This window comes from Rattus norvegicus, chromosome 2, assembly GCF_036323735.1.
Source record: "Rattus norvegicus strain BN/NHsdMcwi chromosome 2, GRCr8, whole genome shotgun sequence".
Taxonomy (NCBI): Eukaryota; Metazoa; Chordata; class Mammalia; order Rodentia; family Muridae; genus Rattus; species Rattus norvegicus.
In genome coordinates this window covers 215,288,493-215,360,581 of record NC_086020.1, presented here as the reverse complement: position 1 = coordinate 215,360,581, position 72,089 = coordinate 215,288,493, and the positions used below count along the sequence as shown (strand labels likewise).

Genomic DNA, 72,089 nt, shown 5'->3' with positions numbered 1-72,089 from the left:
CCCATCGGTTGATGAATGCAGTCTCTCTGATGAGAATTGGACGAGGCACTGTTGCATGCGGTTTTCTCTATAAAAACTAGACCCCTAAGAACAGATTTGGAGTTAGTGCTGGGAATCAAGTGCTCCCAGCTCAGGGTGTTTCTAGTGAGCATCTGGACAGACTAGAGTGACTAGAAGACATCAGTGCCTCAGCACAAATCTCAGTTTTTTTTATTTATTTATTTATTTATTTATTTATTTATTTATTTATTTATATCTTAATATTAACTTGAGTATTTCTCATTTACATTTCGATTGTTATTCCCCTTCCTTGTTTCTGGGGCAACATCCCCCTAGCCCCTCCCTCTCCCCTTCTATATGGGTGTTCCCCTCCCCATCCTCCCCCCATTACCACCCTCCCCCCAATAATCACTTTCACTAGAGGTTCAGTCTTGGCAAGACCAAGGGCTTCCCCTTCCACTGGTGATCTTACTAGGCTATTCATTGCTACCTATGAGGTTGGAGCCCAGGGTCAGTCCATGTATAGTCTTTGGGTAGTGGCTTAGTCCTGGAAGCTGTGGTTGGTTAGCATTGTTGTTCATATGGGGTCTCGAGCCCCTTCAAGCTCTTCCAGTCCTTTCTCTGATTTCTTCAATGGGGATCTCGTTCTCAGTTCAGTGGTTTCCTGCTGGCTCATTTTTAAGTGACATAAATTATCACATTGTGAAATTAAGTATTTTTTGTTTGTAGCTCAAAAGGTTCTGAAATAAATGATCTAAATGAACATATTCATGTGCTCATAAGCATACATAAGCCTATAATTTCTTTCTTGTGCTCTGTTCTCAAGTGAAGAAAATGCTTCTAGTTATATCCTGTAAAAGGTGGAGGGAAGGAAATGTGTGCCACTGTATACTACTGTTAGATAAATATCACAATGCTGGGCCTGCTACCCCTTGTTATGCATAGGTAAAACTAGTGGTATGTACCTGTAATCTCAGAATACAGGAGACAAGAATGTAAATCTCAAGTTATAGCCTAACCTGGATATACCACAGCAACCCACCTAATTCTTTTGTTAATTAAGATTGAATGAAAATTTCAAATATATATATATATTCAAAATAAGAAGAGGATGTCAAATCACTAAAAATTTCCAAAGATAAATCTTGTTTGTACTGAACTCACAGATTTAACATTCAAGAAAAGTCCAAGGCACAGCCATATCCGCTGAAAACTGAATGTCATGAAGCCAGCAAAGCAGTTTGACAAAGTTCCAGTGAAGCCAAGCAAATGCCGTGATTGCTGTCATCCTGTCTCTCACTTTTAGATTTTGGTCTGTGTGTGCTGCATTCTTGGGGACATTCTGCATTATGATTCATTTTATGTCTTTTCCAGAGAAAATTATGTCTGAGTCTTTTTAGGAAAGTCCCAAACTTACTATCCCTTCTGTTTTTAGGGCAATAACTTTTTCTGGCCCTATTTGGAAATCTTCTTCCTTATGCCTTAGAGATTGTGATAAGCACAGATAAACACAGATAAACACAAAGATGCTAGGAATTCCATTATGAGGCAAAGCAAACTCAAACATTAAAATTAGAACAGGGAAAACTTTGAGATAGTTGACAAGCTCTGATTGACCAGAAGAATACATATGAATATAGCCAACATATTCAAGACCTCTCTTCATAATATGCTTGGAGCTCTCTGAAAATGTAGTATAAAGACAGGGTGTCATGCAGGGTATGCTCCTTGGTGGATAGAACTCAGTGGATAGATGACTAAAATAACTTATTTCACTCAAAAGCATAAATGATAAAAGGATAAAATAAAAGGAGTTGGGTATTAGTATTTGCTATTCATAAAAGACCCATTCAGATATGCTTTCTTTGTCTGCAATCCTTAAAAACTGGAAATCTTGCTAGCCTAAAAGCAGACTGTTATATAATTAATGTGTTTGCTCTGGCAGAAACATTTTTTTTAAGATTCTTTGAATTTGAGTAATAGGCATAAATAGGTAAAAACATTTTCCGTATTCATTCTTCTGTTTAGGGACATCTGGATTGTTTCCAGCTTCTGGCTATCATAAATAAGGCTGCTATGAACATAGTTAGGAATGTGTCCTTATTATTTGTTTGAGCATCTTTTGGGTATATGACCAAGAGTGATATAGCTGGGTCCTCAGGTAAGACTATTTACAGTTTTCTGAGGAACCTCCAGATTGTTTTCCAAAGTGGTTTTACCAGCTTGCAATCACATCAGCAATGGGGGAGTGTTCCTAGGGAGGTAGAATCTCAAAGTCAATTTGATTTGCATTTCCATGATGACTAAGGTTGCTAAACATTTCTTCAGGTGCTTTTCAGCCATCCGAGATTCCTCAGTTGAGAACTCTTTGTTCAGTTCTGTACCTCATTTTTAATGGGGTTATTTGTTTCTCTGGAGTCTAACTAATATCTGAAATATATGACGAGTTCAAGAAGTTTTCTTAATTTTTAATGATGATCCTATAAGAATTCCTAACATTATACTAATGATTATTAAGCCATTTATAATAGCACTGCTATAAAGTCTTCTCTGATATGAAAACTGCAATTAGAATTCTACTAGTCTTCATGTGTCATAAGTTAATTGCTTCTGAGTTAGAAAAAAAAGGCATTTATAACTTAGAACACATTTCCAAGAGATTGTAAAACAAGTAACCAAAGGTCATAAAAGGGAGCTAATGATTTATTTTAAGTGCAAGGACAGAAGATAAAATCTATACAAAACTTTCATGATAATTTAGTCACAAGAATTATAATTTTTAACTCTTAATGAACCTGTAGATCTAGTGACAGATAATGGATGTCTAGCTAGATAAGTGGTTTTAATGGGAACATATGTAAACATTCTCTGTTTTAACTTCTATGATTTTTAAATTTATGTTTGAACTTTTGTAGAAAAAAGTACTTGGAAAACCATGCAAACTATTCCCCTAGAAAAGATACAAAAAGCTAGAAATGCTATTACATGGGCATTATGACATCAAAGCAGAAGGAGAAAGTTTAGGAGAAGGAAGGAGGACAACAGAGTAGAGGAACTTAGAAGTTAAAAGGGAACTTAGAAATTAAGAATGCATATGCAGAATGCAGAGAGATAAGGAGCCAATATGAGGCTGCAGAGAGAGCAGAAAGAGCAGGCAGGCTTCTCCTTTCCATGGGATGGAACAGGTCTTTTCTTAACAGCAAGTCAGGCTTAGTCTCACCAAAGAGGCAAAAGCTTTTTCTTTTTCCCTACAGACTTGAGTTTCATTCATTTAGCAATAAAAGTGTAGAAACTTTTTCTTTCTCTATGCAATAAAGATTGTAACTCAGTTTTCATCCAGAATGAGTGAATTCTTTCTACACTGACACTTGGTCTTTTGCTCCATATGCACATATAAGTATGGCTGTGTTCATGTTAGTATGTAATTATGAGATAAGTGTATAACTTAACCCAACTAGAATACATGATGATGTATGAATATGTATGTGTGGGTCTATATATGAATGTATGCAAGTTTATGCATATTTGCTTATATAAAAGTTTTTCCTTCTGCAAGTGACTCTCTTCTGGTTCAATAAAAGTTTGTTGCTCCTAACCTCCCTCCTGCCTGAAAGGTAACTTAAAATCAAGATATATAAATGTTACCATTATAATAAAAGCAGCCCTAGTTATCTCTCAAGATCTTGCAAGGCTTGCTCCACAGATGCTCTTTCCATTCCTTAAAGTGAGAACCAGGGCTCTAGCGCTGGCCTCATTATCTATTAGTCATCATTTGCCCCTTCAACTATTTTCGACAGCTGACACAGGACCAGGCATGTTTATTTGTGATAGACCAGGGAAATAACTGTACCACTTCCCATTTCTTTGTACCATAATACCCACAAAAACTATGATGACAATTTGCATTGTTCAATTTCTTTCTTATGGCTGAGTCACAGTGGTTAGAAACAGAAAACACTCCTGTCTTGCTGGATCAGATAGTCTGGGAGTGGTCCTGAGCATGTTTCATCATGTTACCTTTAAGAAAATGTGGTACATCTACACAATGGAATATTACTCAGCTATCAAAAACAACGAGTTTATGAAATTCGTAGGCAAATGGTTGGAACCGGAAAATATCATCCTGAGTGAGCTAACCCAATCACAGAAAGACATACATGGTATGCACTCATTGTTAAGTGGCTATTAGCCCAAATGCATGAATTACCATAGATCCCTAGAACAAACAAAACTCAAGACGGATGATCAAAATGTGAATGCTTCACTCCTTCTTTAAATGAGGAAAAAAGAATACCCTTGGCAGGGAAGGGAGAGGCAAAGATTAAAACAGAGACAGAAGGAACACCCATTCAGAGCCTGCCCCACATGTGGCCCATACATATACAGCCACCCAATTAGACAAGATGGATGAAGCAAAGAAGTGCAGACTGACAGGAGCCGGATGTAGATCGCTCCTGAGAGACACAGCCAGAATACAGCAAATACAGAGGCGAATGCCAGCAGCAAACCACTGAACTGAGAATGGGACCACCGTTGAAGGAATCAGAGAAAGAACTGGAAGAGCTTGAAGGGGCTCGAGACCCCATATGTACAACAATGCCAAGCAACCAGAGCTTCCAGGGACTAAGCCACTACCTAAAGACTATACATGGACTGACCCTGGACTCTGACCTCATAGGTAGCAATGAATATCCTAGTAAGAGCACCAGTGGAAGGGGAAGCCCTGGGTCCTGCTAAGACTGAACCCCCAGTGAACTAGACTGTTGGGGGGAGGGCGGCAATGGGGGGAGGGTTGGGAGGGGAACACCCATAAGGAAGGGGAGGGGGGAGGGGGATGTTTGCTCGGAAACCGGGAAAGGGAATAACACTCGAAATGTATATAAGAAATACTCAAGTTAATAAAAAAAAAAGAATTTGTGGGCTTATGTAAAATCTCTGTTGCTCCATTCCACACACAGCTCAATGGCTAGTTCAATGCGGAGGTCATTCCATCTTTCCTAGGAGGTTAAGCTAATTATTTTAGAATATGACATAATTTTATTTAGAAAGAAGTTAAGTAAATTTAGAGTTTGGTATATATAATCAAATCCTGCTCACTTGTGTCCCTGACACAGTATTTTCTACACAGTGGGTATTACTTGGTCTGCTGTAAGCCATGTCTGAAGTGTTGTCATTAGTCACGCGGCAACACCTTAAAGGGCATCATGGAAATACTGTATATCAAAAATGCCAATACTCAAGTTAATAAAAAAAATGCCAATTTCAGTAATATGTTTATAGTCATTTGATTATTATAAAACATTCTTGATCTGTTAATAAGCATCAATATGAATTCCTCCTCTATTGTAACACTTTCCGTTCAGAATGTTATACAGTTTATATTTGTCTTTATCATTCTTTTTTTCCATTCAGTATTTCTGGCTTCTTTATCAACAAGCAGGATTTAGTTCCATTGATCGACCTGTGTATTTTTAAAACTACTGTGGGATTTATATTACCATTGCTCCATAGAAGAGCTTGAGATCAGGTGCGATGATGCCTCCAGCAGTTCTTTATTATAGAGGATTATTGTGGCTATGCTGCGTGTTATGTTTTGCCACATGAAGTTGTTCTTGGAAGGTCTGTAAGAATTGTGTTAGAATTTTAATGAGGACTGCATTCAATCTGTAAGTCATTTATGGTAATATGGACCATTTTTACTATGTTAATCCTGTAAATCCATGAGCACAGGAGATCTTTCCATCTATTAATATCTTTAATTTCGTCAGAGATTTAAAGTTGTTCTCATACAAGTCATACAAGTCTTTCACTTGCTTGGTTAGAGTTACACAAAGGTTTTTATATTATTTAATGGCTGTTTCCCTGACTTCCTTCTCAGCCCATTTACTGTTTACATATAGACAGGAAGGAGACAAGCAGCAGGTTCTCTCTCTCTCTCTCTCTCTCTCTCTCTCTCTCTCTCTCTCTTCCTCTCTCTCTCTTTCTCTCTCTCTCTCTCTCTCTCTCTCTCTCTCTCTCTCTCTCTCTCTCTCTCTCTCTCTCTCTCACTCTCTCCTTGCTGTTCATGTAATCCTATATCCAGCCACTTTTCTGAAGGTTTTCAGGAGCTGTAGGAGTTCCCTGGTAGAATTTTGGGGTCACTTGTTTGTAATCTGTAAATAAAGATACATCAAGTTTTTTCTTTCCTCTTGATCTCTTTTATCTGTTTTATTGCTCTAGATAAAACTTCAAGTCCTATATTGAATAGATATGAAAAACATGTCTTGTTCTTAATTTTAGTCAAATTGCCTTACATTTCTCTCAGTTTAATTTGATATAGGCTGTAGATTTGCTGTAAATTCTCTTTATTATGTTTAGGTATGTCCTTTGTTTCCCTGATCTCTCTGAGACTTTCATCATGAAGGAGTTGGAATTTTTTTAAGGCTTTTCAGCATCTAATGAGATGATGTGTTTGTTTGAGATTCTTTCAATAGTAGAGTACATTGGTTTTATGTTGAACCATCCCTACATCTCTGGAGTGAAGCCTCCTTGATCATGTTGAGTATTCTCAGATTCAATTTGCAAGTAAAGGACATACATGGTATGTACTCACGGATACGTGGATATTGGCCCAAAAGCTCAGAATACCCATGATACAACTCTCAGACTATATGAAGCTTAACAAGAAGGAAGGCCAAAGTGTAGATACTTCAATTCCCACTTAGAAGGGGGAATAAAATAATCACAGGATGCAGAGGAAGGGAGGAACCTAGGTAGGAGAAGGAATGGGGGAGTAAAAGGGGGTTAGGTAGGATCAGGTATAGGAGGAGACTGAAGTCCAGAGGGCTGAGAGAATGAATAGGAATATTTGCAGTGGAGAGTGGGAAATGAGTTGGGGCGGCAACTAGACATTCCTAGACATCGGGTATTCCAGAGGATCCCAGAACCCAATGGGGATGACATTAGTCAAAATGCTCAACAGCAGGGAGATAGAACCTGAAAAGACCACCTCCAGTAGACATGTCCCTCAGTTGAGGAATGGGGCCACCCACCTATCTAAAAAATTTTTAACTAAGAATTGTTCCTGACTAAAGGAAATATGGGCAAAAAAATGGAGGAAAGGCCATCCAGAAACTGCCCCACCTTGGGATCCAACCCATCCACAAACATCAAACCTCAACACTATTGATGCTGAGGTGGGCTTGCAGACAGGAACCTGATATGGCAGTCCTCTGAGAGGCTCTGCCAGTAACTAAGACAGATAGATACCCACAGCCAACCACTAGACTGACCCAACTGAAGAGCTAGGGGAAGGACTGAAGGGGCTGAAGGAGATTGCAACCACATAGGAAGAACAATAGTATCAACTAAGGATCCCTCAGAGCTCCAAAAGACTAAACCATCAACCAAGAAGTATCCATGTACCGGTCAGTGGCTCCCTCTACAAATGTAGGAGAGGACTGTCTTATCTGCCATCAGTGGGAGGGGAGATGCTTGGCCCTGTGGAAGCCTGATGGGTGGGCGGGGCACCCTCTTAGAGGCAAAGGGAGGAGGGAAGGGGTGGGGGAGACCAGGACGAGGGACAATATTAGAAATAAAAATAAAATAATTAATAAAAAATAAAGTATTTTTACATATATGTTCATAAGGGAGATTGGTCTGTAATTTTCTTTCTTTCTTAAATCTTTGAGTATTGGGTTGAATGTGACCTAATAAATTGAATTAGGCAATGTTTCTATTTTGTGGAATAATCTGAGGTATATTGATGTTAATTCTTCTTCAGAAAGTCAGGTAGAATTCTTCCTTAAAATCATTTGACATTTTATGGTTGGGGGTAATGTCTGCTTCTGTTTCCTTTTGGGGGTTTTAAGTCAATTTAAGTTAATTGATTTATCCTTGGTAAGTGGTTTTACAGAAAAAGTTATTCATTTCTTTTACATGCTACTCTGAAGGGAAGGCCCCAAGATGAGCAATAAATGACCAACAGAAACAAACTCTGGCATCCTTCGCTGTTCCGTGTCTCATTCTGTAGAATCAGGACATGATTTATTCTTTTGATTCCTTTTTCTTTTCTTTCCCCCCACCCTTATAGGTTCTTAGGATATATACTGTGGCTTCTGGTTGTTTATTATTATTATTATTATTATTATTATTATTATTATTAACTATTATTTTATTGGATTCCTGGGGGGGGGGAATGTCTGTGTCTACATTCATATGAGTTTCTAGTGTTTTTTTTTCTTTCACAATTTTTCTACTGTTTATTTATTTGTATTGTCTTTTTCTCATTTGTTTATTAATGTTTTGTCTAATTTTAGTTTAGAGTTCTTTTTTCTTTTTTCCTTTCCTTCCTTCCTTTCTTCCTTCTTTCTTTCTTCCTTTCTTTCTTTCTTTCGTTCTTTCAAGCTGTGATTCTTCATTAACTGACCAAATTATAAAAATAACATGTGCAACACCTTAGTTCATCCGTCTAATAAGCCTGTTTATCTGATCTTCCCTGTTGCCAGCGTCTCCACCTTCCACAAAGTGAATTGTCTTTTTCTTCATTCCACCTCGTGGGGAAGATAGTTTGAAGGGACATAGGAAGTATTTGCTTCCTTGAAGCGTTTCCCAACTGTATAGATCTCATGAATTAGACTCTCTGTGCAGATGATGCCAAATTTACCAAGAGATCGAGCAATCAAGGAATTATCAGTCAAGGCAATCTGCTTTTTATTGATTTTGCCATAGCCTCACTTGTGGATGAGCTCATTTACTGACTTTAAGTTGGGATACCCCCATGCAATGTACGGTTCCACAATCCTCAGCACGTAAACTGAAGCTTTGTTGAGCTTAACAAAGGTGCCATTGAGGATCTGCCGGAGACGAAGCAGTTGCAACACCCTGCGCACCTTTAGGCTAACTCCATTGATACTTCGGATTCTGATGACAAATGCACATAGAAGTTCCCAGCATTCCTTGCCTTCCTAGCCATGCGAATCTCAGTCCGGTACATCTGCCTGTACTCCTTGTGATAGAGCTTTGCCTTCTCATAGGTGAGCGTTCTCCTTGCCTTTCACAGTGTTCTCAGGGCAAACTTCTTCCTCCGGCACTTCTCTTTCAACTCTGTGAAATTTCTTTGCCTTTTCTTCAAGGTTTCTGGCACAAGGACAACCTTCTTTTTCTTTTCTGATTCAGCCTCCACGGTTCCAGCCGGAAAAGGAGAAAAAGCTTACTTAGGGTTCTTTAGATGACTATTTTTCCTTTGTTCATTGGTTTCCCTCTAAGAAGAGATTTTAAAAGTAAGAATTTTGATGAGATGGTTGTTGTAGAAAATCTCAGAGCATTAAGGGGAGGGGAAAATGTAATCATGATATATTGTTTAATTATCGTTAATGATAGAAAAATAAAAATATAAAGGAAGCCTGCGTAGTCTTTTTCGCAGAAAAACTGGAGGTGATAATCATATCTAAAGTTGTCTTTACGTATGCAATATTTCTATAGATGTGTTTTCCCAATGGAAAAACAGGAGTTACCATGGAAAACGAGGGCAAGGACTGTTACTAGATTGACAGAGTACTGCAAAGCTAATCACTATAATTAGTAAAGTAACATACATGAGGTTGGATGTTAAATATAACTCAATAAAAATAAAATAAAATAACATAATTTTCTTTTGAAATAAAACTTGAGGAAGGTGTTCCTGTCATGATTTGGATAGAATTTAATCTTTCGGGAAAAATCAAATTACTACCTAAGAAAATAAAGCTGTCATGGAAATTCATGTTTTTGTTAAGGACAAACAAAAGAAACTCTATGATTAAAATGTCATAATCAACCTGCCACAAAACTACTAATAATGTATAAGCAAAAGGCTGTTATAATGCTAATTATATACAGTTATAAACTCAACCTTCCCGATTCTCTTCGCTGCCTTTGTACTTCACAGATTTCTTCTTGGTCTTTGACTGGCTGGAAGCAAAGAATTCTCTACCCATGTAGAGCCATTATATTTTATAAATTGAAAGAATTACCACCTTGCTAGGAAACTCCAAGTTGTATACAGTTTATGGTATTTGTTAGGCGTAGAAGTGTTTTGAATCATTCAGTCTCTTTTCTGAAGATTTTTCTTTCTCTCTCTTTTTTTCATAGTGCAGTTTCTTTTGAGAACACCTACTCAGAAACCATGTCCTTATACCTTCACCTTCTCACCTATTAGTCCGAAAGCAGATTAGATCTGCGTGCTGAATGTGTATCTCCAGAAGAAACAGACAACCCATAAATGTGTATGACGTAAGCAGTGTGACCCGATTTGCTACTCTGTGAAGGCACCTACCCTTCTTGTGGCAGAAGTTTCCTCTGGTCCATTTTCAACTGGGTATGACAGAAACTGCCACCTTCTGTGATGGAGTCTGAGACGGGCAACAGTATAGAGAGTCTACACATCTCTCATCCATAATTGAAATAGTTATGTTCTTACCTGCAGAGATACCCATTTTCTTCTCTCCAACATCTCTCTTTGAAGTCAGTCCTTCCTTACCATGTGTCGTTTTCTGCTTCTTCTTACATATTCTGCACTGCTGAACATTGTCCAGCTCTTAAGTGTCTTGTAATTAGACATAAAGTATTCCTTTACAACCACATTCATTTTCAATTATCTTATTCAATAAACATTTACCTAATACCAGGGTCTAGAAAACAATAGGCCATCATTAACAATGATAATTATTATAATTACAATTACAATTTTTGTGGTAAAGTTAAAACAACCAAGGTTTTCTGCTTTCAGGAGAACTGACCACACTGATTTAACTCCATAAATATTTGGTGAATATAAAATTTTATTTATTCAAGAAAGAAAAATGATATTAAAACAGAAACAGCTAACTAAGAATATTGTACAATCTGGCAGTTTCTGTCTATACAGTGCTGGGTTACAGATATAACTCTTTCCTTTTCATTTGTCTCTCATTCATTTATTTCAGCAGAATCAAAACCAAAGGCAAAACAAAACAAAACACCCAGGAGGAGCAGGCAATCCTGTCTGTGGCCAGTGACATTTAACACAGAGGAAGGTGACCTGAGCCTGCCCCGGACTTCAAGGAATCGGTAGACAGCATTCTAGAGTGCTTATGTCTGGTTGTTTCTTGCCAAATGAACATAGCTTATGCCTTCTTGGCAACACCAGTAACTTCACACTGATAGCAGTTCAGCCCTGCAAATACTTCTTGGCAGCCTGTGGGCCAGATAGCACCCAGAGATTCTTTGAAGCATCCTCAGGCCCCAGGCTCCCACACAGATGTTCAGAGCAACTCTAGGAGCAAAGAGGGCTTGCTTGAATGTTTGTCTACAGAAATGTCACCCTGGACATCTCATTGTGATTGTCACAAGAGCCTCTGCATCATTTTCACCACATGCTAGGTATCTGCAGTCAAATTTGTCTTACAAGAGCTTTACTCACTGCACATCTTTCCCTCCCTGGATTTCATCTCATTTTTTAAAGTTCCATGAATGTTCTTCTTATTGCTTTTTTGAGATGAAGTTTGAGACTGTAAATCCGGTTGGATCAACTGTATGGCAATCCTCCTGACTGAGCATCCCGAGTGCTGATTAGAAAAATGGGCCTACTTTCCCAAATAAATCTCACTTCAACCAAGTCTATTATTTTAATTTTATGACAAACATACAGCAATAGCATTGAGTAGTGTGTTTGTTTTTTCTATTTTAAAAATCATATTTTGATTGAATTAATATATTAATAAATACCAGATGTTACAAAACTTTAGTCATCATCCACACTTGCATTCCATAAAGTAATACACATTACAACCACCGAGAACCTGCAATAGAATTTACATAAAATAACATTGTCATACTAAATTTAAGTTATGTATTAAAGAATATTATTATTGATGAGTTAAGACATATTTCACTAAGGGTCATACACTGTATGGATTTAAATAACTTCAGTAACAATTTTCAAGTCCCTACATTTAAATTTGATTCATAGTTCAAGACACAAGATTCTGAAGACCTAAACTGTTATGAATAAAAATGTTTAAATGTTTCAAAGATGAGGCATGATGCAGTCTTCAGTGTTCCCTGAATTAATTTAAAATTTAAATGGCTTGAACTGCAATCTCCAATATATTTCTGAATACTGAACTCATACAAAGTCACAGGAATTCATTTGGATCTTTATAATTGTCTTAAACATATGTGTTTATGCTTCTCCCTAAATTTTCTTCATTTGTAAGCACATATAGAATACAAAAGCACTATGTTACCATAACAGAAAATCATTTAAAGTAGCCTTGCTGATCTCAGAGGATTGGTTGAACACAGAATTGAACACACACACACACACACACACACACACACACACAGAGAGAGAGAGAGAGAGAGAGAGAGAGAGAGAGAGAGAGAGAGAGAGAGAACACAAGGAGCATACACACAGAGAAATGACTAATTAAAAAGAAAAATGTTTTATTGATTATTTTATTTATTTAAATTGGAAATGTTACCTCCTTTCCCAGTTTCCACTTCACAACCCACTATTCCATTCCCCCTCTCCCCTGCCTTGTTGAGGATGCTCCCCACCCCTCTCACCCACTCCCACATCACCACCGGAGCATTCTCCTATGCTGGAGCATCAAACCTCCATAGGACCAAGAGCCTTCTTTCCCATTGATGCTAGATGAGGCAATCCTCTGTTACATATGCAGCTGGAGCGGTGGATCCCACCATGTGTACTTTTTGGTTGATAATTTAGTCCCTGGGAGTTCTGGGGTGTCTTGTTGGTTGGTTTTTTTTTGTTTGTTTGTTTGTTTTTTTGTTTGTTGGTTGGGTTTTTTTTGTTTGTTTGTTTGTTCTTCCTATGGGCTTGCAAACACCTTCAGCTCTTTCAGTCCTCCCCCTAACTCATCCATTGGGGTCCCCATACTTAGTCTAATGGCTAGCTGTGAGCATCCATATTTGTATTGGTCAGGCTATGGCAGAGCCTCTCAGGGGACAGCTATGTCAGGCTCCCATCAGCAAGCACTCCTTGGCACCAGCAATAGTGTCTGGATTTGGTGTCTGCAGATGGGATGGATCTTCAGGTGGGGCAGTCTCTGGATGGCCTTTTCTTCAGTCTTTGTCCCTCTCTTTGTTCCTTCATTTCCTTTAGAAAGGAACAATTCTGGATTAATATTTTTGAGATGGGTGGGTGGCCCATCCCTTCACTGGAGCCTGTGCCTAACCACTGGATATGTTCTCTACTGGTTCTATCTCCCCTTTGTTGGGTATTTTGGCTAGTGCCATCTCCATTGGGTCCTGGCAGCCTCTTGCTTTCCTGGCATCTGGAACTTTCTAGCTGCTACCCCCAGTCCCTCGTGCCCTACTGCTACACACCTCTGTTCAAATTCCTGACCCTCTGTACTTCTCCCCAGTCTCCTCTCACACCTTATCCTGCCCTCTCCTTTTTATCTCCCCCTCCTCTCTTTTCCAGGTTCTGTCCTCTTTCTACCTTCCATGATTATTTTGTTCCCCCTTCTAACTAGGACTGAAGCATCCACACTTTTGTACTCCTTCTCAAGAGAGCTTGATATGGTCTGTGAGTTGTATCATGGGTATTCTGAGGTTTTTTTTCCCCTAATATCCATTTATCAGCGAGTGCATACCATGTGTGTTTTTTTGTTATTGGGTTCCTTCACTCAGGATGATATTTTCTAGTTCCATCCATTTGCCTAAGAATTTCATAAAGTCATTGTTTTTTGATAGCTGGATAGTACTCCACTGTGCAGATGTACCACATTTATTAAATCCATTCCTCTGTTGAAGGACATCTGGGTTCTTTAAAGGTTCTGACTATTATAAATAAGGCTGCTATGAACACAGTGGAGCATATGTCCTTGTTATACATTGGAGCATCTTTTGGGTATATGCCCAGGACTGGTATAGCTGGATCCTCAGGTAGTGCAATGTCCAATGTTCAATTTTGTGAGTATCCACAACACTGATTTTCAGAGTGGTTGTACCAGCTTGCAATCCCACCAGCAGTGGAGGAGTATTTAATGAATTTGTATGAAGCTGAAATGGAGAGGAAAAAAAATTTCATTATAAAGTAGGATTTGATATTCTTTACTTCTGCAACAATAATAAACCAGTAGAGTACAACAGGGACTTTTCCATGAACATTAACAATAAATTTATGTTATGAAGCATTTCTTAGTCAAAGATAAATGTTTACAATACAAAGAAGCTGTGAGGTAGTTGCTGGGGATAGTTGCAATGACATTTATGGACATAAAGTATTTTTATCACCTGAACAATTATAGTTGTATTATTTATATCTTCATATAGTTTTTCCATTTTATTCTATTTCATAAATACATATTCGTAAGATCTAATTGATACATAGTTCTAAGAAAACTCGTTTGCTGCTCATTATAAAGTCCTAATGAGGACAATTTGTAGTGTCAGCAACAACAACAACAACAACAACAACAACAACAACAACAACGAAAAATATATTTTCAGATGTCTTCAGGAAGCATAGGGCAAAGAAGCTGAAGTAGAATTTATATAAAATAACTACTTAGCCTTAAGCAGCATATTAAATTAAGTATATATATATATATATATATATATATATATAATATATATCAAAGAATGCTATTTCCAATGAGTTAAGCTATATTTATCCTTGTCATCACCTTTAAATCTTGCTTTAATACCCTTGGTTTCCACTGCTCATCCAGGCAGTGACGAGTACAGAGCAATCAGGAAATCTAGAGGCTACAGTTTACTTCATGTTAACACTATTCCTATAAAAATGCTATGAGTATTTTTTCTCTACTTTAACTCCTCAGATGTCATATGTTCTTAGATTTGAGAAGAGAAACCCAAGTCCTGGAACGTTAAAGTACAGCATTAGAAAAAAAATGCTTTATCAAAGTCCTTTGTTTTATGGTGTGTCAGAGGTCACCTCTGACATGACATGTAAACTGAGGCAGGGCCTAGAGTAAGTGATTGGTCACTTAGCTGATTTTTCTCCCAGGAAACAAAACTTGATTATGTGAGGACAGTGAAACACACACACACACACACACACACACACACACACACACACGCACACACACACACACGGTAGATGGAGCAAGCATTACAAGTTCCAACAAATTAACTTTTTCCTCTTATAGTTTATATATCCCAACAAAATCATTTAAGCAGTATAGAAATCGCAGTGTATTAATATTCTATTTTTCTTCTAGCGAATAATTATAAAATACCCAGTATATTTCACAATACCTTTACATGAATAAGCATTTTATGTAGTATAGATGAAAAAACAATTTATTCCCAAGAACTACATACATTCATTACTCAGCAACTTGTTATAGATTAACCAAATGTAAGCAAGCAAGGTAATTTTCCCAACCTGTTTCCTTTTACTGGTTGGCTGCAGTTTTAGGTTACAAAGAAAGAATAAGTTATACTATTATTTATTTTTTAAAATAGTCTTATCAAATCTAGAAAGAATCATATATCTAAACTTTTATATAAACAGTCATTTCTAGTTTAAATCCTTAGGGTGGACATTTACTCATTAGCAATTGCTTTAGTAAATCATGTCAGTAAGCTGAGGGTAAAAATGGGTACAAGAACTTAATCACCACCTTGATTACCAGTTCAGCTTTAGCAAGAGGGGCACATCAGCTAGCGTTAGCTAGGCTGCAGCTGTTCCTGTTCCCTAACCTTAAAAAACATCTCTTGTTCAATAATCAAAAGTGTGCCTTTCTGAATTGTTCCCCAAGGTTTCCTACACCATAGCCACTAACCAAAACATCTTAACCTAACATTACTAACAGTCTACATTTACAAATTCTAATGTTGTTGGTTATTGACAATCTACATCTCTAAGTTCTTTCCAAGGGTGGTGGTTGAATCAGTAATCCGTTCCAGTAGCAATGCTTGAATAAGATCAAACATTATTATTATAAGTGTCAATGACATTGCCCAGTGAAGGGCTGAAAACCCCCTTAGAGTTTTCATACAGCTCATAGATTAGGAGGCAGATGATGCATGCCCTCAAGGGCAACAAACAGGGAGATGCTCTGTAACAGCACGAAGTCCTCAAGATACATAGATGGTCCTTGGGGGCTCTGCCTCGCCAAGGCTCACACACCATGTTTGTGCTAACCCGTGGGCTGCATTCCATAAGTTCTCCATCCTTTTGTGGTTCATTCAGCATTGACCTCAACAATGATACTTGTGCATTGGCATTCAAATAAAACAAAGAATTTGAGTAACAAACTACAAATGATCCACATTTGTAGCCCAATAGATAGATTTATGACTGTCTATTATACAAATAACATGGGAATAGCGTTTTTGTTAGGTTAGCCAAGATCTTTAATTCAGATCATAAATTCTAGACCCGGACTCGAGATCACGGTATGATATTTGTGTGAAGATCATTTCCTTTGTAAAAATACATTTAACAGATATGTGATGCTACATTTAGCTATGACTCTATAATTCAGAGTTCAATCCCTGATATTTGAATTGTTTTGTTTTATTAATATGTCCTGAGTTCCATCTATGATGCAAATATGAGATCAGAACACAAATGTTACCCTGCTTCCTAGTGATGAAAATTAAACTATCTTGTAAAGTTTAACAGAAAACCTCTTAATTTAAATACAAATTGGCATGAATTTAGAAATACAGGAAAACTCTGTTTATCTGAAAATTTCCCTATTCAAAAAGCAAAAGACAATTTTGTATCACTTTAATGTTGTAAGTTGTTTTGTTCATATACTACATGTTAGGGTCCAAAAATCACTAAAGAAAGACCGCAGACTCAAATAATATACAAAGGAAAAGAACGTTTATTCTGCAAAAATTACTGTCATAAAGGGAGTAAGCCACTCATCAAAATGGTAACAACCTGAGCAGCTCTCAGGCCTTCTTTGTATACATAGCAAGGGGAATTTTCTAGAAGGGTTAGGTCACCTCTAGCATGATTGTTAGGGCAAAGCAGTGGCGTTATTATACTTTTGGTCAGTTACTGTTAGTTTCATTATATTTGGTGAGACCTTGCAGAACTTCAGAGACTGGCTCAGCTTTCTGGCCCTGATATCTCCTCAGGCCAGGAGTTCCCGGGATTGTCTCAGCTCTGGGGCTATCCTTGTTAGTTCAGGGACACCATTGAGTAAACACTCATTGTCAGTCACTCGCTTTTAGGATCCCAGCTTGCTTCCCAGGGCATTGAAAAAAAATATTTCTTAATGGACTTCTCATTGTAGAAACATCTTTTTCCTCTTCCTGTTCCTCCTCTCCCTCTTCCTCTCCCTCCTCCTTCTCCTCCACAAAGAAAAATAAAGTAGATAAATTCAAAGCATAAATTGTTTGGAATTAGCAATGATGCTGATGTTTGCTTTCAATGGTTTATACATGGCCTTCCATTTCTTTTTCATCCAATCACAGACAAAGGCTGGGCTGCCTTGCACCAGTGTGAACATTTTATTTGTCTAGTACATGTCTATCAGGGTGAAGGACATATTATCCCCAAAAGGAAAAACTGCACAGCATCCAATTTCATGCAGAGCATGGCTGTGACAGCTGCCATACCCACCCTCAATTGTCTTTCCTATAAAAGTGTGGCTGTCACCAGAAGATGAAAATAAAAATGTACAATGGAAAGATAATTCTCACTGACTTATCTTCCCTCAAGAAAATATTAGTCATAAGCACATTGTAAAATAGAGCAGGCAAAATACAAGTGCAATAGTCACAAAAATAGTGATGGTATCTTCTGAAAATTTTCTTTGTGTGTATTATAATTTTACAGTGCTTTGAATATTATACATTTTCAGTGAATTGTTTACTCCCTGTATTGGTATAGTTTTATCAGCTGATATATTCAAGCTGTGTAGTGTTGCTTTGTTTGCAACATTTGCCTAGACCTATACACACCCACATATACATGCAAGGTTCTATTCTTGCCATTCTTTGTAGTACCACACACAGACACACACCATGCATACATACATACAGCTCAGCAGACAGACAGACAAATACACACACACATACATACATACATACATACATACATACATACATACATACATACAGCCCAACACAGACAGGTAAATAAGCACACACACACACACACACACACTCACGGGGGGGGGGGGTTTACAAAGCTCCTTATTAGAAAAGTACTTGTTGAACATACAAGAGGCCTAAGTTTGATCTATTTTATAACACACAAACAGAAATTATGTTGTTTACTACAAATCCATAAACTATCACCATATCTACATAAATGGAAGTATGTTGTATGGGTAATCAATCATACCTTTGTTTGTTTTGAGGTATTCTGATTTCTTCTTTCCCTTTAAGACTCTTGTCCTTAAGAATTAAGTTTATGAGCTTTAAAATTCACTTTGAATATATTTTCCCACATTTACAATGAAATAATAACATTTAGAATTAAAGATTACATTGAGAAAGTGAATTAAGAAATTTATCAAGGTTATATTATTTAATGTAATTATTAAGACATATAGGAATATATACTGCTTAAATACAGAAATCACTGTAGTTTAATGGGATACAATGTGACATAATTTTCCTGCATTCCGTCCAATGGAGAATGGAAAACCGTGTGATAGATTACATGTAAACTTGGAATTCCTTCCTCACATAACAGTATTTATCCAACAGTAACAGCGTGTTTTTATAAAGTTGTTCTCCTTGTTTTATTTGAAATTGACAGTGTATTTCTTAAAATTTAAAAAATAAGTTCTAGAAAACAGTAAACTGTTCTTCTAGAAAACAAAAACACCATCTCTTATCCTAAAAGATAAAGCTATTAAAAGAAGAGGGTGAAAATATATGTGCTATTGATTTGTCATTTTAAGAACTCCAACATTGGCCCTTTAAATCTCATCTTTGTAAATCATGGTCCCATATGTAGTTGAAATGGTAGAGGTCATGAAATGGCATAGGGTGAGAGGTTTGGGGACACATAATGACTGATAATCAGTTTGTTGCATTTCTAACGCTGGTCTCACCACATGTGTGTTGCTGTGTGATTTCACTGCAACACTGAAAAGTCTTGGCTCAGATTCAGGATGGCAGTGTGGTATAAAACTGAAATAATCTTACTATAAATAGAGTTTCTACTCTTATAGGAACATAATGATTACTAAAACAAGGATCTTTATTTTGTTCCTACCAGCATTCTGCAGTATATAAGCACCAAATTAGTGTAGAACTAGTTTGTAATGTGTTAGCATGTTTAATTTTTTCTTTAAGAGTTTCCCTCCTACTCTACAGGTCTCAGAGTTTTCAAATATTATTCTCGAATCATATCCATAGTCTTTTTCAGTGTCCATAGTCTCTCTAAAAATACTAATAGCCTAAGATAGCCATAGTTTCTCTAAAATACCAAAATCTCTCTAATACATCCAAGCTATCTTTAAAACCTTCAAGTTTCTCTAAACAAGACACATGCCATAAACATACAAATAAAATAAAAGATGCTATCAGCTCAAAAGTAAGGTGGGAGGGGGAGTGAGAATGAATGGAAGACGAAAAGTGAAGAGGGTAGCCAATATAACTATATTTTAATTAACATGTAAAAATAAATCTAATAAAATAGGACACAAACATTTAATACTTCAAATTCAAATTTTCTGTCTTTACCTTCTTATATTGTTATTTCCCTTTTATTGTTTAAATAAAATTGACTTATACATTAATCCACATGTAAAAGTTTTAACACAGATATATATGTATATATAATTTTAAGTTTTACTGCCCTTTGAGTTATTGGTCAGGGAGGCTCTGAGGTGTCAATAACAAGCCAGTTTGTTGTTGTTACTCTTAATTACCTGCAGCCAGGTAGTTAAAGTTGTTTCTGAAGACACCATACAACTCATCATATGACATAGAGAAACAAATATTCTGCTTCCCCTTCCAAGGGAGATCCATGGATTCCACCTTATACAATACTTGTTACTTGGCCTCTCTGGGTCTGTAGATTGTAGAGTGATTGAAATGGATTTTCTGGTTTCTTTGAAAACTCAGTTATGTCATATGATGTTTTGCTGGAGCGGACAGGTGAAAGGATGTTTTGTTGAAGTAGAAACATGAGAGAACATGTAATGTTTAGAAAGAATATAAACATGACCCTATAGTCAGTGTGGGGAGACTCTTGTATTGGTTTGCCTTGTTCTAACTCACTAGTATTTACTGGTGATAAGCTTGTATTGGTTCACCTTACATTGCTTTGCTGATCTTTGCTTGTCATGACTTCATAGAGAGTAACTTGTCAAAAAACTTCTCACCATATTCTGGTGGCTTCTTATCTCTTCTGTGGACTCAGGCAAATTGCTGGAGCCTCGCCTCATGGTTTCTTCTGGACTGCTGCTGCTGATTCATGTTGGTGTTTTGCTGCTGGACTTCACTGCTGAAAACAAAGATTAGAATAGCTCCAAAGGTCGACATTCCCCTTGTCCTGTTAACCATTTTCCTCCCCTAACTTTGATCAGCGGGCTATAAGGGAAGTTGAAGTGTTTAAGAACCCTTATTAAAGTAGGGTTTGAAAAATATAAGCTTACACATGATTATCTTTTACTTAACAGCCAATATTCACTTATAAGTGAGTATTTACCATGTTTGTCTTTCTGACACTTGTTTACCTAATAAGGATGATTTTTTTTCTAGTTCCATACTTGAAGATACATAACGCAGAGATCAATAATAGAATGAATGGCAACTGGCAAAAGTTTAAAAATATGAATGAAATAATTTCTAATGATATTCTACTAGACTCATAAATTGGTACCTAGTCTGTCATCAGAGAAGTCCCATCTAGTAACTGATGGCAGCAGAGGTATAACTTGAGGGACCCCACAGAAGAGGAGGAAGAGCCAGAGGGTTCTGGGACACAATTAGAATATGGAATCAACTAAGCAGGGCACTTAGGGCACTCACAGAAACTGAAAAGACAATCACATAGCCTGCATGGGTCTGCACTAGGTCCTCTGTATGCATTTTATGGCTGCATAGCTCAGTGTTCTTATGGAACCCCTAACCATGGGAGTAGGGAATCATCCCATCAGCCAGCATTCCTCACTGTATATGTTGCCCTTTATTTAGTTACTTGTGAACTAGTGTGTTACCAACGGCTGTCTGTGATCATTGTTGCTCAGGCTCAAGAGACTGTTGTGTGTAATTTTACAAAGAACACACTTGCTCCTTTTCCTGGGGCCACACTCTCACCGGCCCTCACTCCACCTGGTTATCTCTTCATCCTGCTTAGCTTTGTCAAGCCAGAGCTCCAAATTGCTCTGTGGCCAGCCTGCAGTGCCTTTTCTCTTCCAGCCCACTTTAATGCTGTGAATGGAAGACACTAAACAGTTTTAATATTTTAAAACTAACAGATAACTCAGTGGCTAGGTAAAGAATTTCCTGCCCTAATCTTATCAGTTAGTCTACTCCTGCCATCATCTTCAGGCCCCAAGATCTTACATAGGTGTTGCGTTCTCCCATTCTAAAGCCTGCTCCGAATTCTTTTCTCTTAGTTGTCTTCTCCTCCTCCTGGAACCCGGAAATCCCACCATTTTCTTGTCACCCAGCGATTAGTTTCTGCCTCCTTTATTGACAAAATCAGGAACCAATTAGGAAATCAATACCTTCCCTACAAGGAACCCTTGCTTAATAACAGTGACAACAATACAATGACAATGCTGTTGACAACTCAGAAATGTTAGGCTTCTAAGTAGAAAGCTTAGTCAGTGATGTGTTCTCAAAAGAAGCTACACGGATGTGCTAAGACGCATTGCAGTTCACGGTCTTTCCATCATCCCTGTGGTTGCTGTATTAGTTGCATGATTTGTTGTTGGGATAAAATAACTGGCCTCAGAAGTCCAGAGAGAGTCCTCAGCATCCTGTGGGGTTCCAGAAGTCCAGTCTAACTGGGATCTCTGAGGTATTGACATTCAGACAAAGCAACACCTAGGACAAATTTTGGAGAAAGGGGCTTGAGGCTTCGACCCTAGCAAGCTTTTCTGGCTTCCGAACAGCTTATCTCTTCCACCCATCACCTCAGCCAGGACCTTCTCATAGTTCTTCTCCCTGTGGCTGCTCTTATCCCAGGAAGAACTTGGGTATTTCTGCATAAGTAAAACCTCAAATCTCCCAAGAAAGAATCCTAACAGAGTCCATGGGTCAGAAGCCACACACAGCCCTTCTCTGAGAATGGAGATTCCTGAAGTTTTCTGGTGTTTCTGATACATGAGAGCAGATCCCAATCTGAAGTCTATGATGATTTATTGTTTGATTTGTTAAACTTGTAGTTATTTATTAATTAGTCTCTCTCTCTCTCTCTCTCTCTCTCTCTCTCTCTGTGTGTGTGTGTGTGTGTGTGTGTGTGTGTGTATGCATGAGGTTCCATGTATGGAGGTCAGAGGACAACTTGCTGGAGTTGGTTCTCTTCTTCACTACACGTGGATTTAGGGGAACTGATGTCATCAGGTTTGACAGAAAGTGCTTTTTTCCCTCTGAACCATCTTCTGAATGCAGGGCTCAGGACTTTGAAAGTGCTTAAGAGATTGACAAAAGGAGCCAAATCTCAGCTGGGCACATTGGTTCACACTTCTAGTCCCAGGGCTTTGGATATGGAGGCAAGTGGATTTAGATTTCAGGAACACCTGCATTACAAAACAAGAGCCTGTCTCAAAACAAACATCATAAATGCCCAACACAGTGGGTGTCTCAGTACTTATAAAGCACAGACAGGAGGATGAATTTTAGAAAAAATAAATAAACAAACTGAGGTATCCCATGAGTCCTTGTGATAAAAACAATTCCCTTCCCAAAAGGAGCAAGATTATTCCTTTTACTACTTCCTAAACCTAATTGATGTCTGCCCGTTTGCTTTGGTTGGGTAAAACAAATTCTTAAGAGAGGCCCATGCCAGATAGGCGAGACTATCCCTCTGTTTGCCACAAGCTGTCTGTTGTTTCCTGAAGTCACCTCTGTCCTTAATCCTGTCATAAATTCTAAGAAGCCTTTTGAAAGGTGTTCACCCTCATCCTGACCAGGAACCATGAGCTTCTCCAACAAACATGTATTAGTTGCTAAGATGAACCCAGGGAGGCATAGTCCCTGTGTTTAACCACTCTTTTATTGTCAACAGGATCAGAGTCTTGCTCCAAAAGGATCTTAGTGGTCCCAGGAGAATATCTCAGTGGGTAGGCTCTCCTATCCCAGCAGGGGACTTCTCTGTCCAAGGAAGAAAGCATGGCCCTGTTGCTATCGGTGTCCTTTTCTAGGCTTGTAGTGTTCCAAAGGCACCAAAGGCTGTCCCTGGTGGGTACAAGAAATAACTGTCAGAAACTTGGAGGAAAGGGAGGAAGAAAGAAGGGTGACTGGAGGGCTTATAAGGCCATTTGGAGACTGCTTCTGTTCCTTGCCAACCTGGAATTGGTGAGCCAAAAGAGAGCCCTGAGGTGTTACCTTCTTTTAATTCTCCAATTGTGGATGGACTGAGAGAGTATTCCTAAATACAATGTTTACATATGACAATTCACAGTGATTTGTTTTAAGAATAGGAAATACAAAGCACTCAAATTCCAAATTAATAAAAGCTGATAAACATTGCAACATTCTAGCAAAATAATTTAACAATTGTAAATGGCTTTTTAAAGAAACTCATATTGTTTTTCCACATTATTGTATAAATGTTCTTTGATCTTTTCCCTAAGACACAATTGACCACTTTTGTACAGGACAATAATGCCCGTTTAACATCATATCTAAAGGGAAAATATTCTCTCATCTCAGTGCATATTTAATAGAATTTCGTCTATGCTACCCAGAGTCATGTAAAATTATATGATTCTAATCAAATTTATAAAAGTACTTTTCCATGAAGTACTTTTCCTACATGGTCTATAAGAGTTTGACTGTTTTAATTGCTTATAGCTGAATTAACAGTAGAAATCCCTGTCTGGAGGGCACTTATTTTGATTGATGATTTATTCAGGAGGGCCCAGATAACTATAGTGGTGCTAATCCTAGCCAGTCCTAAGATTTATAAAAACGTAGGTTGAATAAGCGACCAGGAACACAATAGTAAGAAGAGTAAATTGCCCTCCAGACTTGCCTATAGGCCAGACTTATGGAGGCATTTTCCCAGTTAAATTTACTTCTTTCCAGACATTTCTAAGTTTGTGTCAAGTTGACAAACAGCACAACTGACCTCACATCAATTTGACACACATTCATCTTTTATTAAATTGTAAACTATAACCTTTCTTTTTCATTCCCAAATTTCATATTAACATCTTAATAGCACAATATAAAGAGTATAACGTTGAGTCCAACAGTCCTTAAAATGTCAGTACTTTAAGGTTTGTGTGTCTGTTCCTCAGTTTCCTCTTTAGTAACATGAAAAGGTAGTACTGATTAGCAATTCATGTAGATTCTAACTCCCAAATTCTTGGGAGAGAAATTATATCAGAGCACATTTTACTCCTTTAAATAAGGCACCCTGTTTAAAATACTCTTGAATTCTTATTCTTTAATACACTTATATAAAAGCTAGAGCTGTGAGAAATTAACATAAATAATGTCTATCTCAGAAAAAAACTTACAAAGTAAATTCAACCCACCCAATACAAAAATTAGTGGTGTTTACATTGCCGTTTAAATATAACTTAATTTAAATATCGTTGCTCTTTTATTTCAGTCTCAAATTTAGAAGACAAAGAATCAAAAGAATTTAAAGAGTTGGCAATCATACTACCTTTATAAATATATATTCTCATTTGTCTACTAATAATTTTGCTTCAAACAAAGCATATATTACAGAATTGTGAGTATAAAACAATTAGGCAGTAGACAAAAGAGTCCTCACTAACTAAACATTAACCCTTAATATATAAGACATGCAAAAATTTTCAATCTTGAACACTTACATTTTATTAAATGCATGATATTCATTATCCTACCAAATACTGCACTCATTAGCAAGACCATACCGGATACTTTAACTTACTCAAGTTAATGAACTACTTAGACCAGCCTGAGCCCCTCAAAGGTTGAATTAGCATACACTCTGGGAGCCAGCAGCTTTTTCCATGCGGATCCTGGGCACTCCAGGGCTGATCAGCACCCTTGCATTGTTCATTACCCATTGCTGGCAAGCTACTAAAATTCCTCTTAGAACTTACTACACTCTACAAGGCACATTTGGTGTACTAGCCAAAGGCAGAAAGACATTATAATTATTTACTTAGTTTTTAAATTTCAATTATGTTTTATTCATTATAGTATTCAGTTACAGCCAGCTCTTCCTGAGACTGTGATTTAAAACTCACATAATAAAGTGTATATGTTAATGCAGGCATAACTCGATCATAGCATATTACACATAAATCCCAAAAGTTGTCTACAGTAAGGTGTGGACTAATGGATTAATTTATTCACAAACAAAATCCCTGAATTGTAGCAAATATATCAAACATAAAACAAAAGTAAATGTTAGTGGATTCCCATTAAATAACAGCTCCTGTGTGTGTGTGTGTGTGTGTGTGTGTGTGTGTGTGTGTGTGAGAGAGAGAGAAAGAGAGAGAGAGAGAGAGAGAGAAAGACAGAGAGAGAGAGATCATTATGAACCCATATTTTAAAGCTTTTTTTCATTTTTTTATTGGATTTTTCTATCCCATACCCCCACCCCTGCCTCCATGAGGGTGCTCCCCCACCCACTTCATCTAGCCTTCCCACCCTGGCATTCCCTTCTCTACACTGGGCCATTCAGCCCTTACAAAACCAAGGCCTCTCTTCCCATTGATGCCCTAAAAGGTCCATCCTCTGCTACATATGCGGCTGGAGCCATGGGTGGCTCCATATGTACTCTTTGGTTGGTGGTTTAGTCCCTGGGAGCTGTGGGGTGTCTGGTTGGTTGTTATTATTGTTCCTCCTATGGGTTTGCAATCTCCCTCAGTTAACTCAATCCTTTCTCTAACTCCTCTATTGGGGACCCCCTTCTTAGTGCAATGGTTGGCTGCGAGCATCCATCTCTGTATTTGTCAGGCTCTGGCAGAGCTTCTCAGGAGACAGCTGTATCAGGCTCCTGTCAGCCTGCACCTCTTGGCATCCCCAATAGTGACTGAGTTTGGTGACTGCATGTGGGATGGATCCCCATGTGTGGCAGTCTCCAGATGGCCTTTCCTTCAGTCTCTTCTCTGCTCAGGACAACGCACCATGACAGGGACTGCCAGGTCAGGATGGAGACATCTCAGTAGCCCACAGCAGCTCTTTGTAAAAAGCTGTTGTTCCCATTTCTCCTAACCTTAGCCCTGGACAAAGGCTGTGTAGATTTCATTTGTGTGTGACTGCTTTTCAGTTGGCCTTGGTGTGCGTAATTATTCTATTATATCTGACTTTCCTACTTCTTTCTCCTTCTGCTCTGGTGAATTCTGTGAAACTAGATGTTCCTTGATGTAATGATTCTTAAACAATTGGAAATTGAGGTGTAGGGACACAGCACAGCACACCCCTAATGGCCTAGGTGCATGCTGTGTGTTCTCATCTTGGAAACAACTGCACAATAGTAGTTCCACATTAATGCTTGACTTGCAAAGAAAGTTTGAATAAATTATTAGAAAATTAATTAGAGCCAACATTGGGACCCTAAGAAAGGAAAAAGTTATTGAAGTTAGAATTAAAGTTTTATATAACATTTGAGAGTGGTTCCTGGGTAAGGAAGTATAGAACGCATACAATTATATACTAGTAAAACTAAGTCAAAATACTCTTACAAGAGTCATTGTATGTAATGTAAAGAACAGAAAGCTAGCAGAACCACTGAGTTAAGGGTTAACTTGATTCTTTCTGGCTACTGCCTGGCAGCTTTGCCTATGTCATTTATCATTAGAGCTTCACAGGCAAATGCAAGTAGCTGACCTCGAGGCTCTGAGCTCTGAAGTATAATAGTCAAAGGTTAAAGTTTAAATAATGATAAGTTTACGATTATTATTATTTTGGCCACAGGCCTGGGAATAGGGGAAGTTTGAAACTTTGGGGAACAATTGTAATTCTTAACTCTTTGTGGGATGTGGTTATTCTTTTGAATTTGATTTGGCAATGATAATACAGTGTCTTTTTATTTTCATTGCTTTTAGAGTATCAATAAAAGACTGGGGCAAGAAAAAGGCTAGAGAGAGCATAAGAAGAGCATGTGAAGAGTGAGTGAAGAGAGAATGTGAGGTGTATATGAAGAATGTGTGTGTGTGTAAGTGAGAGGAGAGTACATGTGGTGTGTGTGCGATATGTGTGAGGTGTATGAAGAGTGTGTGTGAGAGTAAAAGGGGAACATACAGAGGTGTGCATGAATGTGGGAGTTTAAGAAAAGCACAAAGGAGAAAAGCAGAGTGCCCAGGAGAATGCACTGTGTGGAGCCTCAAACTGTGGGTGAGCCAGAAAGAGGGGGGGAGGGGGAGAGAGGGGAGGGGGAGGGGAGAGGAAGAAACTTTAATAAGCCTTGAAAAGTTGCCGGTTTGTACCCAAAAAGTAGTCCGTGTGTATTTTATTATGTGCCTTCCAGATATCCCTGCTCGCTCCACACTTCTCTCTGTATTTCCTCCTGTGAGTAATTTGTTCCCCCTTCTAAGAAGTACTTTTCAAGCTTAATGGGCAACGTTTATATGAGGAGTACTCATTTCAAATGAACCTTTGGTTTGACAACTAAAAGAATACACATATATCTCCGAAATCCATTAAATCAGGATGGTACCAGTATAAGGACCTCCATGTAGAAAGGAAATTTAAACCTCACTCAGTCTTCTACCGTTGTCAACACTGGATTTAGAACGGGGAATAGAAATGACTTTCCCCTTCCATGGTGGTGATTTGAGACTTTGATAATAGTGTTTCTCTTTTATGCATTAACTTAATATTTCTCTTCGTTTGAATTTTAATTGGTTTAAAGACTGAACGCCTACAATAATGGATTAATATGTAAGTAGCAACCCACTCAGCAACAAGTTCCTACCAAGTCCACAAAAAGAAAATACTCAGCTCTTGCTATGGAACTATATAGTGGCCCATGCTATTTTCAAAACACTTCCACAAAAATACCACCGACCCCTTGCTTCGTTATTTCTCATATTCTTTAGTTTTATACAATAGGAAAAGTCACTTTCTGCAGTACATGTGATGTGGTACTGAGATGTTTGCTAACAGGGTTTCAGATGTGAAGTTAGAGTGCAAAGAGAAAATTATAACCTAAAAGCACGGAAATTTGATTGACTGGATATCACAGCGGAAAAGAAACACGTGTGTCTTCCAACAGATAATGCATTCAGGTAACCCATATGCTGGTAATCCCTGCAGAATGTCTCAGGGACATTTTCAATAGCTGTCACTACAAAGCTCCTGTCTACATTTGTATGTGACAAGCTTACATGAAATGGCCTATGTATTCTTCATCAGGCAAGTGACATTTTTCCAGTTCCACTAAGGAATAGACCTTCCTTTGCTGTGGCTGATGCTTGAATTCTGAATAATGAAGAAAACCAGCAAGGGACAGAAACCACACAAGCCAACAGGTGACAAAGACCCAAAGGTAAAATGCAAACTTTTGAGCTCGTCTACTTCAAAAGACGCATATGTTTATCCTTAAAGGTGTGGATATGAATCAACATAAGTAGCCTAACTCACTGCAATATTCAGAGTCTCACGGCGGTGATGGGGTCACCAGTGTTCATCACAGGCTGATGAGAAGCTGCCTGCTCCTGGGGCACCTGAAGTCCCCAAGCAGCAGAGCCAAGATTACTGGAACAGGTTAGGGCTCTCACCTGAAGCCCTGTCTTTAGGGAGCACTCAGGTCTGGGCATCAAAACTCATGGCCCAGCCCAAATATCTACTAAGCCTGAGCATTCAGAGTTGGGTTGGCATTATTTTCTGTTCTCCTCTCCTCTTCCACTCCCCCCTTATTTCCTGGCTTCTCTTTGCTCTCCTATTCCCTACACTCTCTGTTATACAAAACTTGCTTTCTGCTGTGAGTTGTTCCAGCTCAACTCCAAAGCCTTCTCCTGCCAGCAAAGTCTACAGCACAGAAAGGACCCAAGCAGCAAGATGCCTTTTCAGGAAGGCAGGGGCAGGAGTGGGAGGAGGTAGAGAGAGGAGGGAGGTCGCTCTCCCTCCTCCAGAACCAACAGTGCTGCAGTCAGCTTCTACTGTACTTGGTCATTCAACACCTGACGGTGCCAAGTAGAAACTTTCCCTCACCTCTGTCCCCAGTTGACAGGACCCCTCCTCTTCCTTCTAATTTCCGTTCATCATTCCCCACCCATCCCCACCTCACCCTCATTTGCTTGGAGACCTTTAATTTCTCTCCAAGATACTTGCATGTCCAACCTGCAAGAAAGTGCTGTTTGTGAGGGGCAAGAAGAGTGTGCGGGAGTCATAGAGAGAGGAGGGGCTAAACATCAGGGGGAAGCACATCCGCCCCCCTCTGTGCAATCCTCAACTGCACGGTCTGTGAAAATGTGTTCTGCCCAGAAGCTGAGATGCTGGGAAGCATGTCAAAATGCCTCAGGCAGAGTGCAGTGGTCAATCTTGCAGCTTCGTCCCTCTGGTGTCTCTATATCCGCCTAAGGAAAAACAGCCGGGTTCTCACCTCCTCACCCTCGCAGACAAAGGAGTTTGTCACAGTTCATTTTACCCCCTTTCTCTTTATTTTCTCCCACGTTCATTCTTCAAACGAAAACCCCATTAGAACCCAAAACAAACACAAACAAACAACACACACACACACACACACACACACACACACACACACACAACACAATGATTTGTTCAAACGGCAGAGTACTTTGAGTAAAGACTGTTCTAGAAACAAAGACCTCTGTAGGATTGCTTTCCTGCTCAAGGTTAATACATTTTGTTTTATAAAGAGAATGGAAAGTGACTTATTCTCAGCCCTGCCTTCCTGACAGATTTTTGAATCCTGCCATCTATCTTCTCTCCTATTACTGTCCTGCCTGCGTCCATCTTACTGTCCCTCTAATTTCCGCTCCCAACCTGGTAGCAACTATATTCTGGATTTGATTTAAAAGAAGTAAGGAGAACAAGAGGGGTGGGGGTGGGGAGCTCCAAAGAGAACTCCGGTGGCCACTTCCCACCTTCCCAATTTTCCCACCTTCCCAATTTTTTTTTTTTTTTTTTTTTTTTTTTTTTTTTTTTTTTTGGGAGCTGGGGACTGAACCCAGGGCCTTGCGCTTCCTAGGCAAGAGCTCTACCACTGAGCTAAATCCCCAACCCCACCACCTTCCCAATTTTTTTCCTTACGTCCTCGGACCTCTCCTACTTGGAAGAGGAAAGCGAGGGAAGGATTGCTTCCCCAGACCCACGTTTGTTTCTTTTACCATGTGGAGGAAAGCTCCATCTCCCAGCCCATCCCTCACAATCGTGAACCCACAAAATTGCCTCTGCAGACCAACTTAGTCCCTTCCAAGGTGCCCCCTTTGTTTGCTATCAGTCATCCAGAAGGGTGAAGTCATAAAAATGTCAAAGGTCTTTTTATCTTTTCAATTCGGTGGTTTACTTCCTACTTGTCTATTGCCCCCGATCCTTTCCCTCTGGTGAGGCGCCAGAGATTGGACTTGCGATCTGGCCTCTGCCTAGCCAAGCCTTCAGACTGAGGCAGACAAGGGATTATAAGAAAAAAGCTGAAAGCACGGAACACCGGGACACCCGGCCGGGCAAAAAACAATCTGAAAGCCCTTCCTCCACCCACTCCCTTCCTCTCTCCGCCTTTGAAACTGACGAGCCCACTGACCTTCATACCCAATCACATGCCTCCCCGCAGCCAGGAGCCCGTCCACTCTCCTCTAACCAGGGGGCGCAGACATCTGTAGGCTCAACCCAGGACCGGCCCACCTTTGTGCCCCCTCCTTCATCCATCTTCTCCCTTTCCTTCCCTCTGCAGATGGGAGGGTATTAGGGGAGACAAGTGCTTGGCTCCTGCAAATTGGGAAAGAAAGGTGTTGTGAGAGAGCACCTGAGCGTTCCAATAGCTTTTGTAGCCAATAAAAATAAGCGACTTCTCTACTTGCAGGGATCTGAGAGCCTCTGGGAGAGAAGGGGGAAGATGCTAGAGGGCCGGCGTTTCTGTGATTGCTCCCTGGGAAAAAATAAAGAAAAAAATTAAAAAAAAATAAAAAATAAAAATAAAGAAACAAGCAAACCTTCTTCCTAAGGCTGGCCTGGAACCCCTGAGCTCTACAATGCCTGCCCCCCTCCCCCATGTAATTTTACTCTCTTTAACCTGAGACTAAGAATCAAGGTGACATGGCGGAACCCTGAAGATCAAAATCCTTGTAATTCTAGTTGACAAATGCTGCTGAGGGCTCACTGAAAGCCTTGCCTCTTCAAGAACAGAGTTATACATGGAGGAAAGGGAGCGGGAGAAAGCGAGGCAGCTGAAACTAAGAGATCACTCATTAACTGATCATCAGACTCTGCCCTGATACTGGATTAAAAAAGGGCAAAGCAGGGACTAGAAAAAGGGAAGCTACAGGCAGAATTCTCCAACTGGCAGAGCCCGCGTGTCTCTATTGGGACAGTCTGACCTTGGGCCTTAGGGCTGAAAATGTGATCACTCCACGGGGTAAGCCAAAGATAAGAGACATGTTTCTAAAATTCTTTGCCCTCCTCAGTGCAGTCTTCTTAAAACGAAATATTATATTCCCTGGTCAGTTTTTCCCACCTTTGAATTATTCCATCCTCTTAACTGGTCTTTTCTAGTTTTAATATTCTTTGGATACATTTCTTTCCAATAGTGAGCTATACGTCCAATAGTGGACCGAAGTAGGAACAGTGCCCAGCAGGGTACTAGCGTACATTAGTCACTCGATAGAGATGTGTTTTGAATGAATGCCTTTTTCCCTGTTGACACGGAGAATAAAAGCCCGAACATACTATGTATAATTAAGTCATGCTTAAGGGTCTTCGATTAAGCTTGTCAAGGATGCCTGTTCGTTCTTTATTTACCTTTAATATTTAAACCACAATTTGCTTGTTTATTTTTAATGAGCCTTTAAAATATGTCTATGACCCATCGGACTATATAACTTGTCCTTATACAGTTTAAAAGTCTCGACAAACTCACTGGAATTAAAAAAGAAATCAGAAGGTGAATATATTAAAGGCAACTAGGAATACTTCATATAAATGTCATTCTACGCACCAAAGAACCATTTCCCATCCTTGAAGTTTCTTTGAGATTAAAGTTTTAAAAAGAAAAAGAGCTGCTTATTTCTTCTATTTATCAGAAACATAGGACCATCTAGTTCCTCAAATCATAACCTCAATTTGCAAACATTATCTTACTAAAACAATCTACCAACCCATTGTCTTTGAACCTGGAATGTCTAAATACCAAGGAAGATCTTGCATTAGAAACATAAATAATTCAGCCCCTCTGTTAAACCTCTTCCTCTCAGATGGAAATTTTGTGTTCGTGGTTTCTGCACTTTTAAACTTGCCTTTCCTGCCCAATTTTCTTTATATGTAAAACTCATTTCTATGTCTTCATTTAAATGAGGGGAAATTTAAAAACAGTGAAATGAATAAATATCGGTTTCGGATACTTGCCTGTGAGCATGCCAGCAGCTTAATCCTGGGTGCTCTTCCCTCACTCTGGTGTATTGAGAGTCCCAAGGCCTGGTAGTGTTCTAGGTGAGAAGGGTTCAGGCCCTGCCTTCTGCTTACATCTCAGCCCTCATTGCTTGTGAAAAGGCTCCTTTAGGCAAAGTGTGTTGAGTTAAAAGTTCTAGCTGTCTTAATGTATCTGTACTTTGTGGTCTGAATTCCACTGTCGAACCAGGCACAATCTAGGTCTGAATTAATACCTCTGGAAGGAAGGCCTGGAAGCACAGTGACGTATTATGTCTAAGCTCTCTAGCCTGGAGCTGACCACCAGATGCTGAGTCTGCCTAAATCCTGCCCATGGACTTTCAAGTGAACTTAATGCAAAAAGGGATAAAAGCAGCACACAAGGAGAAACCAAAGAAAGGGCTCCATCCAAGCCGCCTTCAGTTTCACACTAAGAACGTCCAGTAGAGTTATTTCCTGGGTGACCTTTCAGCTGGACACTGCTAATTGTTTATACAAACATCCAAAATGACATAAAATGTGACAGTTTCATTGATGCAGGGTCTTAGATTTGAGGCATGATTAGTATACACTTCCATGTGGTCATATGAAAAGCTGTTGAAGGCACATTGTCACCTTTGTACACTAAATTCTGATTTGTGCATCCCCTAAAAACAATATAAATCTAGATAAAGAAACATCATTGTCTCTGTTACAGCATTTTAAACCATGTTTCCCGTATGCCTTACAAGAGAACTAAGAACTGACAACTTTGCTATGGATTTTGTCTTAGGGTTTTACTGCTGTGAACAGACACCATGACCAAGGCAAGTCTTATAAATGACAGCATTTAATTGGGGCTGGTTTACAGGTTCAGAGGTTCAGTCCATCAATACCGAGGTGGGAGCACGGCAGCATCCAGGCAGGCATGGTGCAGGAGGAGCTGAGAGTTCTACATTTTCATCTGAAGGCTGCTAGAAGAAGACTAACTTCCAGGCAGCTAGGATGAGGGTCTTAAAGCCCACGCCCACAGTGACACATCTATTCCAGCAAGGCCACACCTCCTAATAGTGCCACTCCCTGGGCCAAGCATATTAAAACTCAATAGATTGGAACATTAGATAAAGAAAATCTAGACAATCTTCAGAGTCCATGGAACTTTATTAAATATTTGGGAAAACCCACAGCTCCTCTATCTCTCACATATCTCTAGGAAGCATGGCGTGTTTCACAGCCACTGTTTCTTGTGCTGACACTTCAGCAATAACAAAGACGCTAAAGACACATTATCTAAGCTTACGGTTCGTAATGTCTCTCAGTGTTAACAGGATCAGAAGTAGAGATACGCGTTAAATAATCCTTACATTACTATAGATAAAATGAAGAGAAAGAAAGAAGTATCATGTCCTGTTTTTTGTTTGTTAGTTGTGGTTTCTTTGTTTGATTTTGGTGTTTTATTGGTGGGGGGGCTGTTAAATATAATATTTCTCAACCTGTCTCCAGTCATATCAAACTTCCTGTCAAACTCAGTAAATAATTATCAAAATGAATAAATTCCTAGCTACTACCAAATGTCAGAATCCAATATAAATTCTGTAAATTTAAAAAATATGTAAAACTAAAAAAGTCTGTTTAATAAAAGAGTATATATGGAGAGAAGTGGTATTGCAGACACTGACACTCTTATTATCCATTTTTGGTCAAGAGCCAAAACTTATCGATGTAGTTTGGACAATTAAATCATCATTTTGATAACCGCCACTTTTAATGAGTGAATGTTGTCATGATGCCTGGATACACTAATCAATACAATAACCCGTAGCAGCAGTGAAGACAGTCCTGGGAAGAACATGCTTCTGGATCACACATGAGCCAAGGCATGGGACTAAGGGAAGAGGTTAGTCTCCCCCCTTCAGTACTGAGGAAGATGACTGTGTGCGGCCACTTACACCATGCTCAGGAAGGTGGTTGGTAAAGTTATACCATTTTCTCCCCTGGTAATCTGGGGTTGAGGGTCTGTAGGGAAGTTTTCATTTTACTTGGAGATATCATTTATGCTACCTCTATATTTTTAACATTTGACAAAATTTAATGACACCTTATCTCCCTTCACTTTGATTCCCCTAACATTCTGTATTCCCCTTTCCTACACTCTTCGAAATTGATGGCCTCTCCTTTCTCTAAGTGTTAGTGCGTGCATATAGCATAAATGCATATACACACTTATATTCCTAACTGTTATCTGTTCCATTGGTATAATGGTATGGATTGAATGCTTTCTGGACTGTTTGGTACAGCACAACAGATTGGTTTTCTCTTCCTTGGAGCTGACTACTTGTCCCCCTCCCATCTCTCCTCAGTTGCCTGTATTTATTTGCCTAGAATCCAGGCCTCAGGAGTTTTTCTCCATTTAGTCTGTCCTGTTCATGGGTGTCATCCTTTTTCAGTTTAAATTTAGGCAGTCACGTCAGTGAGGCTTTATGGTCAAGTTCAGGGAATATTGCAGATGTGTCTGGCCTTGGTGGCGGGGGTTGTGATGCACTTGGTCCTGCGGAGATTTGATGCCTCAGAGAAAGGGGATGCTAGATGGGTGAGGTGGGAGTGTGTGCATGGATGGGGGAGATGGGGTGGGGGTCATGGAAGGGGATCGGGAATTGAAATGTATATTTAAAAAAGCAAGAAGAAGGGGTGTATGAGTATGAGTATGAGTATGAGGATAGACCATGGAATCAGGGACCAGACATTTTTATTTCTGGAGAAAGTTTCCATTTAGTTGTTAGTTCAGGTACCGTAATTTAGAAATAACTTTTATTTATCAAACTACATTTACTGCAATGCTTAGTAATTATTTTGGGGAAGAGGCATGTATGCCACTGTTCAGTTTAGTCAGAGGACAATAAGCAAGAATGATTTCTGTCCTTTCACCATACAGTCACTAGGTATAAAACTAAGTCTTCAGTCTTGGTTGCTAGTTTCCTTAGTTCTTAAACCATCTTGCTGGCCCAAGGTTTGTGCTAAGCACAATGATGCTGTTAACTCATGGAGACTCTATTGTAACCTAGTAAAATATTCTTCAGATTTTCAATCGGTGTGTATGTTAACAGAAAGGAACCTTACAGTGGTGGGAATGCCACATGCTTAATTGAATCAGGAGTCACATTACGGTTCTCTGGTTGGATGTGATTTGGCTCTCATAGGCTAATTTGCTGTAAATTTTGCCTCAGATGTGGCAGCATTGATGGGTAGTGTCAAGAGAGAAGGCCTATAACAAAGCCATTGGAAGTGCTGAAGTGCTGCCCTCCAAAGGAACTGATGCTGATTTGGTTGGTTGGTTGGTTGGTTTGGTTGGTTTTGCCTTTTTCTTTTTTTTTTCCTGCTACCCTTTTTAGCCCTTGCTCCAGGGCTACTGTCAGAGAGTAAGCCCCCCCTTCACTCTGGCTTCCTCTCATCCCAAGTACCCTCTCATAAATGGGCTTTCTTTGACCACCTTCTATGATGTGACATTATCAAATAGTCATAACCAGAGGACAGACTGATAAAACAAGAGTACTTGTCCTTTCAAAACAGTGAGCAACAGAAAATAACACTATCTGGTTATGGTAGTACACTAGAATGTGGGAAAGCATGTTTCTATTGATCTGAGTCACTATATACACATGTTTATACATATATTTATGTATATATCTATGTGTATAGAGTTGCAAAAACATGTTATTTTCTAAAATACTTTTGGTTCAATGATTGCTTAAAAATAAGTTTTCAACGCCAAAAGTTGGAAGGAAATAAAACACGTATCACTTAGTCAGTTGTGGCATGAGCCTCAGTGTCAGTCAGTTATGGCGTGAGCCTCATGGTCTTGACATGACAGTCTCCTAGACTACAACAGAATCTTCAGATTTCAGCAGTTGGCCTACCAACTGCCAGATCCACCTTTGGTCTTTAGAGCCACAGAAGGACATCCAGTGTGAGGTTCTCCATTTCAGTCTCTCTTGTAAAGGTATTTTAAAATATCTAGTTCAAATTCTCACGATAAATTAGAGATATCAAGAAGGTTGCTCTCTTGATTCTTCCAGATCAAGTGAATTATTTGTTAACCGGCTTCATGAAAAGCTGCTCATATTAGCAATACTCAGTGCCAGCACTGTAAAGAGATGGGATAGCAATGTCAGGGCAGCGTGCCTATCAATCTACAAATGAGTATGTGTGTGTTTCCAAATAATGAGAGATTCTCTGCTGCATGTAATTGTTTTAGCCACTGTGACCATAACTGTTTGTTGTGAACTGGTCAAACTTCAGTCCAAAATCTAAGAACTCTCTGATATCACCAAATTGTTATTGTTACTAATATAATCGTGTTATTTTTTGTGTTGCTGACAACCTAATTCTTAATATTTCAGCACCTATTGAGATTAGACAGAATGAGTTATTGAACATCCTCATTGCTACTGTTTTTCATGGATCATTGCCTCACATGCATGAGGACAGCACTGCCTGTTGTCACTGTCACTTACGCGCTTGATGAGCAAAAGCTAGGGTGTCGCTGTCCATAATCCTTGAAAAAATTTATTAAAGGAAATATATACTTTAAATATGCAAACTGTATAAGCAGGACATAGTGAAGAAACCTCCAGAATAGTCATTTCACAATTATGAAGAAGGTCTTTATTGTGGGAGGGAAAATATCCAGAGGAATCTGGAAGAGTTCATAGCATAGAGAAAAAGTAGACTGAACAAGACTGTGAATTTATGTGAAAGGAGGCAGAATAGTTGGAGAGAGTAGTGACGATTGCTGGGGAATTCTGGCATTCATAAAGAGAACAAAGAGGATTCTGCAACCTTTTGGGAGTTAGCATAATTGGGGAGGAAAAGCTGGTAGTTGGGAAGAGACAGGAAACTAAGGGGGAGCTTTGAGATATATAACAAGTACTCTTGAGTAGAAACTCGGGGACTCTAGAGGCCCCAATGGGTGCTGTTATCATGACAGGCAGCATAGGTATATGTTAACTGTAAGCCATTTGTCCGTTTGCCAGAGGTAAGGGAAATGGCTTCTCCTGCTCTTTTCCTTCTAACCACCAGAAATCCTTCGGACTGGCAATTCCGGATCTATGCAATCACTGAGATCCTCCAAAACTAGTATGAATCATTAGGACAACCTGACTTTCATTTCCTTTACAACTATTTAAGTCAGACTTCAAAGTAATGGGCTTAATTGTGGCATTTCAATATATAGGTTTCATTCTGTTTTGTTCATATTTATGACACCCATTTTAAATTCGAATTATGTAGCAGCAAATCTTTGTAGAGATCTTAGCACTTTGATGGAGGTTGGATGTCTTAATTAGTATATGTACTTACACCAGTGAATACTCAGCTTGCAGACTACACGATCCATTACTATCACCAAAATTCAGTCATTTTAAAGATATAGGTATGCTGATTTCACATGATCTTTCTGTGTACTTCATGTTTTATTATGGGGTGTAGCAGGGTATCTTTCAGGGTGTTTCAGGCACAGTCTTTTGTGCCTCTAGGCTTCATGTTTAGGTGTGTACCTCTCCTCTCTCGTCTTCAACAGTATCTGACGTCCTGGGCCTGAAGCATTTTGACTGCCTCAGTACAGCACACCCATGTTTAAGGTCTCCTCTGATTCTTACACTGTTAGACTCTAAGGTTCACAGTGTTAATGATGTCTGCATGTGGACGTTGAATAGGTTAAGGGATCAGGACTTGGGGATCTTTGGGATGTATCTGCATTTCACAATCTGATGCAGCAGTTTGTGCTTTCATTGCATGCAAGTTACTGCAGTTAGGCTTACCAGTGGCATCCACGTTGCTATGGCAATAGCCAGTTTTCACTAGTTGAGCAGTTAGTTCTTCATTTAATAATCGACCTGGATTTCTTCTTTCTTGTAAGTGACTCTGGTTTGTAAAGAGTTCTATACTTCAGTGGGTGCCTTGCAATGTGCTTGCTGCTTTGGGTTTTAAATCCTGAATAATTTTGGTAAATTCCACTCCTCTTTTTTTTAAATTGACTATTCGTGATTATCCAAAATTTTAAATTATTTTAACTGAAGTAGAATTACATCACTCACCACTTTCCTCCCTCTCGTCCTTCCCAGCTACCCTTTTTCAAATTCTTCCTTTCCTGTTCAAGTTGATAACCTCTGAAATAGAACTCACTCTATTACTGTCTGGGAGCGTTATATGGTGTGTCCCTGTATCTGTCTGCTCTCACTACTAGCTCCACCCCCTCTCCCCAACACCCTCTCCCTCCCCCTCATCAGTGTGTATTGTATTGTGCTAGTTTCAATACTTAAGATATAGGTAACACAACATCATGGTTTTAAATCAAGAATCACAGTAAGTAAAATTTACAGAAATGATAACTCAAATTAAAGTATATTCTCACTACTGCCATTTCTGCAGGGTGCTAAAATACTTCAACAAAATATTCCATTTAGATGGTAGTTTTAAATGGTTCCTCAGCATTGTGCATAGTAATTCTGCTGTGAAGCCTGTTTTCAGCATCTGGGCCATTTTCCATGTTAGATACCAGGACCCTCTTCTTTCCACAGAACGGACATCTCTAATTTGCAGACTAATATAGTTTTTATACCTAGCCACCCTGAAGACATCATTGGTTTTTGTCCATTGTTCTCAGTTCTGCTGAAGTTACAGCATCTTTCAAGTGTTGCTACTGCACTCAAGCCGTCATTGTCACAGTTGGTGTGGCTTCCCGGTACTAGGTCGTGTGTGCATGTCAGTCAAAGCTCAATGCTGCACACAGGTTGGATGAGGAGAATAAGTGCTCATGGAATAACATTTTCCCTGGTTAATGTTGGGAGGTGAGAGAGATTCTTATCCTGTGGTCATTCGGTCCCACTGTGGATCACAGCATCTGGGCTCCATCAGAAAGGAAAGGCAAATATCCCAGGGTTTCCTCCTGCCATCAGCTCAGTGATTCTAACCCATGGCCAGAAGACAAGGCACTAATACTGATGCTAACTATGTCCCTGCTAGAGAGAGGGGATTGGTAAATGCAGGTGCCCTTTAAGAGTCCACCATGGATGATAACGGATGGTTACTTCTCTCTGCCTCACCAAGTGTTCATGATCACCAGCCGTGCTTCTGTCCTGGCCAGGAGGAATCCACAGGGAAATCTAAGGAGGAGATGACCGAGTTCAGTGTTCTAACCCTGAATCCTCACTAGTTTTTATTTTTTAGTCTTAAGCTTAAAAATGATATATATGTTCATTTATTTATTTCATATATATAACATATATATATGTTATTCCTTCACAATCTAATGCATTCTGGGAAGACAAACACATGCATATATATATATATATATATATATATAAAACATCTTTGGTCTAGTGAGAAAATAATGGGACCATTCCCATGCTTTCTCATTGAGACGTATAAAATTTCCTGAAAAGGGCAAACAAAACAAAAGCCCAGATACTGTTTTCTTTAGATAGAAATTGAAAAGTTTTTATTTGTTGAATATTAAGGACAACCCTACATTCTAAAGGGATCTATTGATGATTAACATCACTTGTTTCTCTCGTCAACAGCCTGAGTTTGGTTCCCAGCACCCACACGTAGCTCCCAGCCATCCTAAATTCTGCTTCCAGGGATTCTGATTCTCTCTCCTGACTTGCTCAGGCACCAGACAGGATATAAAAACAAGTTAAAAACCTTCAGACTAATACTGTTTCCTATATACTATGTAGCTTCTGGTTTGGAATAAAAATCTGAAGTATAGTCATTTCTCTGACAACATGTGAAAATACTCAGTTCACATCTGTCTGTGACAAGTATTTTCCCGCAGTGGATGTGAGATTTTTTGTGTTCAGATTTCTGGAACCTTCCTGACTGAAGGACCTGCTATTCTTTATGTTGATTTTTTTTCTGGAACTTTTACAAGATTGTTGACAAATGGGGTGATAACAACAGATGATTTATCAGAAGAATCTGCATAAGAAAAACAGAATACCAAGAACACGCAGCAAGGCTGGCCTTTTGAAAGCCCCTGAAAAGGTGCAATTCTAAAACATTTAGAGCCCCAGACAAGTGAGTCATGACACCTAGTGGAAATCAGAGCATGCCATATTGTTGTTGTTCAAACCCTCTCATATCTCAAAAAGAGTCGGTGGGCACTCCTTTGGTTATTAAAGATAAAGTGAAACTACACCACTATATTTTTCTACAATATATATCTTCAGAGTTTTAGTATATTGTTTTCTACATAGGTCATAGGAAAAGACAATATCCCCTAACATATTTAATAATTTTACTTTTTTGTGACATAGGGTACTGCTATTGAGTGAGGCAACTAGGATACTCTGGATCCTTCCTTCACAATCTAATGCATTCTGGGAAGACAAACACATGCATACACATACACATACACACACACACATATGCACACACACACACACACACACACACACACACACATACACAAAACAAAACAAAAACAAAAACAAAAAAAACCAAAGAGACAAATCCTGTTCTTTTTTATTTTTGTGGGGTTGATAAGACTACAATCCTCCATCAGTGATAAGATAAATATGGGAGGGTGCTAGCTACATTCTAAAATAGATTTATTTAATGAAATGTAATCAACTTGATAGAATTTTAATTCTAAACTTTAGAACAGCATTGTACAGCACGGATGCTCAGAAATCCTAAGAATGTAATACTTTTGATTTCATGTTTGTCAATTTGAATCTATATTTCAACCCACTGGCCATGTCTTCCCACCTAGATTTTTTCATATTGATTACTTGGAAGCTTTTGGATTCCTTTGACTTGTTTCTGTAACTGTAATTTGGATTTTACCACTGTCATTTTATCTGTGTGTGAAGGAAAGGCCAAGTGAGAGTTGAATTCCATCGGGTAAGGGCAAGTTTTCATACTTCCTGGAAAAGCATATCCCTGTCATAGCACAGAGTCTTTAAGAATACTTTAGAGGAGAAATAACTTAGATTATGGGAGAGCAAATCAAATATCTGGATATTAATTCCAATTTTGTAGCTGTCGTATATCATATAGTCACTGCTGTTCATCCAGGAGGCCTCTATATTTCCAGTACCCTGCAGCATCAATCCCTGGCCATGGTCAGGGGGGCATCAATGGAACGAAGGGGAACCCAATCCAATCCACTGATCCTGACAACCTTGTTCCTGTATTGTAATGGACTTTATTTTTATAAATGTGACCTACATTATGAAGAGAAAAATCCTGAAGGAAGCAGCGTGTAACATGCCCAACAGAATTATTCAAAGAGAACCAATTCCCAAAAACATAAACATCTTTCCTTTTTACTGTAAATCTTAGTTATGGAGTGGGAAGGTATATAGACAAGCCAAATAAGATTCTCATGATGTAAAAATCTTGTTGATATCAGGACAAAAAATAGCAGACCATAAAACTACAAGTACACAATGCATTGATAGGCCTTTGTTCTTCAAACAAAATAATGGGCTGAAATTTCTTCTCAGTTTTAGGACTCCTCAGATTAAACATCTTTGTTTTGTCATAGACTCCCTACTGAGGTTCTTGATGCTCTAAGGTGTATAGTCTTCCCTGTACCAAAGCAGGAGGGAAAATGCCACCCAACAGTGTGTGTTCAAGCACATTAGCAGGTTCGATCATACACATTGCCACCAGTTTCAATGGATATTCATGTTTTCTCCTCACAGGGCCTGACAGTCCATATCATATGGTCATGAGCAACCTTCAAGGTACTTCTGGACCACAGGGATCAGGAAACTGCTCAGATGTTCCCAACTTGCCAGGGCAGTGTGTGGAACATCTAAGCCCAGATGCACAAGAGCAATTCATCCCGAAGCCCAGAGACCAATCAGGAAGCCAGCAGCAGAGAGGTGAGGCACTGACCACTGTTCAAGCACACTTTCTCATCCTCATTCCTATGCCTGCATTAAGCACCAACACGCTGTCTTCTCTTGCCTGGGGGAGGGACACTGTAGAAAACCAAACCAAAACAATGTGCTCCAGCTCAGGCTTAAGAGAAAGGTTCTGATGGCAGTACTCAGCTTGTCCCTAGGGAGACCATTTCATTGTTTCAGGTAGGTAGTCACTATGACCTAGTGTGCCAAGGCACTGTTTACACATAGCTGTGTGTGTCCCATTACAGTATGGGTTCTAAGACCCGAATCCTCATGTGTTCCCCATTGTGTTTTTTCATGATTGGAACAGAAAGTGACTTAATGGCTGCACTGAGACAAGCCTGTAAAGAAACCTACATAGAACAAGTTGTATGTATGGCGTTGCAGGTAATCTGTTCTGGGCTTTAGTAGGATTGGCCTTAGGATTCTGGACCGGTGTCTAATTTCATTCAAACCAAATAACAATCGTACTTTGTGTCTTTAGACTAGCGTCTGGAGTCTGAACCACAAAGAGGCCTAATGTTTATGACCTGGAGCCTTGCCTTTGTTTCATTTCAATATTTTATTATAATTATACTTTCATTATTTCCCCATTTTTATTCTTCCAAAAGATTTTCATATATATATATATATATATATACACAGATATATATATATATGCGTGTGCACGCGCGTGTGTGCGCGCGCACACACACACACACACACACAGAAACACACACCCCTTACTCTAACACGCCAACCAGGCCAACCACTATGTTCTAACAAGAGAAAGACTGTTTAGTTATAAGTTGTTTATAATTTCAATGTGCTGTATTCTATAAGCCATCTTAGAAAAGCAGAAGAAAATTTGATCTCAGCCTCAAACTAAAACCATACTGGCGAGGGTCCAGAGACTGGCTGACAGATGAATCATATATGCTGGTGATACAGACACATGCTGGTGACAAAAGAAGTTTGACAAAGGTTCTAAAAGCTTAGTGATGGAAGGAAATGCACTATGACATCTGGGGACAACACAACACTGCTTGGTCCTAACAGAGAGCAGCAGTGAAATAAATTTACCACTTCTTAGGAAGTTGTTCAAGAAGTTCTCAAATACTACATGGTGCAATGGGGTTTAGACAGCCCTGGTTTGTGAGTAAGCTCACGGGAGAACACTCAGAGCAGGTCTCAAAGATTAACAGCAGAGTTGAGTCTAGAAAAGCACCCACACACTATAGCATGAATTACCAATTTTAGAACATGGAGAGTTTTATATTACAAATGATGCCCTATCTTTCTGTGAATTACAATAGACCTTATACAATTGGAAATCTATGATAAAGGTTGTATAAAGAACACTAGTCCATGCGATGCTTTCAAATTCTTTTTAGATTCAGAGAAGAAAAAAGTGAAAAAAAGGTGGTCTTTCATAACTCGAATATTCCACAGGGCCTCGGTGCCCCAGCACGACCAAGTTTGCACATCCCTGCCAGTCACTAAGCGAGGAAAACTCTTTGGAAATGATCTTGCCGTTATTTGTGAGGATGGAAATCTTCCTAAAGCAATTCTGGTATCACATGTTTCTTCCCTGGCTATCCTGAAGACAAAATCCTGCTTCTTAAATATCGCTGTTCATTTCTATCAGCATGAGGGGGAGGCAGTTATGTATCAAATCCTTGACTTAAAAATAGGAAGAGAAGACAGTGCTATTCACCATAACCAGTCTATGGCAAAAGTTAACTTTAAAGCTATCTCTTTACTTGAGTGGAAAATCTGATACAAATGAATATCCCTGAAGTTTCAGGGTTAACATTAGAGCAATGAGTAGAACAAAAGACAATCAGAGGCACCAAAATGAGTTCAACGTCCTCTTCACACATCTCGGGTCTTGCCCATGAGTACTGCTGATGTAGTTCTCAACTCTGTGCTATGGGCGTAGTGACAAGAGTTCCCCTTTCTTCACTTAGGATATGTTCTCACTTATCAATGAAAAAGGACCAAGCACTGACGGTATCTTCAGGCTATCAACCAATATGTCAGCATGCCACTCCCTAAAAGACAAGCTGGATTCTGGGACAAAGGTGAACATGAACAAGGAAGATGTCCACGTAGTGGCATCTGTCTTAAAGGTAGGCAGAGCCCTTGCATCCTCCCCATGAGGAGTCCACTGACTCTGGGCAGTACTTCTTCATCATTCTTTCCCTGACAGCAGAGATAAAGGATCAAAATCTGATAGGCTGAAAGTTTCCAAACATTCCCAAAGCAAACGGATTCTCCTTTTATGGTAGAAACCCCATATGTTATACACATTTTCCTTTGCGATAATGCATCACCATTTTATGTTTATTGTTAACCATTCCAGACCAAAAGAGTAACATTAGTGATAGTGATAAGAAAATATAACTTGAAACATTAACCACTCATAACGGAGTGTAATGTAGCAAAGAAACTTTTTTTTTGATTCCTCAGTGAGACACTCATTCCAAAATAATATTAGTGTGTGGAGGGTCAGTTCGGACATGCACATTCATGTCATCTACTGAGCATGCCCAGGTGGGTGTGCTTTGCCCCCAGTGTTTTTGATTCTTTATCATTCTCTACTTTATTTCTGGGGACCAGGTATTTCTTCCTCAATAGACCAAGTGCCTCCTCCAAAAATTCCTTGTTAATACATAGACAGCAAGATCCAGTAATCTTCCTCCCCACTACCTCTCCCTCTCATTTTCCCTCTCCCTCTCTCAATGTTGGCATCAAATCCAAGTCCTCATAACTGTGAAATGCAGTCTCTCGCATGGAGCCAACCCTGTAACCCCACCAAGTGATTGGTTTTATTCACTCCTTCTCTTTGCTGTAATTCTCTTACGCTTCCCCTCGTCTTCCCACTCCCTCTCAAATACATGGCCTCCCTTTTAAAAATTTAATTTACTTATTAAATTATTGATTTACATTCAAATGTCCTTCTCTTTCTCTGCCCCCCTCCCAGAGTTCTCCATCCCTTCCCTCACTCCCCTTGGCCTCTGAGAGGGTGCTCCCCCACTCACCAACCCCCCTCAGTCACACACACCTCATCCCACCCCCAGCAACCCCTTCCCTTTGGCATCAAGTCTCTACAGGATAAGTCCATCCTCACCCACTGGGATAGCTCCTTTTTGAAAAGTTATTATCATTACATTCATACATATGAATCCATAATCCATTTTAAACAATCTGATGAGTCCATTTATGGCTGGCAGTATATGTACTTTATCAGAGTACTGGATTTTGTACTGGATTATCAATTAGGGAGTTCATCTTTCAGAAAGACTAATTTTTCCACTATCATTTGTATTTATGCATCTGTAGTTCTTCGTCTAGAAATTCAGCTTCATGAGATTTTCCCATCCCAACTGTCATTAGAGGGATGATGGCTTTGTTCAGGTGTTTAAGCAACTGTATTTGTGGGATTACGGTGAGTGTTACCTGCCCATCCTTTCCAGGTGGTAGAATATAAAGCAGGTCCCGTGATCTTCTTGTTCACAATCTTTCTAGATCTTTTAAGTAATTTTCCCACATCCTAAGATTCAGGAGGGTGTATACACACACACACACACACACACACACACACACACACACACACACACATTGGAGATGATTTTTGTTCACTATAATTTTGAACAGTTATGATTTCCATATTGGTTTCCATATATTGCAAAATGAACCTTCTTTAATGGATGGGTAAAAGCTACACTCTCGAATAGAATAAAATTTAGAATATAGTTAGAAATTATGCTTATCTAGTGACATGGCTGGAGGTCATTCTCCTTTAAGAGCCATGGCAACCTCATTATCCCTGGATGAGTGTAAAGTTTCCTGTACTTTGGGCAGGCTCTAGGTCTGATTAATAGCTGTGTTTTATTGCCTGGAAAATGTGTCACTATTGCCCACTTAGGAAGAATTTGTCATGCTTGTCATTGTTGTGGTTCATAGGTGAAGCTTTGTAGAACTGTTCTTTGCTGTCCTCTGTCCTCTTTGTAGCTTGCATAGCACCTTTGAATACTATTAAAGCTTGACCTCAGGGAGGAGGTTTACATGTCAAACCCAGCTCAGATGCTCCAAGTCCTGTGTCTGAAGTGCATTGCATGTCTGCAACTCTAGCAACAGAGGTAACCGAGGGTAGCAACAATCATATGTATACCTTTAAGATACTCCGCTGAACAACTTGCAATGTGGGTTTTTTTCATGCCTGGTTCTGTGATATTTTTTAGATAGTCTAGGTCTATTTTGGAAAGTATTGTCAGCCCAAAATTTAGATTCTTCTTTCATACTTAAAACATCACACTTACATGTAATACATAATATGAAGTTGTACCTTCTATATAACTTTAGGTGAGTAAAAACAGTGATAAGAATAATAATAAAAACAAAGAATAATTTTGACTACATGAGAAATGCCAACAGTTCAGAAATCATTTATAGCAGACCAAGTAACACATATCGTAATTGTAGAAAATAGTCAGGAATTCCATCTATGAGATACACATCTGGAAGTGATTCGCTTATACCAAAACATAAGCCTAAATTTTCTAAATCTCCCTTCACAATACCATATCACATTCCAAAATATTAGCCTAACCTACTAATAGCTACGGTGTCGGCACCAAAATGAACTTACCGTTGAGCTGTGTTGAGTTCTGTGACTGCAGGTGCACTCTCTTATGACTCCTTATGCATCACAAAACGTAGCATGCCCAGCTTAGTGATATTTCCTTCACAGTCACTACACAAAGACGAGTATTTAATTTCTTCCACCACTTACATGATTTTACTAGAAGCATTTTCCCCCTTCAGAGAACATAGCACAAGAAAGAAACCCCAGGTTCATTCAACTTCTGCTTATGAGCAAAAGTTTGTGTGTTTAGATCATTTGTTTCTTTGCTACCAATGAGATTACTACAGGATGTATGTTTTCTGAAAGTAGGGTTGGAGAGGAGGTGTTGGTCTCTTCAATGTATGCTAATTTAATTTGTTCAGATGTCCGATGGAGTCCTTTGGAACAGAGGGGAGATTTGCCTGCATTCCCAGCACTACCCAGAGTCTGCTCTGAGGTTTTGAACTTTGGAGAAAATTCAAGACCCGTTAGTGGGTCTCCATGTCAGACAAGGTTCTGCCTAGGGGGAAGGATGAACACTGTGAAGGAAGTTGGGACTAAACTGAATTTTACAGTAGGAAATATTTTCAGTAATTTCTGTGATTTATATTTTCCACAAAAAATATATTTTCTTTGTAAGGAGTTTCTTCGTAGTATCCAAGGAAGTGTGTTGACATCTAGACTGTATGACGTATGGCTTGGTGTCCTTGACCAAAGGAATGAAGAGGAGAAACTAGCTGCAGTGCAGAGGTAATGATTCCCTAATTGCTTAGATAGCAACAAAAAATAGGAATAATGTTTGCTTGGAAACATTAGATTATAAACCCCAGAATGATTTACAAAAGAATTTCCACTGACAACAAATAGTTCCAAATGCCCAAAAGATGGAAGACATTTTGAAAAAAGTGTGACTTCTTTCTTTCGGCAGCACAGTGTCTCGTGTTCGTAATCACAGCATTTGAGAAGCAAAGGTGTAATCACCAACAGCCTGGGGTCAGCCTGGGCCCTCTAAACTGTCAAGAGCACCTATGTTTTAATGAAAAGGAAAAAGAAACAGATCTCATGACAATAACTTTTTCCCTTTAAATTCTCAATATGAAAATTTCAACATTGCACACACTGTGAATTTGTATTGCTCCATAGGTTATAGTGGACTTCCAATTTGTCAGTTCAGCTTTCTATAATATTTAACAATGAAAACTATGTCTAATTAAGAAGAAATCTTCAATGAAATGTGTCTGTACATGAAATTCTTTAATGACCTCTTTCATAACAAGTAAACTTTAGCCTCTAATGACCTGATACCATTGCATAATTGATACCTCCGAAATACAGGGCTATTTTAAATTTTAACAATTTACTTTGCAGTGTTCCCTTAGTTGAACACATTACAGAAAGCCGTAAGTGTTTTAGGTATGTTTATTTTTTTTCTTTTATTTTTATTTATTTTTTTTATTAACTTGAGTATTTCTTATATACATTTCGAGTGTTATTCCCTTTCCCGGTTTCCGGGCAAACATCCCCCTCCCCCCTCCCCTTCCTTATGGGTGTTCCCCTCCCAACCCTCCCCCCATTGCCGCCCTCCCCCCATAGACTAGTTCACTGGGGGTTCAGTCTTAGCAGGACCCAGGGCTTCCCCTTCCACTGGTGCTCTTACTAGGATATTCATTGCTACCTATGGGGTCAGAGTCCAGGGTCAGTCCATGTATAGTCTTTAGGTAGTAGCTTAGTCCCTGGAAGCTCTGGTTGCTTGGCATTGTTGTACTTTTGGGGTCTCGAGCCCCTTCAAGCTCTTCCAGTTCTTTCTCTGATTCCTTCAATAGGGGACCTATTCTCAGTTCAGTGGTTTGCTGCTGGCATTCGCCTCTATATTTGCTGTATTCTGGCTGTGTCTCTCAGGACCGATCTACATCCGGCTCCTGTCGGTCTGCACGTCTTTGCTTCATCCATCTTGTCTAATTGGGTGGCTGTATATGTATGGGCCACATGTGGGGCAGGCTCTGAATGGGTGTTCCTTCAGTCTCTGTTTTAATCTTTGCCTCTCCCTTCCCTGCCAAGGGTATTCTTTTTCCTCATTTAAAGAAGGAGTGAAGCATTCACATTTTGATCATCCGTCTTGAGTTTCGTTTGTTCTAGGGTTCTAGGGTAATTCAAGCATTTGGGCTAATAGCCACTTATCAATGAGTGCATACCATGTATGTCTTTCTGTGATTGGGTTAGCTCACTCAGGATGATATTTTCCAGTTCCAACCATTTGCCTACGAATTTCATAAACTCGTTTTTGATAGCTGAGTAATATTCCATTGTGTAGATGTACCACATTTTCTGTATCCATTCCTCTGTTGAAGGGCATCTGGGTTCTTTCCATTTTCTGGCTATTATAAATAAGGCTGCGATGAACATAGTGGAGCACGTGTCTCTTTTATATGTTGAGGCATCTTTTGGGTATATGCCCAAGAGAGGTATAGCTGGATCCTCAGGCAGTTCAATGTCCAATTTTCTGAGGAACCTCCAGACTGATTTCCAGAATGGTTTTACCAGTCTGCAATCCCACCAACAATGGAGGAGTGTTCCTCTTTCTCCACATCCTCGCCAGCATCTGCTGTCACCTGAGTTTTTGATCTTAGCCAATCGCACTGGTGTGAGGTGAAATCTCAGGGTTGTTTTGATTTGCATTTCCCTTATGACTAAAGATGTTGAACATTTCTTTAGGTGTTTCTCAGCCATTCGGCATTCCTCAGCTGTGAATTCTTTGTTTAGCTCTGAACCCCATTTTTTAATAGGGTTATTTGTTTCCCTGCGGTCTAACTTCTTGAGTTCTTTGTATATTTTGGATATAAGGCCTCTATCTGTTGTAGGATTGATAAAGATCTTTTCCCAATCTGTTGGTTGCCGTTTTGTCCTAACCACAGTGTCCTTTGCCTTACAGAAGCTTTGCAGTTTTATGAGATCCCATTTGTCGATTCTTGATCTTAGAGCATAAGCCATTGGTGTTTTGTTCAGGAAATTTTTTCCAGTGCCCATGTGTTCCAGATGCTTCCCTAGTTTTTCTTCTATTAGTTTGAGTGTGTCTGGTTTGATGTGGAGGTCCTTGATCCACTTGGACTTAAGCTTTGTACAGGGTGATAAGCATGGATCGATCTGCATTCTTCTACATGTTGCCCTCCAGTTAAACCAGCACCATTTGCTGAAAATGCTATCTTTTTTCCATTGGATGGTTTTGGCTCCTTTGTCAAAAATCAAGTGACCATAGGTGTGTGGGTTCATTTCTGGGTCTTCAATTCTATTCCATTGGTCTATCTGTCTGTCTCTGTACCAATACCATGCAGTTTTTATCACTATTGCTCTGTAATACTGCTTGAGTACAGGGATAGTGATTCCCCCTGAAGTCCTTTTATTGTTGAGGATAGCTTTAGCTATCCTGGGTTTTTTGTTATTCCAGATGAATTTGCAAATTGTTCTGTCTAACTCTTTGAAGAATTGGATTGGTATTTTGATGGGGATTGCATTGAATCTGTAGATTGCTTTTGGTAAAATGGCCATTTTTACTATATTAATCCTGCCAATCCATGAGCATGGGAGATCTTTCCATCTTCTGAGGTCTTCTTCAATTTCTTTCCTCAGTGTCTTGAAGTTCTTATTGTACAGATCTTTTACTTGCTTGGTTAAAGTCACACCGAGGTACTTTATATTATTTGGGTCTATTATGAAGGGTGTCGTTTCCCTAATTTCTTTCTCGGCTTGTTTCTCTTTTGTATAGAGGAAGACAACTGATTTATTTGAGTTAATTTTATACCCAGCCACTTTGCTGAAGTTGTTTATCAGCTTTAGTAGTTCTCTGGTGGAACTTTTGGGATCACTTAAATATACTATCATGTCATCTGCAAATAGTGATATTTTGACCTCTTCTTTTCCGATCTGTATCCCCTTGATCTCCTTTTGTTGTCTGATTGCTCTGGCTAGAACTTCAAGAACTATATTGAATAAGTAGGGAGAGAGTGGGCAGCCTTGTCTAGTCCCTGATTTTAGTGGGATTGCTTCAAGTTTCTCTCCATTTAGTTTAATGTTAGCAACTGGTTTGCTGTATATGGCTTTTACTATGTTTAGGTATGGGCCTTGAATTCCTATTCTTTCCAGGACTTTTATCATGAAGGGGTGTTGAATTTTGTCAAATGCTTTCTCAGCATCTAATGAAATGATCATGTGGTTCTGTTCTTTCAGTTTGTTTATATAATGGATCACGTTGATGGTTTTCCGTATATTAAACCATCCCTGCATGCCTGGGATGAAGCCTACTTGATCATGGTGGATGATTGTTTTGATGTGCTCTTGAATTCGGTTTGCCAGAATTTTATTGAGTATTTTTGCATCGATATTCATAAGGGAAATTGGTCTGAAGTTCTCTTTCTTTGTTGTGTCTTTGTGTGGTTTAGGTATAAGAGTAATTGTGGCTTCGTAGAAGGAATTCGGTAGGGCTCCATCTGTTTCAATTTTGTGGAATAGTTTGGATAATATTGGTATGAGGGCTTCTATGAAGGTTTGATAGAATTCTGCACTAAACCCGTCTGGACCTGGGCTCTTTTTGGTTGGGAGACCTTTAATGACTGCTTCTATTTCCTTAGGAGTTATGGGGTTGTTTAACTGGTTTATCTGTTCCTGATTTAACTTCGATACCTGGTATCTGTCTAGGAAATTGTCCATTTCCTGAAGATTTTCAAATTTTGTTGAATATAGGTTTTTATAGTAAGATCTGATGATTTTTTGAATTTCCTCTGAATCTGTAGTTATGTCTCCCTTTTCATTTCTGATTTTGTTAATTTGGACACGCTCTCTGTGTCCTCTCGTTAGTCTGGCTAAGGGTTTATCTATCTTGTTGATTTTCTCAAAGAACCAACTTTTGGTTCTGTTGATTCTTTCTATGGTCCTTTTTGTTTCTACTTGGTTGATTTCAGCTCTGAGTTTGATTATTTCCTGCCTTCTACTCCTCCTGGGTGTATTTGCTTCTTTTTGTTCTAGAGCTTTTAGGTGTGCTGTCAAGCTGCTGACATATGCTCTTTCCTGTTTCTTTCTGCAGGCACTCAGCGCTATGAGTTTTCCTCTTAGCACAGCTTTCATTGTGTCCCATAAGTTTGAGTATGTTGTATCTTCATTTTCATTAAATTCTAAAAAGTTTTTAATTTCTTTCTTTATTTCTTCCTTGACCAGGTTATCATTGAGTAGAGCATTGTTCAATTTCCACGTATATGTGGGCATTCTTCCCTTATTGTTATTGAAGACCAGTTTTAGGCCGTGGCGGTCCGATAGCACGCATGGGATTATTTCTATCTTTCTGTACCTGTTGAGGCCCGTTTTTTGACCAATTATATGGTCAATTTTGGAGAAAGTACCATGAGGAGCTGAGAAGAAGGTATATCCTTTTGCTTTAGGATAGAATGTTCTATAAATATCCGTTAAGTCCATTTGGCTCATGACTTCTCTTAGTCTGTCTACATCACTGTTTAATTTCTGTTTCCATGATCTGTCCATTGATGAGAGTGGGGTGTTGAAATCTCCCACTATTATTGTGTGAGGTGCAATGTGTGTTTTGAGCTTTAGTAAGGTTTCTTTTATGTATGTAGGTGCCCTTGTATTTGGGGCATAGATATTTAGGATTGAGAGTTCATCTTGGTGGATTTTTCCTTTGATGAATATGAAGTGTCCTTCCTTATCTTTTTTGATGACTTTTAGTTGGAAATTGATTTTATTTGATATTAGAATGGCTACTCCAGCTTGCTTCTTCTGACCATTTGCTTGGAAAGTTGTTTTCCAGCCTTTCACTCTGAGGTAGTGTCTGTCTTTGTCTCTGAGGTGTGTTTCCTGTAGGCAGCAGAATGCAGGGTCCTCGTTGCGTATCCAGTTTGTTAATCTATGTCTTTTTATTGGGGAGTTGAGGCCATTGATATTGAGAGATATTAAGGAATAGTGATTATTGCTTCCCGTTATATTCATATTTGGAAGTGAGGTTATGTTTGTGTGCTTTCATTCTCTTTGTTTTGTTGCCAAGACGATTAGTGTCTTGCTTCTTCTAGGGTATAGCTTGCCTCCTTATGTTGGGCTTTACCATTTATTATCCTTTGTAGTGCTGGATTTGTAGAAAGATATTGTGTAAATTTGGTTTTGTCATGGAATATCTTGGTTTCTCCATCAATGTTAATTGAGAGTTTTGCTGGATACAGTAACCTGGGCTGGCATTTGTGTTCTCTTAGGGTCTGTATAACATCAGTCCAGGATCTTCTGGCCTTCATAGTTTCTGGCGAGAAGTCTGGTGTGATTCTGATAGGTCTCCCTTTATATGTTACTTGACCTTTTTCCCTTACTGCTTTTAATATTCTTTCTTTATTTTGTGCGTTTGGTGTTTTGACAATTATGTGACGGGAGGTGTTTCTTTTCTGGTCCAATCTATTTGGAGTTCTGTAGGCTTCTTGTATGTCTATGGGTATCTCTTTTTTTCGGTTAGGGAAGTTTTCTTCTATGATTTTGTTGAAGATATTTACTGGTCCTTTGAGCTGGGAGTCTTCACTCTCTTCTATACCTATTATCCTTAGGTTTGATCTTCTCATTGAGTCCTGGATTTCCTGTATGTTTTGGACCAGTAGCTTTTTCCGCTTTACATTATCTTTGACAGTTGAGTCAATGATTTCTATGGAATCTTCTGCTCCTGATATTCTCTCTTCCATCTCTTGTATTCTGTTGGTGAAGCTTGTATCTACAGCTCCTTGTCTCTTCTTTTGGTTTTCTATATCCAGTGTTGTTTCCATGTGTTCTTTCTTGATTGCTTCTATTTCCATTTTTAATTCCTAACTCCTTCAACTGTTTGATTGTGTTTTCCTGGAATTCTTTCAGGGATTTTTGCGATTCCTCTCTGTAGGCTTTTACTTGTTTATTAATGTTTTCCTGTGCTTCCCTAAGTGTGTTCAGGTCTTTCTTGAAGTCCTCCAGCATCATGATCAAATATGATTTTGAAACTAGATCTTGCTTTTCTGGTGTGTTTGGATATTCCATGTTTGTTTTGGTGGGAGAATTGGGCTCCGATGATGGCATGTAGTCTTGGTTTCTGTTGTTTGGGTTCCTGCGCTTGCCTCTCGCCATCAGATTATCTCTAGTGTTACTTTGTTCTGCTATTTCTGACAGTGGCTAGACTGTCCTATAAGCCTGTGTGTCAGGAGTGCTGTAGACCTGTTTTCCTCTCTTTCAGCCAGTTATGGGGACAGAGTGTTCTGCTTTCGGGCGTGTAGTTTTTCCTCTCTACAGGTCTTCAGCTGTTCCTGTGGGCCTGTGTCTTGAGTTCACCAGGCAGCTTTCTTGCAGCAGAAAATTTGGTCTTACCTGTGGTCCCGAGGCTCAGGTTTGCTCGTGGGGTGCTGCCCAGGGGCTCTCTGCAGCGGCAGCAACCAGGAATACCTGTGCCGCCCCTTCCGGGAGCTTCAGTGCACCAGGGTTCCAGATGGTCTTTGGCTTTTTCCTCTGGCGTCCGAGATGTGTGTGCAGGGAGCAGTCTCTTCTGGTTTCCCAGGCTTGTCTGCCTCTCTGAAGGTTTAGCTCTCCCTCCCACGGGATTTGGGTGCAGAGAACTGTTTATCCGGTCTGTTTCCTTCAGGGTCCGGCGGTGTCTCTGGCAGGGGTCCTGCCGCTCCTGGGCCCTCCCCCACGGGAGCCCAGAGGCCTTATACAGTTTCCTCTTGGGCCAGGGATGTGGGCAGGGGTGAGCAGTGTTGGTGGTCTCCTCCGCTCTGCAGCCTCAGGAGTGCCCACCTGACCAGGCGGTTGGGTCTCTCTCTCACCGGGTCTGGGAGCAGAGAGCTGCTGCGGGCCGGGATCCGCGGGTGGTATGTTTATTTTAAGTAATATCCAGTTAAACTTTTCCTTTTTTAAAAATTGATTTTGGGGAGGTATTTCATGCAATATTTTCAGGGAACATTTCTCCTTTTATTGACTTTTTTTTCTGAGGGCAATGAATAAGATGTAGTAATTTATTCCATTGCCTTTCTTCAAATTTACTACATCCTGAGTAAAAAATTTTTGTTTTAAAATAACATGTCTCTGTTTAGTCTTTTAGAGCAGCTGCCCCACCCAAATGTCATTCTCTTGAGACAACTTTTCAGAATGTTACACAACATAGACAGAAATTCTGCAGTTAATCAGATGACCGCTTACAGTTTATCTGTTTGCATGGCCCCAAGTATCCTATGTCTGCCTAGTTCCTGCAGCTCTGGATTAGCAAATGACATCTCAAATGAGGTAATGAGACACAGATTTTATGCCTAAGGTGGCCATGTCTTAACCATGAGACAGAAATATAGAATGATTTTTTCAGAGTCACCGTTTTTTGTTTTTTTGTTCTTAAATAAATACACCTTTGAATTATATTCTTCAGGAAAAACAATGATTTATGGGATTTGAGTGAGTGAATTGTCAGTGAATTGTCAGCTATGCATATGACATATGGAACCAAAGTTAGTCAATTGGCAATAAACAGTAGTCATCGCAATGGAAACACTGCAAAGCATCCTCTTAGAGTGTACTGTGCTTGTTGATGGCAGTTTTTACATCCCATCTCAAGATAGTTTTTCAAATTTCTAATGGAAAACTCTCTCCTGTATTTTATGACAGCTGACTTTTTCTTAGAATTTTGAGCTATACAGTTCTAACCTCCAAGCCTCATATATCAATGGGGGATTTACAAGCACACAAAGTGATACTCTGTTTTTCCCATTTTGTCACAGGTTTCCCTTATAAAATTTCTCATTGGAAACAGTCTAAAAATATTTGGAGAAGACATGGCTTTATGCTCTCAGGCCACCTCACTGTCTTGCCCTGATGTAGAGAAAGCATCATGTTCCCTAAACAATATAACTTACTTTGGTGAGACAGCGGACAAGGAATATCAAGATAACCGCTGTCGAAGTGGGAGGTCATGCCCTACAGGCAAGGATTCAGTGACCATAAGTCCAGCTGTTCCTCTTCACAATGAGGGGACTATAGGTAAGTAAAGATATCCTATAGGCATAATTTAAAAGTTAGAATCACAAAGAACCCAAATCATCATTTACCACAATCACAGATCTGGCATTTACTAAAGCCATTGTAAAGTATCCCCTCACCTAGTCATCACAGGTGTTCTATTGTTAGAAACTTCCTGTAAATTTTTATTCCCTCTTCCCAGTGGTCCTGAGTGCATGTAGAAGGTAAATCCCAGTAGTGCCAAATAAAGTTAAGTATATGTGTATTTTGATTCCTGTGTTGATTTTTATAATAAAATGACAAGTCAATTTTGAAGAAAAAAAAACAAAAAAAAACCCACATTTTTTGATCTTCTGAGATGTGGTTTCTTTTTATGTAACACTGCATATATAATATATGCTCACTGTCTTGGAACTTGCTTTGTATATGAGCCTGGCCTTGGACTTCCAGAGATCTGCCTGCCTCTGCCTCTCTAGTGATGGGATAAAAGGCATGTACCACCATGACTGTCTCTTTTGAAAGTCTAACTATACCATAATCCAACCGTAACAAAGAGGTAGACATGACAATATGTGGCACTCTCACGAAGAAGCTGAAGGCTATCAGACAAGAGGAGTGGTCAGTTCAGATAGAGCCGTTAGATTATGGTTGCCCATGGCCATTCAGTCAGAAATCACACAGGGAATTAGGGACTATATAACGCTATATAACTGTTTCATTCTAAGACCTTTATACGTAGCTTTGAACACAAACACAAGAATTTATTGATTAGACCTAGAAATATGGGCCATGCATAACTATCTGTCAGGTGCCACACAACGAAGTGCAGTGTAGTTTAGACAGCACTGTCTAGGAATGGCACTAGAAGAACTGAATGTGAATTAGATCTGGCGTCCTGCTTTACCTATGTTCAGGATTTCAGGGAGAATAATCAGTAGGAAAAAGGTCATTAACCAATCCCTCAATATCATAAATGCTATAATATCAAGTAGATAAAATGGGATGATTGAGTTCAACTACTACATACGAGGATTTTCCTTCTTTCTTAGAATCTGAGAAACCTGTCAAAAGACAAATGATTACAAAACCAATGATTACCTGTGGCTCTGGTACCAGCCATGACAATGTGTGTATGACCCCATCCCCATCAGCACCAAACAAGGGACACCTCTTTGGAAAGTCTCTCAAGAGTATCTGTAAGGATGGTAATCTGCCTGCTCCAATTTTGGTGAGTGCCGTTTTGGTTTTCTATAGCTTTCATGTCTCATATAACTTCTGGGATCCTGTGTTCTCACTCATTTCCGTTATCAAGTTAATAAATGTTTAGACGCCATACCAATAAGGGTGAGATCCTTTTAAAATAGTGCCTTAGAAAAATAATATCCCACTGGTTTGGTTCATGTATTACAAACATGTTGAAAATGAAACAAAGCAAAACGTATTGTCATATTGTTCAGTGACTTCAGCATCAACCCAAAACCACCAGTTTGAGGAGAAAATGGATCGATGCATATCATACTGTGTCTCTTACCCTAACTTTCTCGAGCTTCTATCATGACCTCATTTTATTCTGAGGTCTCCCCTAATGTCATTGCCTCTGAGATTATTAAATCTAATAATTCAAAATACATTGTGTTTTGTTTTAAATTATCAGCAATCAGTCATAAGCACTGTTTTCTTCTAGACAGTAGTACATGCATTTAAATAGAACATGTTTAAAAGCCACTTAATATGGTTTGAGTTTTTTAACTAAACTACTAAGTTGCCATTGAAAATACATAGTTACTGTTCAGCAAACTCTTCACTCAGTTGAAAATTTTTCTGCATATGAACATGTTTATCCTATCAGATACCTGGTAACTACTGCCCACACCTTGAAAACTTTCTGGCAATCATAATTGTATCATGCCAACTTTGCAAATAGAAAAAAATCCTCATTAACGTTGTGAGTGAGAGTGATAGTAATTTTTAAATAGTGACACAATGAAGAAGGAATTGGAATTCTTCTCTTAGGTTCTTAGTATCTTTTGATACTGGAAATTGAAAATAAGAATTCAGAGGACAGGATATTAAAGAAGCTTTAAAAAATGAAATGAAAGTAGGAGGGAAGTTTAATGAGAAAAAAGCTTCTAGAGAACACAAATTAAAACAAAACAACCAAGCAAAAATCCCTCCAGTGCTTAAGATTGGATTAGAAGAGAAAAATATATTTAGAAGACTTAGAAAAAATCAATCTCCTGCCTTCCTTCCAGTTGTACCTCTGTACTCATGTTTGCCAATGCTCTGGGTGGATATGCCATGATTGCCTCTTGTCTTCCTCCCATACAGGATATGCTCTCTCTCATCGATGAAAAAGGACCAAGCACAGAAAGAATCTTCAGAACGTTAGCTAATAAATCATACCTCACCTTAAAACAAAAGCTTGACTCTGGAGAGGAAATTAACTTGAGACAGGAATCTGTTTATGTTGTAGCATCTGTCATAAAGGTAGAGAAAGATTTAACATCACCTACACTTGGCATCCCTCTAATTGAGAGTTGAGCAATAAGTAATTTACTTCCTTGAGATAAACTGATAATGGTGGTAGATAAAAGTCTGACAGTGTATGTGAATCATAACGGCATATTTGAAGACCCTCTATGAGAAGTTAACGCCTCCATATGTCACATGCACTCTGGTTTGTCATTATACAAACTACTCCACTGATTTCACCTTTGACCACACTGTATGATTTGATAATAAATCAAGTGATAGACACCGCTATATGGCAAAAGTTGATTTATAAAACTTATTTCATAAATCATACCAAAGCAAAATATTCTTCGTAAATAACAACAGTTGAAAATGGGTAGTCTATCATGTAATAGGTTCACAGAGAGTTAAATGTTGCCATTTATCTAGTACATAAATCTTTTCTTTTTCTACCAAAAAAAATTCACATATTCCAGATGTTTCTTTGTAATCCAATGTTTATATCCAATAGTTAGTCTGATCTGCTGCTGAAGAGTGTACCACATTGAAAATTAGTAGAGCTGTCTATAAACACTGGATAAAATGGAAATAGCTTTTTTTTATTCTGCATTTTCTGAGAGCAACACTCAGTAGATTCTGGAGGAGTGGCCCCAGATATCAAGGGGAAAGATGGTGGTCTGAAAGTAGGCAAGTATAAGAACATTTGATAACGGTAGCACTCGATTCCTCCTCGACTTGCCAACTGTTGCTCGCTCTTCTGGCCAAAGCCCAGTGCCACATTAGAGCTCCATGCTCACGTAGCACTTGAAAATTATAAGACCACTCAGGATTCTCCAACATTTCTCAGTTCTCGACTCCTGCTATTTCAAACTATGCCTGACCCTTTACAACTCAGAAAACACTGTAATGAATCAACATTTAATAAAATATAAACTTAAAAAGTGACTAGGATGTTTTCAGAACTAGTTAATACTGAACTATTTGCCTATTTGCCGTTATTTATTAAGATAAGAGAATATATGCATTTTATATATAGGGTATATATATATATGTATATATATATATATAGCTATATAGGGTAATTTGTTGTCTTGTGGTTTTTCTTGTCAAAAATTGAGATTTCCCCATTTTCTTATTTATCTATCTTCTATGTATCTATCATCTATCTATCTATCTATCTATCTATCTATCTATCTATCTATCTATCTTTAGACTCATCCATGTTTAAAACCCATTCTAGCTTCTAACCTAAAGCCAAATTGCATCATTCTGACTTCTGAGAGTCAAGGTGTGTACTACCGTGCCTACCTATGCCTCACACATATTAATGTGCCCACTCTTGAAATCTCTGAGCATATGTGATAAAACATGACTGGAAAGAGCCAAATACAAGGATTTGGCTGTTCATCAAACAATGTGCTGTGTACAATGTAAAGAGCTCACATCTTATACAGTTAAGGGAATGTGAAACCCTGAGAGCTTTTCACGTGGAACCTAGGAAGCTCCAGCATTCCTCATTCATATCTGTGAGCAAGGTGCACATGCATACTAGAACTTTACTTAACTAGGAATTCAAATCTAGTCAAGAAACGGTCCAATCAGAACGATGTATTCTCTGGGCCTGCTTACTTTTAGTAGCTGCTTGTGTCCAGGTAAAGCCCTTTGAATTGAGAGTAAGTTTATTTTATTGCCACCATGCCCAGAACTCTGTTTCTTTGACTCCAGTTGTCGGTGAGAATGTCTACAGGTTTTATGATCTTGGTATGTCAACTTTGAGGTGAGATTCTGGAAGATGGCAGGCAGGGAATATCTTAAGAAATTACATTTAAGCTGATATTCTTCAATAAAGATGATTACCAGTAATTTCTTCAAAGTATATTGACAATTACATTTTTATATATGTAAGGAATTTATTAGGAATATCCAAGGAAGCTTACTTTGTTCTAATCTGTATGGAAAGTGGCTTGATGTCCCTCATCTAGAATCCCATGATCAAAAGATTTCTGCTATACAAAGGTAATGGTACATTAATCAGTTGGAGACCAACACAAACATATCAGTGATATGTTCTGGGGTGAGTATTAGCTTGTATTTACAAGATTATAAGCTGAAGTGCTTACCAGTGACAAGAGGCTTCTATTGCTCACACTTGTAAAGATACTTTATAAACAGATGTCTTTGTCAGGCATGTGTCTTGCCTCATGCCAGTAGTCCCACCACGAGGGAGGCTTCAACATTATAATAACAATGGTTTGACAGACAGGCTCAGCTATATAGTGGGGTCCAGCCCAGCCTGGAATACAATCTAAATTCCTCTGTGGGACAAGTCAAATTAATTGTTTTCAACCATAAAAAACTGAAGAAATCTAGGTCTGGTTCAGCTTTGATCTCTATGAAACATTGTCCTCCACATTACTCCATAGAATGATTTCTTAAGTAAAAGAGGAACTTGGAACTCCAATTAGTAGCCAGGACACCAGCATATTTGCCTTATTTGGAAAAGAAGCTTTTATAAGTGCATGACCTAGTTTCATCACTGTGCTTTTCCAGCCCAGCAATTCTAGAATGCCACTGGATCGTTACATGTGTCTATATTTAATAATTATATAATATTAAATATAATTTATATTATATAACTATAATGTTATAGTTGTTAAACGTACATGTAATATATATAATAATATATATTAAATGTGTATCCATGGTAACTAGAGAGATGGTTCAGGGCTTAACATCTTTTCCTGATGACTGTGGATCTGTTTTCACTATCCATATGATCTTGCAAACATCAGACATCAAAATTCTTACTGCACGGTATCTGACATACTCCCCTGGGCTCTGGTCACCAGGAACATATAGCATACATGCATAGATACATAATTTTCAAAAAATGTCTCAATATACCATACATTAAATTGATTTGTGTAAAATATTTTAGGCAATATTGTGGTGATATCCTTTATTTCTTGTGAACTTTGATTCTAGGAGTTGGTCCACAAAAATGTTACCCATTGCTCTTTTTCAATATTCAGATCTAATAGAATCATTATCTGTAAAGCAGACAAACATAAAACCCTCACTTTTCTGTTTAGTCTTTTAAAACAGATGCCAGAACCCAACGTCCTCCTTGTGAGACACCTCCTCAGTGTGCTACATAAGATTAAAAGTCGCGTTTCTGTTAACCACATGACGGCTTATGCCCTATCAGTTCTCATAGCTCCAAATATGCTTTGGAATTCTACCCCCTTGAAATCAGAGTTTGGGAATGACATCTCACAAAAGGCAAGTGGAACTCCTTTTTTTTCTGCCATTGGGAAAAGAGACTTGATTGTGACACAGAAGCCGAGGACCATATTGACAATACCATTACTGTTAAAGGACGCCACCCTTGTGGTACTGACCTATTTCAAGGAGGTTTGGAAGGGAGTTTGGTAATATGAATTGGATATTAGTGATTTATTCCTTTCTCAATTGGGTTTGAGATTCCGTCTTGCATGAATCTTAGACATAGAGGAGAGATGATAAAGAGATGAGTGCTAGAATTCAACAAAGTGATATCTGGTATTGTATCAAAACATGGAATGATATATACACTTGGACAAATATCTCAAGGTGAATTTTTATATCGTGGAAGTTGCTATTATTCCCAGCTATTCTTCTCTTCAGTCACACTTGCTGTGTTTGTGGACAATATGGGCACCAAGGCTCCATATACAATATATTCTGTTTACAGTTTATGGCTCAATCAGAAAAAAACCTTGTCTACCAGCTTGAATTGCCAGCTAGGATTCCGACTCTTAACAACACACCTGCAAGAATCCACTTCTAAATAATGAAACATGTTATTACATCATAATCTGCTTGTATGAAAGTTTGTATATTCTAACCTTACCTAGTGTCCATAGATGATAGATGCCAAGAGAAAGCTTTAGATTTATATTTAGGGGTGTGTGTGTGTGTGTGTGTGTGTGTGTGTGTGTGTGTCCACCTATATATATATATGTATATATATATATATATACACGCATATATACATACATATACATCTTCACCATTATATTCATAATTCTAGCACCCAAATGCTTATTTTAATGTGTGTAAAGAGTGAATAAAATCTTTATTTTCTTACTTTAAAATTAGTTTATATTGTCTACATTTAAATTTCTGCAACATTTGCATTCTTGTGCTCAAGGACACTAGAACATAGAGTTGGATATTATGAAATTGAAGTTAGATTGTGAGACTGTGATCCACAATATGGGTGCTGGGAACTAAGGTGGATCCTCTGCAGTAGCTTCCAATGACCCTAAGAGTTGAGCTAGCAATAAAAACATATCAATGTGCTGTATTGATATTTCTAATTTATTATTAATATGGCTTCTTAATTTAGAGCTGGAGAAATATTTTACAAAGTAGCTGAAATTTTCTGCAAGAACAAACATACTCATCTTTTATGGAGAAGGCAAAATTAGAGGGAGGGCAAAGGCATCATCTGATGCTCCCTCCGTGGTCACAGCGGCATCCTCATTTACCTCATAGTAAGGTTTGCTTCTGAAAGCTTAGCTCTCAGTAGAACAGTTTGAAAGATTAAGTAACTCAGATAAAAACCTCCTGAGAAAAGCAATAATTAACAAAGTGGTCATAATAGGTTTCAAAGAAAAAGGGTAAAATGTTATGTAGAAAATGGGCCTAGTTACAGGAAGAGTTCTGGGTACTTAATATGACCAAAGTATGTTGGACTAAGTTTGCAAAGAAGCTAATTAAAAAGTTTAATAACAAAGAACAATAATATTAACCGACCAGACAGAGCTCCCAGGGACTAAACCACCAACCAGCTAATGAGTACACATGGAAGGACCCACGACTCCAGCTGCACATGTAGCAGAGGGTGGACTTGTTCAGCATCCATAGGAGGAGAACCCTGGGTCCAGTGAGGGCTTATTTCACCAATATAGGGGAATGCCAGGGCGTTGAGGTGGGAGTGGGTGTTGGGATGGGAGCATCCTTCTAGAAGCAGGCGGAGGGGTTATGCGAGAGGGTGAAAGGGGATGACATTTGAAATGTAAGTTCATAAAATATCCAAGAAAAATAAAATTTTGAAAAAGTTTAATAACTTAATTTTCAATATTTTGTCAGGCATTTTGACACGAAGTTCCTTTAAAAATGTTTTAAGGAAGCAAAGGTATATTTTAGCTAGTAAGTTCCAAAGATAACGTTCAGAGGAAGGGAAATCATGGTAATGTCACACCCAATGGGGCAGTTAGCACAGGGATGCCGTAGTCACTTGGGAATCTACTTGGCTTGGACCTATACACACACTCCTCTTTTAAATAATCACATATCAAGATACTGGCAATCTAAAATTCCTACATGAATCAAGCTACATATTTAGTCCAATCTGAACAATCAATTCTGTTTTATCACTGTCCATGTTTTAATAATTCATTTGTTATGGCAGTTTTATTCAAATACAAACATATTGTTTATATGTTCAGGAAGGAAAGTCAAGTATGAAAAACACACTGAAATATTTGCATGTAAAATAAGGCAATAACTGAGTGTGCTTTTCTGGAGAATCATTTATTCCCTACTTTGTAAATATATGAAAATATAAAAGTCAGTTGCATTCTGGGTAGAAATATAGTGGGTTAAGGTTATTTAACCCCACCATCTTATTTTTAGAAGCACTGTTCAACTTAGCACATTTTTTTAGTTTGTTACTATTGCTGTGGAAATGCACCAATGAAGAGCGACTTTTGGAGAAAAAAATGTATTTCATGTTATGCACGCAGTTATGTACAATTACTGAGGGCCCAACCAGAAGCAAGGCAGGAATCTGGGGGCAAGAACTAAAGCAGTAGCCAAGTGACATTGCTGCTTATTGTGTTGCGCCTTATATTAGCTTGATGTGTGTGTGTGTGTGTGTGTGTGTGTGTGTGTGTGTGTGTATGTGTGTGTGTGTGTATCTCCAAACCAAGAGCTCAAGGATGGCCCCATCTTAGTGATCTGGGCAGTACAAATTAATTCGATCAAGACAATATCCCACAGACTTCCCTAACTTTCAGGCCAAATTTATAGAGGCATTTTCTCAATTAAGATTTCTTCTCAGATATTTCTGTGATTTGATACTTCTGGCACAAACATGTCTTATCTTCATTACTTTTCTATCACTTTGTATAATAGTATGACCAAGGCAACTTAGAGAGGCAAGTGTTTATCTGGGGGTTAAAGATCCAGATCAAATAGTGCCCTTTACAACCACATGTTCACAGCCTCAGGCACATGGCTGTAGCAGGCAGGGTAACTGATCCAGGAAGCTAAAAGCTGAGACCTCTCATCATGGACACCAAACATGAAGCAGAGAGCGCACCCTGGAAATAAATCATCCATGGATTTTAAAAACCTAAATTCCAACCAAAGACTTACCACTTCCTCAAGGAAGGCCAAACCGCTCGATCCACCCGAATGATGTCATGGACAGAGTATGAAACATTGTGATGCCAACAATAAGAGAAGTAGTCTATTCAAGCCTCTGTGACTTGATCCCCTCTTACCTCCATGAATTGAAACCCCAAAGAATAGAGAAGATATTCGTAATGTCACTAATTCAATTCATTCACAGTTCCTCTTGGCAATGTAGCAGCTCAGAAATGTCAGGGTGCTTCCTAATAGTTCCTTTATTTATGCAACTTTAACAAACTATTGCTAGTGAGAGGTAAAGAATCTAGAATGTCTACTCCAGACATAGACAGTAACAGCAGTGTCTTTGTACTCATGAAGCAAAGGGAGACGAAAGCCTGTTAGCTGTGCCCAGTATTACTGACTCCTTGTATTCAATCTGGGGCATGTAAAAGTAGAAGTGTGGGCATATTAACATATCACATATCACTTAAGCCTCTGTAGAAACATCCACACAGACAGACCTGGAGGGGTGCACATGTGTGTGTGTGTGTGTGTGTGTGTGTGTGTGTATAAGGGAAAATAAAATTTAGGTTAACAATAAAACTTTGTCAAGGATGATGAACATGTCTCGTCTCCTCTCCTTTTGCAGGAGAACTAAGTTGGTCCCTTATCATCCAATTCTATCAGTCTACAAACGACTGAGAACTCATTCCAGGCATCTGACTACTGTTTCTAGTTCCAACAGTCATAAACACTCACATAAGCATATGCCTACACACACACACACACACACACACACACACACACACACACACACACAAATTTACCTTTAAAAGTTAAACATGAACTATGAATCATTAGTGAGAATATTGAATTTTCAGTTTTATTGTAATATATTGCACTGAAAACATGTTTAAATACCTCCCTAACATATACTTAGTCACTTCAAGGGTTCGTATCTTGTTATAGTAACTGCTGTTTTCTCATTGCTCTTGATGTCAAATGTTTCATCATTTCAAAAGTCTAATGTCAAATGTGATTGTAAACTATATGAAATGACAAAGTTTTCTGCTTTTGCCTTGTGGTGTTTCAGATTGCTATTGTAGAAATTCTTATTGAGAACTTTCTGGAGATATTTGGAGAAGATGCCACTGTGTTTTATGGAGAGATCCCAAAGAGTTGCAGGGAAACAGAGAACGCTTTAGGTTTCCTGAATACTGTTGCTGACTCTAATAAAATGAGGAATGCCAGAGGTGACAATAAGGGCATCTGTCATAGTGAAAAGATGCATCCTCACGAATATGAAGGAGAGAGTTTATCTGCTTCTTAGGAAGAAGACCTCACAGGTAATGGAGGTTTCTAAATAGTCATTAAATGGATGGAAGGATGAACCATTCCCCCGTTTAAGAAAGGCATAACATCACGGCAACATTGGGGCACATGATATGAAAATGTAGGGGGAGTTTTAAAGAATACTCTGAGCTGCATATAAATTCATATATATACCTATATAGATACACAGACAATCACACATGTGCATATAAAATTTAAGAATATACCTATGTGTGTATGGCAGACATACTCCTATTCTAGACCTTGTAAGGATGCCAGAATATTATCTATTTCTTACCTTTCTTCCCTCTGGTTCAATAACCACCTAAGATATCTCAGGAATAAAATTATTGTATTTTAAAGAATTATTTAGAAACAGTGATTTAAAATTCTGGAGGATAAAGCCCTATGCCACTATCTATGAAGCATACTATCCTCTTGCAACAATATTGTTGGTTTGATTTCATATGAAAGATGAATTTTATCAAATGCTTAGCATCTGTACAAGTATTAAATGATGCAGGATCCACTGCAATGAACACATTAAGAATGATAAAGAGGCCAAAACATCCATGAGTCAAAAATTAACACCATTTTAGGAGCAGGTATAGAGTTAGAATAAAACTTCACTGTGCAGAGTGTGGATGTAATTCATAGTTGACTTTTCTTGGTTTGAAATGTAGGAAAATACATTTTATCTAAATTGAGAGGAATGTATAACCTGAGGATATTTATATCAAAATAGTTTGTCTCTTTCTCAATGAAAACAGAACGGCCTCCTCATCTATTGCCTCATCTATTGCCTTTTCTACAGAAACGACTGCAGGAGGAGGGTGGCAAGCAGCATCTGGATGGCCAAATAACTTCTGGATGAAATTTTTTTCTCAGCAACTGAATACTTGAATCCCCAGGACTACATTGAATTTCTCTTCTTCCTTCACTTTATTGATTATTCTACTAAACTCCTTTTTTTATAACCTGTTTTACCAATGTTTGAAGGAATTTGTTTGGATTTCTGCTTCTGCCCAGAAATGAGAATCCTGTCCCCAAACAACATGCCACTATCAACCAATAGAGGCACCGAAGGAGATTCTTCTAGAATGTGCGACTTGAGCCTTAAGTAAGCACTTCTCAAGTCCCATTCCTTCTGAATGTGTCGTGTCCCCTCCCACTTACCAATACCTAAGAAAAGCTTAATAATAAACAGTATTTCTCTTTCTCCATTTTATCATATTGTGTTAATTACAAATAATAATCTTCACTTATATCTACTTTTTAAAGACTTGTGTCTACTTATTACCACAAAGATGACTAGATTTCCATCACCACACATGTTTTATTCCTCTTGAATGAAATCTTTCTAATGGTTAGAATATTTCTATGTCTCTTGCTCAAATGTAGATGCAGGCCTTGGTTTCCTCTCAGCGTTGATGGTAGGTCCCCTTTGCTGAAGAAATAAAACATCACAGAATTCAAATAATTCTACCTATATCTGACATGGAAATCTCTATATGAAAATTGAGTTTCTATGGTACCATAAAATGATACTCAAGCTGCCATGTTAGGGAAGCAACTAAAAGCCCTACCTACCTGAACGATCTGTGAATCATGACAATAACCAGCATGGTAAGATATCAGTGTAGGCAGCATATGCAGTGAGTGGCACTCACAGTAACCCACAGCTATCTAAATACTTAAATGCATTTTCTTAAAGCATAAAATTTACCATAGTACTCAATGTCTAGGCCACGTTAGGCAGACTGCTCAGTCTTTTCACCCAAGCAGAAAGCATCCCCATCCTTTATTTTATGCCTTGTTCAATGCTTTAGTAGTCTCCTACACATGTTCTTTTTCTTATCTAGGTCAGAAATTCCACCCCCCTCTGATGAGAAAAATTCAATTTCCTAACCCAGAAGCTTTTAGTTTTCCATTTTCCATGTTTTGAAGTAGTGTAATCAGCTATCACCCGTAATAATAAATGAAAATTTCTCAAACATAATGCATGCCTTTTAAATTGCATATCCTGAGTCAAGTGATGAAATTTTCACCAGTGTTTGCCTTACCTCTTCAATTATACTAATCATTCCATACTGCAAAACATCTTGCGACAGAACTATTGGGTTACCAAGGCTCTCTGTGTTAATCTTTGCTGAAATCAAGGTATCCTTATTCAATAACAGTAACAACAGGAGTTGTTCAACGCTAAAGAAAGGCAGGAAGTGCTGCCTTTACGTGTAGCACAGAGGGCAGTGTTATGTTGCCAAAGAAATATATGAGGTTGAGCTAAGATGTATTTCACAGAGATAACTGCCCTATTATTACCATGGTTGCTGTATTTGTTGTTTGGATAAAATAATGCCCTGAGTGTGTAAGGAAGTTAAGGTTCACTTAGCTAAAGGTTACAGCCCATTCTGGTAGAAAGTTCTGGCAGTGAGATCTTGAAGTTCTTTGCTAACCCAGTAACAGACAGGGGGCAGTAAGATTTGTTTATTTAGTTTGCTTTGTACTTTACAGTCGGAAATAAGCCAATAGATGTAATCTGTTGCATTTAGTGCAGAAATTCTTACTTCATTCTCTGTAGTCTAAAATATCATTCACAGTCCCTTAAAGCAGGCATGCATAAGGAAATATTTAGTTACAGAGCACACCACTTGGTTTAGCCACTGTACACACCGCCTTAATAAACAGCAAGTCACAGCCTGGCTCTTTGCCAGAGTGAGCTGCAGACACAAAAAACAGGCACCCACCAACCTATTAACAGCCAGGAGGTCCCACCAGCATGGAGCTTCACAAACTTGTGTTAGCGGACAAACTTTCTCCTCCTCTCAACGCCCATCACAGTTAACTTCTATTCATTTTCACTAGCTATGTGCTGATATAAAAATAGGTCGGCCAATCCATGCTGCATCACATGGAGATGTATCTGAAGCTATATGACTTGCCCATTCTCCCTTCAACTTGAATACCTAGTTAAGTAACTCTTACCACATTGTTAGCAAAAAGTAATACACTGGCATTCATAACAAGACGATGGTTATGTTTGGTACTTGAATGAATTTTGTAAGAATTTCCATTCTACGACTCAGAGCCTCTAAGTGATCATTTATTTGGTTTGTTAGTATCTTCAGCCTCCATACAACTTCATCTTGTAACATCTGTGTAATTTAATAGTTTTTGAAAAAAATCATTTCATTATTTCATAGTTGACCCTGATATACTCATAGATACTTTTTATCCCATTTTAAAGTTACCATGTTGAAATCACACAAATATGAAGTTAAGTGGACCTGATGCAGCTGGTGAATCTGGAAATTACAATGCAGACAGCTAAAAGGTTGTGCGAGGTGTGCATGGCTGTACAGATATAAACACACCTCATTCCTAATGTTCTGTTGCTAGGAAAGGCAAACGCCTGACCCTTCAGACAGTCTTACTTTCACCAACAGCAGGGAGTGTAGAGCCGCCATCTCTAACAACTCAGAGGCAAGGGCCTCTGTCTCCAGCAGGGAGGGTAGAGCCACTCTGTCCAACAGCAGGCAATGCTATAAAGTAAATATGGCTTTGAAAACTCCAGAGATTCAGAGACATTCTCATAAACGAGCTCCAATTATTAAAATCAGCACGCCCATTATCATCATCATGATTGTCAAAATCATCTGCACTCAAGCCTGTGACCACAGGCAACATCTAGTTCTTTCAATGCACACACAGACACTGGCAAAATTACCCTCCGTTCGTAGTTCAGAGCCAAAGCTTGCAGATGTAGATCATTTTGATGGCTGCCACTTTTTATGAGAGAGATTGCCATAAAGCCTGGATACACAAATCTATACAAATAACCCCGAGAAGCTTTGAAGACAGTCCTGGGCAGAACACAGTTCTGTATTGGCAATGAACCAACTAAGAGAAGCTGTCAGTCTTCTGGGGTTCAGTACTGAGGAAGATGACACCATACTGCACTTTACACCATGCTCAGTGTGGCTGGTGTGTATAGGTCATGTCCTTTGCTCACCTGGCAATTGTGGGTATTTGGAGCTTTGAACAGAGAAAAATTCTTCACTTTTTATTGTGTGTGCAGTGGCCATAGTTGAAAGAACTGAGTACCAGTGTAAACTTTTAAAGAGATGCCCCCAAATTGATTGACAACCCTCAGAGGTGCTTTGCCTTCCGAAGTTCCCAGAACATCTGGAGAATGCATCGTTAGTAACAGACAAGGGTTTAACCAATGGCTAGGGGAGCCACATGGTGAGCCCATACTATTGTTCTCCATCCAATGACCATTGAATAAATCAAAATACAGTCAAAGACCTCACAGCACCACAAAAGACTTAGCAGTACCAATCTTATTCAAAACCCTATAGCCAAAGTTTCCCTTGAGAACTGTGGCAGATTTGTATCTATGAAGAGCTATGAAAACAAAGGAAATCAACTCCTTTATTTCTTTTGTAAAAGAGTAGTTTCTGTTCTGATTATTATCTTCATAATCTTTTTATTGATTATATCATGCACCCTGAGCACACTCACTTCCCAATCCTCCCAGGGCTATTCCCCTCATCCTTAGGATCTCCTCCCCACACCCAAAATATACAAATAAAAATAAAGATAAATCAAACGAAGCATGGTCAAATGCCCAATGGTTATCCCATTAAAGAAAACTATGTCCTTCCCCTACCAACAACCCCACCAGATGCCATCAATGGTGGAATTGTAGAGAGCTACATTTCAGGGTCCTTTTCCAATTTTTAAGAGTTCTCTTCAATGGTTTTTGTCTGTGCTGTTATTTTGGAGAGTGTGTGGGCAGTAGTTGTCATAGGAACCAATATCAGTCTTTCTGTGAGTCTTTAATCTCCAACACTAATAGCAAAAGTAGCTTCCCGGCCCTTTACAGTCAGCAAGAACACAGATCATGGGCTTACACATGCTTTCTGCAGCAGCATAGACCACACACATCCACATGGTCTCTGGCTTCAGCGTGTGCCATTGACCCTAGCATGCTCTCCAGTGCAGAACACAGACACCAACACAACTCCTAGCTACTCTAGGACCATGACAACCACACGGAGCTCTGACTTCAACATACCCTAGGTCATCAGACCAAGAATACAAAATGCCTCCTGGGATGGCACAATCCATAGAGGAAGTCTATTCCAAAACATGAACCATTTTTGAACACCTTGCCATTGCTCAGAACCAGGATGACCATGAGGCGGGGCAGCATGGTGGGGACTGAGTCAGAGTGCAAGCTCGGGGCTGCTGCCCTACTCAGAAACTGCTGCAGCTTCTCCTCAGTGCCTTCCCCTCAGTTGCTGTCTTCATTTCCGCCTCTCTGTCACTCACTCACTGTTCCACTTCTACATCTTTCTCACTTCCGCATCTCATATTCATTCATCTTAATGGCTCAAGAAGCTGTAGTGTGCCCCACAAAAATATTTTTTTTGTCCAGCTTTATATGCGAATATTCATTGCAATGAGCTGTCAGTTTCAACCAAGGCTTCTGGTTTCTGACAATCAATACTGGACCATTGCTGAGATTCATCTTGGATACCTTGTTGTTGCCCAGAATCAGGGTGATCTTGTAGCTAGGCAGGGAATCTCAAGGAAGGTTTCTTCACTTTTTTTTTACATTAATCGATAAATTTTATTTGAGTATAAGAAAGTTTTTTTTTTACTTTTTTCTTTAATTAATTTTTTTCATTTCTTTTATTGGATATTTTCCTTATTTACATTTCAAATGT

General features: G+C 38.9%; 1 protein-coding gene and 1 pseudogene across 5 annotated transcripts; one reads left to right on the top strand and one right to left on the bottom strand.

The window, feature by feature from the left end:
- Positions 1–8,436: 8,436 nt before the first annotated feature.
- Positions 8,437–30,930, bottom strand: Rpl7-ps8 (ribosomal protein L7, pseudogene 8; annotated as a pseudogene).
- A 5,585-nt stretch (positions 30,931–36,515) lies between these two features.
- On the top strand, positions 36,516–67,582 carry 1700006A11Rikl (RIKEN cDNA 1700006A11 gene like). 5 transcript variants are annotated; one of them, XM_056985276.2, is made up of 14 exons: positions 36,522–36,619; positions 42,333–42,515; positions 43,913–44,091; positions 44,489–44,650; positions 47,789–47,898; positions 48,517–48,561; positions 55,236–55,425; positions 55,911–56,169; positions 57,198–57,376; positions 58,477–58,635; positions 60,527–60,636; positions 61,713–61,902; positions 66,116–66,368; positions 67,169–67,582. In XM_056985276.2, the coding sequence occupies exons 2-13, from the start codon at positions 42,353–42,355 to the stop codon at positions 66,350–66,352; spliced, it is 1,983 nt and encodes a 660-aa protein (XP_056841256.1). In that variant the 5' UTR covers positions 36,522–36,619; positions 42,333–42,352; the 3' UTR covers positions 66,353–66,368; positions 67,169–67,582. The 5 variants fall into 5 exon arrangements, 4 of the variants coding, with proteins under 4 accessions (XP_056841258.1, XP_056841256.1, XP_056841257.1 ...); XM_056985278.2 differs by lacking the exon at positions 43,913–44,091 and having other exon boundaries at positions 36,516–36,619; XM_056985277.2 differs by lacking the exon at positions 48,517–48,561.
- The last annotated feature ends 4,507 nt before the right edge of the window (positions 67,583–72,089 follow it).

Excerpts from the sequence above, each read along its gene's own strand:
- 1700006A11Rikl (XM_056985276.2), top strand. The coding sequence starts at position 42,353 with ATGGTCATGAGCAACCTTCAAGGTACTTCTGGACCACAGGGATCAGGA. Across the intron at positions 58,636-60,526 it reads TTGTAGCATCTGTCATAAAG|GAATTTATTAGGAATATCCA; the intron begins GTAGAGAAAGAT and ends TATATATGTAAG. Across the intron at positions 60,637-61,712 it reads AAGATTTCTGCTATACAAAG|TCTTTTAAAACAGATGCCAG; the intron begins GTAATGGTACAT and ends TTTTCTGTTTAG.